The sequence below is a fragment of the Chenopodium album genome, chromosome 11 (genome assembly GCF_948465745.1).
Source record: "Chenopodium album chromosome 11, dcCheAlbu1.1, whole genome shotgun sequence".
NCBI lineage: Eukaryota > Viridiplantae > Streptophyta > Magnoliopsida > Caryophyllales > Amaranthaceae > Chenopodium > Chenopodium album.
Genome location: NC_137844.1, coordinates 35,219,717 through 35,291,805, shown reverse-complemented (window position 1 = coordinate 35,291,805; position 72,089 = coordinate 35,219,717). Strand labels below are relative to the sequence as shown.

The 72,089-nt window shown below is 38.1% G+C and overlaps 1 protein-coding gene and 1 pseudogene across 1 annotated transcript; one reads left to right on the top strand and one right to left on the bottom strand.

Moving 5' to 3' along the window:
- The first annotated feature begins 18,022 nt into the window (after positions 1-18,022).
- LOC145568809 (transcription factor MYB3R-3-like) lies at positions 18,023-34,075 on the top strand. The gene is made up of 9 exons (XM_081628208.1): positions 18,023-18,360; positions 18,729-18,948; positions 19,792-19,843; positions 20,572-20,629; positions 21,655-21,749; positions 21,894-21,997; positions 29,221-29,349; positions 31,746-32,820; positions 33,530-34,075. The coding sequence occupies exons 2-8, from the start codon at positions 18,791-18,793 to the stop codon at positions 32,812-32,814; spliced, it is 1,665 nt and encodes a 554-aa protein (XP_081484334.1). The 5' UTR covers positions 18,023-18,360; positions 18,729-18,790; the 3' UTR covers positions 32,815-32,820; positions 33,530-34,075.
- Positions 34,076-40,445: 6,370 nt separating this feature from the next.
- On the bottom strand, positions 40,446-48,200 carry LOC145566543 (uncharacterized; annotated as a pseudogene).
- Between the last annotated feature and the right edge of the window lie 23,889 nt (positions 48,201-72,089).

Genomic DNA, 72,089 nt, shown 5'->3' with positions numbered 1-72,089 from the left:
TTCTTTTGTTTTGGCTCACTTTCCATGTAGCTTGAAGAATGAAGACAAAAGGAAAGCTAAGAAGCGGCATGAGCTCCCTCGGTGAGATTGCGTAATTCTCTTGTCTTCCAATTTAAGCGGCATTTGGTGAGACCTTTCCTTTCTTTTATTTTCTCTCATGTGCATAGTTAGTTAGATTAGGTTGGAGTTGATTGTTCGAGGTTGTATGCATTTGATTCTACGGAATCTGGTGATCGTTGGTATGATGCCGAACGATCTTTGTTTGTCGATTGGGAATTAATTCTTTACTTGCCTCTTATTAATTTTATTCTCCTTCATTTTTGAAAAAAAAAGATGAAAAATTGAAAAATGAAAAAAGAGTTTCCCTTTTTGTTCAAGACAAACCACGAAAACTTTAGTTGTTTCATTTTCACCTCGAGCATAATAAAAGTTAACTTGTGTGTTTGAATTTCTTTCTTCCTAAGTGTTAGAAGTTTGCACGCTTCGGGATTGCCATTGGTTGACTCTAGGATAGGTTCATGCTAAGGTAGCCGGTTTAGAACTCATAAGGCCCATCGAACCCAATTTCACTTGTTTGTGGTAAGAAGGTGTTGCTCTCATTATGGGATTTGAAGCCTTAGAGGTAGTTTTTGTAACCCGATGTGAGCTTCATTGTTCAAGCCTCCAACAAAATTTTAGTATGAGCGGCATAGGATCTTTACCAAGGCATGCTTAGATCTAGAACTTGGCGTCTAGCTACCCTAGATCGCGACCGAACTAATTTAGGGATGACAAAGAGCATTCTTCATTCGATGACTATTTTGTTTTCTAAGATTAGCTTTTATTTTATTTTCTCTTGTATTTTTGGTTGCATTTGCCCCTTTTGCTTGCCAGGTTGAGCCTTCCCCTCCTTGACTATAGCACATTACAAGCCCATGGCCTTTGTTTTACTTTCACCCTTAGTATCGTGAAACTCAAGCCGCGAAAGCTTATTGATGTTTTAATTTGAAATGTGGAAGGTAATAGTTCTAATGGAAAGTGAAATATTGATGTTGTGAATATTTGTTCAAATGAAAGCAAGTGAAAATCCTAGAAAACGCCGCCCATAGATATAAAAGGCATGGACATTGAAAAACAAAAAAGAGAAAATTTTGCAAAATGAAAAAAAAGAGGAAGAATAAAGAGTTGTTGAATGATGATGAAAGAGGAAGATGAAAGTTCAAAAATGTTTGGCAATGTAATTCAAGTTTGTGGTAATGTAGTTTGAAACTGGTAGATGTTTGATTTCGGAAAAGAGGCTTGATCACCCTTTGTTTCATGATTAGGCTAAGCACCAATTTCCAAATTTTACCACACTTTTACCCCCTAGCCAACGTTATAACCCTCTTAATGCTCTTTTGACTTAGGGTAGTTGAGTCACTAGTCGGTGGAGGGAGCTAGATTTCAAGCATATGGAGAGAGCATGACTTGGTAAGATGTCGGGTTTACCTATTTTGTATTGTTATATCTTTGTTCCGGCTCCTTCGTGGAGTCATGAGACGCTACCTCTAAGGGTGGATTTGAATCTAGATGAGGGAACGCAGTAAGATTGTATAGAATCCGGGGAGAGTGGTGCATGTTAGAGTTCTCTATGCTTAGCATGATTTATCCTTCAATCAACCATTGGCATCCCCTTGCGTGCTTACTTTCACTACTTAGAAAGTTTGACATCCACTTATTCTTGTTGTCTGTAAAAGCTTGATTTGATTATGATTTGCATGTGCTTGTTGATTCATCTACTTGTTTTCTCCTTTTTGGTTTGTCTTGGACACAATTTTATGAGAGTTGTGGGGTAAGCTCTATGAAAACCCTCACGAGATCACAACTCGTCCTCACCGGCGAACTTGAGGTTTAAATGGCTTGTTGCTTACGCTAAAAGCAAATTCAGTTTTACTTTATTAGCCTTAGCTTCTTCTAGCTTTCTTTGCTTGAGGACAGGCAAGGGGCAAGTGTGAGGGAAGTTGATTAGTGGCATTTATGCCACGATTAAGGGCTCATTTTAATGGGTTTTCCCCGTACTTGTAGCTTATTTGTACCCTTTTTCTTACCTTTGGTTCTCCTTTCTTTTGTTCATCTTCTTTCCTAATTTTTGCCTCCTTTGTCTATTTTCTACCTTGGTTTTCTTATTTGTGCTTTGTAGAAACTTTTGTGTTGAAAGAAGAAGACCTTGGGCCAAGAAGAGAGCGCTGCGCGCCCACTTGAGAGAGCGCACATGAACGTTGTGCGGGCGCGCAGCTCTGTGAGAAGGCGCGCAAAAAGGAGAGTTTAAGGGGGCTAAGCAGGATGTTTTAAGCGACCAGTGCGCGACCTTGGAGAGGGCGTGCACCAATGCTGCGCGGGCGCGCAGCCCTGCCAGAACCCGCGCAGCCGGAGTATGAGAATCAGAACAAAATCAGAGAGATTTGCGCGCCTGCTACGCGACCCTGGAGGGGGCGCGCATTCTAACTACGCGGGCGCGCAACATTTTGTGCAGGCGCGTATTTCAGGGTTCCGCTTCTCCGTACCCACGAAGTTGCGGGCGCACAGCAATTGGAGAAGGCGCGCAATATTTCGTGCGAGCGCGCATCGCTGGGTTCCAGCTTTTTTACTTCGCCTTGTTACTTCAATTTCTTCTTTTCGAAGCACCCATATATATAGTCCATACTCTACTTTTGGATTTAATTAGATTAGCTTAGCTTAATTTTTTGATTTTTAGCTTAGACCCGTTGTAGATCGTACCATGTCTAACAAGGTTCGATTTCTCCTTTCGGATACTCCATTCCATTGTGGAGTTCCTGGAGGTGTCAATTCTGAAAGTATACCCTTTTCTTTCAGATGGTCATCGAATTCTTGGCTCAAGTATTCACCACCTCGATCCACGAAGGGCTTTGATTTTCTTACCAAGATGATTTTCAACTTCACTCTGAAATTCTTTGAACTTTTCAAATGATTCAGATTTGTGCGACATGAGGTAGACATAGCCATATCTACTATAGTCGTATGTGAAGGTGATAAAATATCGATGTCCGTTCCTTGTGGCAGAACTCATTGGTTCACATACATTGGTGTGTATTAGACCCAACAAATCTCCTGCCCTTTCTCCCAACTTGGAGAATGGCTGCTTAATCATCTTGCCTAATAAACATCCTTCGCAATTCTCAAACGATTGCAAATCGAAAGAGTCAAGAACACCTTCCTGTAGAAGTTTCTTAATGCGTTTGATGTTAATGTGGCCAAGACGACAATGCCACAAGTACGTTTGATTTGACTCCATGGTCTTAGCCCTTTTGGTATCATTATAAACATGTTTGTCTAAACACACACAAACGTGTCATTCCATAAATATAAGCGAGACATAAAACATAAGTCTTGTGATCAAAGTCAAAATGACGTCCAACGCCAAGAAATCAAGGTATGGTCGATAAAACTAAACAAGTTTTAAATCTAGACAAAAAAATGAGATTACAAGCTTTCTTTGGACAGATTATCTTCATCTTCTACTTGTGTACTCATATACACTTGAAAAGCACCGCTCACTTTGTTCCTGAAATAGGAGCACATAGTGAGTCAATTTTCTGGTATCTAATACCTTATAAATTGCTTATATTCAACTGTAAAGATGATACCTGAGATTGAGGCTCCTTTTCCTTTTGCCTCATCTTCCAGATATTCGCTACATTCTCTCTTGTAGTGTCCTTGCTTACTATAATAGAAGCATCGCATCTTAGCTTTGTTCTTGAACTCCTTCCTTTTAGGACTCAGAGCAAACTTAGTCGCCTTGCAAGAATAGGTTTTCTAGAGCTCTTGGACAACTTCCTTCAAGGACAGTTTGTTCCGATTGTCGGTAAGTCGCATCTTTAATGTAACATACCCTGAGTGGAGTGAGCTTAGAAGCATATAAGTCGCTTGCTCATCCTCCACCGGTTTGCCAATAAGCTCCAAGTGGTTGAATAACCTTGTCACCTTGAGCACATGGGCTCTAAGTCTTGCACAATAGACCCTAGCCCATACTTCTTGCCTCTCTTTGGTGAGACACCCATCTTGCGGTGGCTAGCCTCAGATTGACCACATCCTCTAGAGCTTTGAGGAGCATATCCGGAAAATAGTTGGAGAATTTCCCCTTCCATTATTCCGGAATGGAGTTTGCCATGAGTCGAGAGACTCTCTTGCAATCATAACTCCACTCCCCATGAGCCTCATCACTTATAACCCCTTTTGAGTAAAAACTCGGGATTGGTGTATCCAAAATATGCTCTAGGTAGAAATTGCAGAGGGTCTTACGGAGTTCTTCCTCCCATTCTTTGAAGTTTACCAAATTCAAGCTAAATGGTAACTTCTCGGGAAGTTCCGGGCACATTAGATTATTGTCGATAGTTGAAGATATGATTCTACAATTGAAAGAATTTTAAATGAAAAACCATTCATAATACTTAAATAAGATTGAAATCATGCATTTAATCAAACTTATTTAAACGTCTTATTCACACATTAAAATTGTCCCCATTTGGTGAGAATAAGTCGATTCTAAGATCCAAAGAAACAAAGAGTAATTAAACATGCTTTGGCTTGTCTTAACACTCAATCTTCTAAGGTAAGAAACTCTTTGCTAATGGCTCCAAGCCACTCTTGGTTGGATAAATCATCGCATCTAATGCTCTCTCAACAACTTATCCACTTTGCCACGACATGTTAGGACTCCATCACTCATATCGTTGAGTATAACCAAAACCAACTTGCATACCCGGTATGCCTTACGTATCCTAGGGAGTAATAGTGATGCCTCGCTTTGGCGTAGCCCATCACTACTCTCAATAGGTCGATAAGTGTTGTTTTGGAATGGCAATTTCACTCAATATTTTAGGGACCTAGGGTTTCTATGTTGGTTGATTTAAGTGAACTTAATTAATCATCACAACATTCGAAATCCTAAACATGCATCTAACATATAATTCATATATAAATAATCATAAATATATATATCGAAAACATAAATAAAGATGCATTTGGCAACTAGCATGACCCCTTGAGTCTTCAAGTCTTCAAGGGACGGCTTTTGCGACTTCACGGCTTCGTCTTCCAAGAAACTCCGTCTTCAAGACATGACCATTATTATGAAAATACTAGTATCTATGATTAGGACTAATTTAAATATTAAGGTACAAAAATACTCAACGGTTCGCAGACCATATTTAGATTTACAAAAATACATCACGGATCTCAGTCCGTATTTTCTATCCTAATCGGGCCCCACTAGTTGTCATTTCATAAAACCTGTGAGAGAATATACATTCCATTCATCCATTCACTATTTGTGAATGGCCCATGCATTTTACAACAATAAACAAGTAACAATGCATAAAACACCCGCAAACTAGTAACTAATTTAGGTCGTGAATCCAATTAACATGCCTAATTAAAACTAGTCAAAGTTGTTTTAATCGATTATGTAATTTAGCGCAATTAATATTGAAGATCCCACTGAATTCCGCATCCATCTTAATTAATCCAATTAATTAAGTCGGTAAACCCAAAATTTTGTCAAAATTAAATTTTGCCAATGCCACTCAAAACCGAGGCCTAGCCTCAAAATTTAATTAAAATAATTAAAACCAAAATAATTAATTAAAATAATTAAAATGGCAAAATTACAAATAAACATAGCCTTAAAACGAGGCACAAGTGCTACTTGAGGGGTTATACGCACAGCCGTGACTCATGCCAAGCGTCACACCCATCGCCTAGAATGTTGCATACGCGTAAACTCCCTACGGGGCGTGCTTGCAACACAAGCCACGAAGGCCACGCAAGCTTGCTGCTGTGCGCATCGTGCCACAAGCTCTTAGCACACCCACATGCACACCCAAGCCGCACCAAGCAACGCACACCACAAGGCTCAACCACATGCAAGCAACCACGGCAGCCGAGCCTATGCACAGCAGCCTACATGGCCGCCATTGCTGCCACGCCATGGTTCTGCTGCAGCTTCGGCTGGCAGGCCGTGCTTGCTGGCTGTGGTAGCAGCCACGCACAGGCCGCACCCTCGTCAAGGCTGCTATGCACCACAGGCCGCACAGCCCGGCTCGCACAGGCCGTGGCTAGCACCATGCTAGTCGTGGTGTGCTAGCATGCACCAGCCAGCCTAGGCTCGGCTTGGTGCATTTGCTAGCCACCCCGACTTTTACCAAATGCCCCTAGGCATCGGTTTGCTCGAGGCATTCCGATCCTAGGGGTATTTCGGTAAATTGTTGATTAATTAGTAATTTTACCATTTCGACTCGACTTCCGGCGCTCGGATTCGACGCTCCAAGCTCGAATTTCCGACATATAAATATTAATTACTCGAGTGACTCATTAATTCTTTCCGAATTAATTCGTCGCGTCGGCTCATTAGTTGCTTAGGTGTGACCCGAAGGGTTCAGTCAAGATTAAGCTGTAATATTAATTATACATTAATATTACTGATCGGAAGCGGCCTCCACCTAGGCATTCCGATCACTTGACCTAACTAAATAATTAGCTTTCTAATAATTCCAAACCCTCTATCGGAATAATACACTTGTTCGAAGGACACCATTCCTATCGGTACACCCTTATCATTCTAATATCTTCTTCAAAGGTAGAGGAGGAAGGTTGATCTTCTTGGTTAATTTGAAACATGGTGGCCGAAAATGGAGGTTGATTTTTTTTTCTTTTTTTGGGTTATATTTCAAGTAAAGAGGAAGGTAAGAAAATAAGAAATAAGTGGTGGTTTGGATAAGGGCAATCCCTTTTTATAGTAAAAAATTTGTACCTGTACAGACGTACAATATAATGTATTATTATACATATATGTATGATGGTATGCATAGTATAAGATTACACCATTTTAATCCTACTGATTTAATTTTTATTTTATTTATTTTGTTTGATAAGTTATAATGCTATCAAAACTAACACTATACTACGTTTAAACTATACTTATTATTATGATTATATAACAATAGGTATGCAAGCACGATTAATATTTTTTATTTTTTTTTTCTTTCTTTCCTCACCAGCAAGATCCTTTGAAAAAGGGTAATCATCAAAGTATGAAATCAGAGACTCAATGAAATCCACTGCCAAACTCCATACCTTACTTTAATTTATAATATCATTATACACTCAAAATTCTATCCCCTGCATTCCTACAGTCACATAGTACAAAGGATCTTCATCCTCAAGTTCACTACCTTCTCTGCTTGACCACACAGTAATCTTTATGAGTCTTTATTTCCAATCTATTTAACAATTCTTCTAGAGTAGTTTTCAATGAATTTTATCTTCACCACTTGATCGACATGAATATTTTGATTTTAAGGGGGTAAAAAGAATGGAGGAAGGAAGTACATGAATAGGCATTGTTTTAGAGGGGAGTATGTGTTTAGATATTTAGCCATTAATATCCTATTACGATAAGGAAGTATGTGAACAAGACTAAAAAGGGTGAATGTCTTGATGGTCAGGCAAGCACGGCCCTGAGGGTAGGCGAAGAGTGCGGCTGCCTAGGGCCCAAGGCTCAAAGGGGCCCAAAAAATAATATGTTAGTTAAATTTTTTTTTATCACTTTAACCTTATACTTATTACAATAATAGATACGGAGTAGATTATTAGTCATAACCCTGTTTTGAAAGGGCTTCTCCAACTCATTTGAAATATTGCATTAGTTTCAATATGCATGGCATTAAAAACGAAAATGTAAAGTTTCATTGCATTGAAAATATAATCATTCCTAATGAATTTTTTTTTTTTTTTTTTTTGTGTGTTTTTTGATAACACAATAATCGAATTATAGAATGGTAACACGATTGTTCTAAATCTATTCTCATCAACTCCAATTCTTCTTATGGTATCTACTATCTACTGGAGTTATCATGCCCTATGAAGTTTTTTGTCCCAACACTTACCACAGCCCACTGATTAATTATTTGGATTTTGGCCTTTTATGTTAATGTGAGTTCAAGCGTTTTTATTTTATTTTATGTATTTTACTTTTATAATAAGAGTGCAAAACATTGTTTATTGATTATTGAAGTGGGATTTTAGTTTTTTTTCATCTGATGTTATATAATCTGTTATATGTAATGTAGATATTCCTTTTCAATTCAAGGAGTCTTTCCCATCTGGTTATTTGAGCTTTGTATAATTATGTTTCTTACATGCACCTTTAATTGCTTGTCTTCTTCGATCTTGAGTTGATGTTTATTATTTTTAAAATATAAAATGCCAAATTTAATAACAATAAAATTATGTTTTGATGGACTCTTTGCGCTTAATACAAGCTTCCGGTTTGTTAAAAAAAATAGTGTTTACATTTTTATATAAAAGGGCCCCTAAATAATTTTTTCACCTAAGGCCTCGAATATGTCAGCTACGACACTATGGTCAGGGATAATCGCATTCTTCTTTTTCTCAAACTTTGAAAATGGCAGTAGAGGATATGAATGAATTGAAATAGCACTAGAAAGAAGAAGATAACTTGTTTCCTTTATGAGGGACCCATGCTTTTTTTATTATGCCTTTTTTTTTATTTCTTTTTCTTTCCTTATTTTTTTGGGTACTTCACCTAAGTGGTGTACTTGTTTTGTTTTTTGTATTTTTTTTAATTATTTTTTTTTTGTTTTAGTTATTTCTTTTGTTTTCTTTTGTCTTTTCTTACGTAAGTTGATTTGTTATGTTATTTTTTTTTCTTTTTCTTTTTTTAAGAAAAAAAAAGTGATTTTTTTTTATCAATTTACATTTATCTAATTTTTCATTTATATTATACAATCCTATTATTCCAATGTTCCTTTGTGCAATATATGATTGTGGGCTGTGGGATAAACCATTTTTTTAGTTAATTCTAAAACTAAGAAGATTTAACACTCTGTAGATATGCGACTAATAAGTGATGACGTTAATAGTCCATAGTACCATAATTTGTTTGTGTTTATGTAATGTCACGACTTTATACATCTTGAGTGAAATAGCTACTCAAAGAGCTTTGTGTGCGATGATTTTCAAAATAAAAGTTCAAATGTTGACAGGCTACGACAAGTACGGGTGATCATTACGTTTATATGGAACGTCCTTTTTTATCATGTATACTCATGCTGTGAGGTTATGTTAGAATATTTATTAGTGGGGTCGCAATATTTTAGCTTACAATTTTCAATATCTTTGGTGATCGATTTTATTTTATCTGTGAGTATTATCTTTTGAACATTTTAACTTTTTAATTGTTAAACTCTAGTCCTTTTTTTATCAGTTTAAGCTTATTATCAGTACATGACAAGGGAATAAACACGTCGTTAAATGTCTATCCCTAAATCAAATAAAATTTACACAACCTAAACAAACCCAATACGAATACAAGGCAAGCAAGGGGTCAAACCATATGGAGTAGCTAAACACCGGAATCACTACTAATCAATTAAGCTATCTCGAGACGAAGAAACAAAACTATCTAAGAGATTAAAGCTATGAGATTAAAGCTAAGAGTGAAATGAACTAGAGACAATATTAAGAGAACACCTAAGGGAATGGGTAGATGTAGGTTGTACTTGAACATGGTATAACATGGAAACAAATCAATCATGAACTAAACACGCTTTAATATCGAAATAAGAGATCCAATCTAGCCACCTTTCGGGGTCAATTAGCTTCTCCTAACATAGCCTCTATGTTGTCACATTAGAACCATATATTGGGAGGTGCAATCAAGTAACAATCGATACAAATGAACTTAGCTAAGTCAACTATCGTTTCATTTAGCATAAATTTACCCTCAATCAACTAACAACGTGCACTTTGTAAGAAGATTGAAGAACATCAAACAAGTAAAGACTTTGATCACAATAAACTTGAATCTCAAACCAAAAGCATGATCAAATTCCAACTACATCATCCCCATGCCCTTGGCTAAAGAACTACTCAATATCCATAGCAATTAACAAGTCAATCATGAAATTAACAAGCAAAGGCATGATTAGTGAGTAATTAACAAGGAAAAAGCAATCTAAAACAAAATCAAATAGCAAAGTAAAAAGAAAAGAGTAAGGTAATGCTTATTCGTTGTAGTTGAAGTTCTACAAAGAGGTTGATTAAGCTTCTTCTTCAAAATCCAAGCTCAACAGTGGAGGTATCCACACTTTCTCTCTCTAAAATGCCAAAACTAAGGATGTTTCTCTCTCTAGCTTAAGCTAAAAATCAGAAAATTAAGCTAAACTAATCTAATTACATTAAAAGGGGAGTACATACTGTATATAGGTGTTCGGAAAAGAAGAATTCGATGACCTAGAACCCAGCAATGCGTGCCCGCACAGAGCTAATGCGCCCTCTCTCTAACTTACGCGCGCCCGCAACTTTATGGGTACGGAGAAAGGAGACCCAAATAGACGCGCCCGCACAGAAGACTGTGTGCCCGCGCAAGGGTCTCGTAGCAGGCGCGCAAAAGTCCCTGACTTATTATGTTCTTCTTCTTCCATCTGTGTGGGTTCTCACAGTACTGCGCGCCCGCGCAGCATGGGTGCGTGCCTTCTTAGATGTTAAGTAATGGTCGCGCAGAACAGTCTGCCTTGGCCCCTTTGAGTTCTCGATTTGCGCACCTTCTCGTAGTGCTGCGCGCCCGCACAGGGCTCATGTGCGCTTTCTCAAGGGGGTGCGTAACGCTCTCTCTTTAGCCCAAGGTCTTCTTCTCTTCAACACAACCGTTCCTACAAAACAAAAGCAAAGAAACCATGGTAGAAAATGGATAAAGGAGGTAAAAACTAGAGAATAAGACAAACAAAAGAAAGGGGAAATAAGGGAAAGAAAGAGGGTACAAACAAGCTACAAGCATGGGAAAAATCGTTAAAATGAGCCCTTAATCGTGGCATGAATGCCACTCATCAACTTCCCACAAGCTAAGCTTTTGCTCGTTCTCTAGCAAAACAAGAACAAAACACAAGAGAAAAGGACTCACGTATTCAAGCAAAGAAAATAAGAAAGAGATAATACACACTAACTCATTGTCGTAGGAATCATGGATGCATTTAGCGTATGCATCAAGCCCTTTAAACCCCCATGTCGCCAAAGAGGACGAGTAAGCTCTCGTGAGGGTTTCCTAAGAGGTTTAACCCACAACTCTTGGCGATACATAACATTCAAGGCAAAGGTGAAATAAAGAAAACTCAAGTTTTCATATTTCAAACCAAACACAAACATCGGGCTAAGTGCACAAGAATACAATCTTTTCTAGACATTAAAGGTAGCCAAGCAAAAGAATAGCTAAGGTTGGTACACACATAAAGCATGCAAAGGATAGAAAACTTAGAGGGACTTACATTCCTCCTTAACTCCAAACAAACTTCCACGTCCTCACTAGTTTTGCATCCACTTTAAGGTGATATCTCGAGATTTCTTGAAGGAACCAGAAGAAATAAACAATGAAAAACATTTAGGCTACCCGACATCTTGGCATCGATAACTCGCTCAATAGTCTTGGCTTGATTACCCTCCACCGGTAGTAACTAAATCTCACTAAGGTCAAAAGGTCTTAAAAAGGGTTGAAACGTTTAGGATAGGGTAAAGGGTATGGAAATAAATTTGGAAATTGGAGGTGAACTTAGAAGTGAAGCATGGTTGATCATTCCTCAATTCAAACTCAATAAACTACCAAATTTCAAATGAAATATTCTAGCAATTGATCACAAAACAACTCCTCCCCCGAGCTTATTCTTTTTCAACCAAACAACAAATATTTTTGTATTTTCTCAATATTTTTCACCTTTTTTTTCTTTTTTTTTTTCTTTCTTTTTTTCATTTCTTTTTATTCTTTGCTCTCGCCTCTTTTAACTTTGAGCGGCTTTTTCTTTCTTTTCCTTTTTTTTCATCTCATTTTCTCTAACTATTCAACATAACAAAGATAATCACAAGTACAAAATTTCAGTTTTTCACTTCTTTTTCATTCTTTTTCTCACTTTCAATAACCAAACATACAAATCAAGTCCCAAGAATGCTTCACAAAAACTAATAAAGGTGAAAATAAAGCAAAGGTCCATTGGTTTGTAATGTGGTTATGCCAAAGAAGGGAAAAGGACTCAAATTGGGGTACTAATTAAGCAAATGCAAAAGAAAAAAAAATAATAGAAAATAATAAAACAAAACAAAAATCCTAATTGCCTTCGTCTTCCCCTAGGTTGGTTCGGTCTCGATCTCGGGTAGAATCAAGCCAAATTCTCGATATGAGCTAGCAATGCTAAGGATCCAAACGCCACACATGCAAGAAATGTAGAAGGCTAGAACAATATATATACATCCTCACAAGAATGACGGTAGTGGAATAGCAAAAATCACCTTTAAAGCTTCAACTAGCTAAAGAGCGACAACCATCTTACCACAAACCAAGTGAGCTAAGGCCTCATAGCCCTTAAGTTCTACTACCTTGGCAATGTTATATGTGTGAACCAACCCCGACATCCAAGTGCACGAAAACCTCTAACAACTAGGAAAGAGAGTATTCTAGGTGCTAAAGCCCAAATATGTCCAAGATTGAAACAACAAAATTTTGAAACCTTGCCTTGAATGCCATGGAAAGACATTATACACACAAATATTCTCAAAAACGACAATATTCATGAATGTATATACAATTGTGCAAGAAGAAAGCATGATCAATCAAAACCACATATACCAAAAGTCAGCTAAATAAGGTGCTCATGGCCATCCAAACATAGAAAACCAATCTCAATAATTTACTTTGGCAAGTATGGGAGAAAGAAATCAAGTAATCAAGCTTTTTTTTTTCAACAAGGAAGGAGTATAAAAGTAATAAGAGGCAAGTAAGCACATAATTCCCAACCAACAAACAAAGATCGTTCGACATCATACCAACGATCACCAAATTCCGTAGAATCAAATGCAAACAACCTCGAACAATCAACTCCATCCTAGTCTAACATACACACGTTTTACTATAAAAATAAGATTACCCTTATCCAATCTCCACTCACTACTTATTTCTTATCTCCTTATATCTCCCTCCTTACACGAAAAACTAAGCAAAACCATCATTAATTTCGGCGACCATGCTCCAAAATAACCAAGAAGATCAACCTGTCTTCACCTTTGAAGAAGACATGAGAATGATACGGGTGTACTTTATGTACATTGTAGGGCTAGTGGTCCTCCTAATGGTTGCATTGATTTACTTATTAATTAGCAAGTGAAGCCCGAAATCACTTTGGTGGAGCAGGGTAAAAATACATGTAATGTTAGTTGTACTTCAAACTTTTGCAATTTAGTAGTTTAGAAGTACAAATTGTAACATGTATTTTGGAAATAAAAAATTAAAATCATTATTATTACTTGTTTTTTCCGTTTTAAATAGTTTAAAAAATTGTTATTAAGTTTATAAAAATATTTTAGCATATACTTGTGTTATTACCACATAATTAAAAAAAGAAAAGGCAAAATAATGATAATCGTTGCAAAAATAACAATTATAATGGTAAAAATAATAAATAATAAATAATAATAATAATAAATCACAACAATAAGATCAAAATTTGGTGTCTACACCCGCAATGATGCATGGCATGCTGACTCGGGCAGCCAACACAAGCGACCGGCTAGGAGACCCGGCCAAGGGACCAAGCGCCCAGTGAGGCAGCCTTGGCGCCCAAGGCAGGCTAGGCCAGCTGGCGCCGTGCGATAGGCTGAGAGTGAGGGAGCCCGGTTTTGGGGCTTTGCTTGGGGAGCAAGGGGAATATGGTCCTGCCCTTTGTGGTCCTCACTTACCCCTTGCTCCCCATGTGACACTTGTTGTTTGTTTATTCATTTGCATTTTAATTTGATTTTTGAATTAAAATTAAATTGTAAAATGCCCTTTTACCAACTCACCCACATTGATGGGAGATTGAAATTCTTGAGGAGATTTCCCTATAAATACCCGTCATGAGGAATTGGGAATTCACTTACACTGTGAACTTGAAAGGATCTCCACAAGCACGAACACTTTCATTCTAATACTCTAATTATCTTTTGGTTTAGCCCCGACTAAGCTTCGGGGTAAGGGTCGTTCAGGTCAAGTCTCAAGGGTGAGAGCCATTGGAGGATTACGCTTGTGCAGAGCTTTAACTCTTTCAAGTAAGAGCTCGGGAAGAGTGAAGCACGTGTCAAAGGTATAATATATCGTCTTTATCTCTCTTAGTTAATTAATCATGTGGTTGTTAGTTAATATGCATATTTAATTACTTTAATTTGTGTGCGGATTTTGGGATGGATTTTGTTCCGTGTGATGTCGGACATCACGAAACCTAACACCTCTTTCCCCAGTAGCCCCATCACGGCCTCCAGCGCCGCCCTTGTAGTTCTGTAACTCCCACCGCCCCCTAACCCTCTCCCAAGGCCGGCGACCTCAGTTTTGGAATTCCCACTCATTCCTCTCCCCTCCTAGACTCCCACCCACCACAAAACCCTAGAAACCTCCCTCTTTGACGCTCAAAACCCCCAACAACTAGGGTTTTTGAGGGTAAGGGGAGGAGCGTTAAGGGTTTCCGGGGAGGAGGAGGAAGTTTTTAAGGTGTGTGGGGTGGGATATAGAGGTTTCCAAGGTTTTGGTGATGGTGGTTCAGGGAAGAGAAGGCCGAAAGTAGGGCGGGCTAGGCTAGCGACGGTAGGGCGATTTCCTAGCGACGGTAGGGCAGCTTAGCTTGCGCCGACGGGGTTGTTGGGATGGCGCCGATGGTGCTGCGGGGATAGCGTCGGCGAGACTGGGTGTGGGGAAAAAAAGGGTGGCTGATGGGTTTTTTTTTTATATATAAATTATTTTATTTACTAAATTAATCATAGTTAATGTTTACTTAGGAGTTAATTAAAATCGTTAAATGAATTTATAAATATAAAAAAATTAACCGGTCATATAGGTTGTAGGTAAAATATCTCGTTTATAGCAGAAATCTCTCAAAGTTTGTATTATTCAAAATTAATCAAAAGATTGACTTGTTTTTGGCGGAACGCTCAAAGTTTGTATTATTTTTGACAATTTTTTTTTTATATTTTTATGTAATTTGTATTTACAAAAAAAAAAGTTTTATTTTAACTTACGTTAAAAGATAAATATTACCTCTCCTTCTTCTCTCCTCAACCCTAGCCTCCATTGTTGTATTTTTGAAGGGGCTTCCATCGGTCCCCACCCTTATTTCTTTAGAAGTTTTTAGGTTTATAATAATGCTTACTCCTTTTGGGAGTAACTTTTCTCCCTCAAAAGAAAGGGTTTCCGATCTCTTTCAAAAGACAAAAGTTTTTCGACCTCCTTTGAAAGACAAGGTTTATCTCCTCTTTTTGCGGGAGAATCTTCTTAGGTTTGAATCAATGATATTAGATCTAATGGATTGTCGTGAAACTATTTCGTTGGTCTAAAATTATGCGAGATCACAAGGATTATCAAGCTTTCGAATACCTTTAGATGAATTAGAAAGAAACATCCTCACGGCTACAAAGGATCGTTAGATTGTCTCTCTAACAAGGCTGTATTTTCCAACGATATAAGCGGGAGATGTTCCACAGTGCAAGATCTACTTGATGATATCGCAGCTTTTATGAAGGAAGTTTTTATTTAATTCAATATTTTATGTATGTAAATGTTAAAGTCGAATTTCTTTTGTAGATTTTGTATGACTTCTTTATTCATGAATTTTTATTAACTATTCAAAAAAAAAAAAATTATTGTACTTCAATATTAGTCATAGATTATAAATTTATATTGTTAGCTAATGCTTTGTAAAAATTAATGTAATAAAATAAATTTTGAGATTGTCAACTATTGGATCTTGGTTTATTTATCTTCAAAATGATATAATCTATTCATTTTTCTTAACAATTTCGCAAACCTTAAAAATTAAGGTAAAAAAATTACGGTTTCTGAATTGGATTCGGTTTTCTTATTAGAAATTCAGTTCGTTTTCGATTGGACCGAATTCTAATTTGGCTTGGATTCAGTTTCGAAAATCCAAAGCCAAATTTCGGTTTGGTTTCAATTTGGGCCTTATTTCAAATTGAACACCAAACTTTCACCCCCTAATAAATAAAGATTAGGATTAGGTAAACAGAGTTCCCATAAAAATTAAAAGTGATATTACAAAAAAAATTAATCCAATACGACACCATAACCACGAAATATCAGCCCAAAGAACACAAAATTTAATCGACCATTTTTCACTACCATCTCCATCTAATTAATACCAATACATACATATAGTTATTGAGTGATAAGAGGAAAAATTTCAGGAAAGAAAAGATGAGTGAGAGTTGCCATGAGAATGAATAGGAAACAAAAGAAAGTGGAATCATGTGTGATGAGTCAGCAAATGAAAAACATTAGGAAGTCATTTGAGTATCTGTACTTGTCATAATTAAATTTAACCCAAGGCCCTCTCTTCTATAACCAAAGGGACTTTGTTCTTTTGATTCATTTAATTTATTTGATCGAAAAATGGAAATGAGTACCCAAATGGTGAAAAAAAAAAAGAGAACCTAACCTGTGAAAAATTGAAAAAGATAAGGCCCATTTGTCTATCTAACTCTCATATTTTATATCTCCTATTAATATATACGGATCTTTAATACATTTTATAAAGAGTAATATAAATGGGTATAATGGGTATAAATGGGTATAAATGGGTATAATATATAATTATAATATAAATGGGGATGGAAGTGAAAAAAAAAAAATTGACCGAGTCATATTACAATAAAAAAAAAAACATTAAATTACAATAATTGTATTATCTTATGGAAAATCCTCATGTCGTACAAACTAATTAATTGTAAAAAAAAAAAAAAAAAAAAAAAGCCAAACTAATTAATATATTATAACATCTCCATAAAAAAATATTTACATCCTTTTGAATTGTATTGCCAAGATTTTGAGAGACTTATATATACATTTTGGTGCACAGTGAATTCGAGGGTAATTTGTTAGCTTATTTAATAACTAATCAGATTAGCAAAAAATACACTTCATTGGCTTGACATACCTTGCATCAGGTTGTATATAAAAATTTTCAAACATTTTTCATATGATCAATTAGTAAAAATATCCAATTAAATAACATAAAATTCTAAAGATAAGGGTCAACTAAATAAAATGTTGAGGAATGTTACAAAAAAAATCCAATTAAATAACATAAAATTTTTCATAATAAATATTTAAATTATTCCACAACATTTGTAGACTATTTTTTTTCTATGGTATTTTATAAATTAAAAGTAATGTTAAATTGATGTTATTAAATATAGAGGTGTCAATTCGGGTGTCCAAATCAGCTTCGGTGAGGTCTGATCAGGCCAGGTCAATTTTTAAACTTGAGTCATGTTAAATTATTGTGTCCATGCAAGTCGAAATCTTAATCAGGCATTGTTCGGGCCGATTTCGAATCGGGTTCGGTCGGGTGTGATTTTGACACCTCTAATCAAATACTTTATATTATTGTCATGTCACGGGATCTAATCTAATACTAGAATTACACCCTATTCTTTTGCACTTTTGAGCAGAGTAGAGCAGGTATCAGCAGAGCGGAGCAGAGTAGAACATGTGTCAACAGAGTAGAACAGACTATTAATACTAAGCATAGTAAGACTCAAAAGGACAAAGTAGAGTAAAATAGATTTCAAAAGAGCAAAACACAGCACATAAGCTAAAAAGAAAAGGGTCTTAATGAGGTGATTTTTTTGGTACATAGAGATAATTTTTTGAACCCAACGTTCCACAAAAATCCACAAACGCCACAATTCTTTGTTTAATCAAACAATAATAATATCATTAAGTACATCCCCCGTTGCATAAGCTTTGACTCTAACGATTCCTTGATCACCAATAATTACACCCAACTATTCACACAATCTTAAACCACCCACTTTCACAATCTAATCCAACGGTCACAAAACGTTCGGAAAAGCATAAACTAAGGACTAATCTTTCCCCACAACCCAAAACTGTGCCGTTTTAGGTTCAAACTTCTTTCTCCCCTTTTTCTTCCCTTTTTCATTTTTTATTTTATTTAATATAATTTGAAAACCGTCAAAAATAATGCCCATTAAATTATAGGGTTTCCGAAAACTTAAACACAACTCACAAATCTCTTTCTAACGGCACCAAACGGCAACGTCGGTGATCTTATATTCGTTATATCTCTCTCATTTGCTTCTTTTTTTTATTTTTTTGATTAAATTGTTTTTTTTTACGTCTTTCTGAAAAAGCCCTTCTCTTTCTCTCTCTACATTCAACGGGCAAACCGCTCTCTTTCTCTCTCTAGAATCTGCTGTTGTTGTTTCCAACGGCAACCTAAATTTTCCTTTTTTGCAATGATTCCCGCCAGTTTTAAGGTTTGTTTTTATTAATTTGAATTTGAATTACATGCTTTTTTGTATTACAATTTTGATGATTTTCTTCTTTTTTTTTTTCTTGAATTTGATTTTTTGATTGGAATTTAATAAGTTGTGTAATTGATTTTTTTTTCGTTTTGTTTTGATGAAATTTGTGAATTTCTTGTTAATTTTTGCTTGGTTTGTTGTATTGATCTGATAATTGAAGGTAAGATCCGTGTTTTGTTTATGCTGATTATGTATAGTTAGTTGAGATTCATAGGAATAATTTGATTTTAGGGTTTATGATTTTTATTTGGTGATTTATTTTTGAATGTTTGCTGATTTCATGTGTTTTTAATGAATGTTTTTGATTTCATGGCAATTAGGTTGGTGATTGTGATTAGGATGTGTGATATAGTGAATTGTATTACAAGTATTAGAGTTGGAGATGGCAGAAGGTGATTTGAAAGCGGAGGAGTGTTGTTTGGAGAACAAACAATCAGCTGCTGCTTCGAGTTCGTCAGTTTCCGAGGAAGAGGGTAGTGCCAGTGTTAGTCTCAAGTCTTCGGGCGTTAGTAGCCCGGTTGCCACTTCGCCTTCTCATAGGTATCGGAAGCTCAACTCTCTCCTCTTTCGTGTTTCGTTGACATGACCTTTATGAATTCACTTATATTTGTGTGGTGCCCTATATGCCTAGAGCAATCTGATTCTTTTCAATTTTTTTTTATTCTAAAATATTACTGTTATACCCAATGTGTTAGAGTGAAATTGTGGTGCTTTTTGGTAATCTTGTTCCGAGACACGACTTTGCAGAAGGTAAAGAACTTAGTAAATTACAATGTACAATGTTAAGATGTATGCTATCGTGGAGTGGTGGGATGGATGATGCTGAGCTTTATGCTTACTAGTGTAGAAGTTATAAAAGTTGATAATTTGAATATTCATATTTTGAGATGAGTTTAAAAAGTTTCTAAATGACTATAATTTTCCTCCGTATAAATTCTAAAGGATAGTTAAAGTGAACTTGTTAATGGTGCCAAATTTCAAACTGTAGCTATTTTATTGAAACAGAGAGAGTATTCCACAATAATTGTTTTTTCATTTTTGAAGGCTAAGGTCTTCTTGGTAACACTTTTTCTAGTGGACAATATATAGAGAATATTGTTTGAGTGTAGCATTCTCTTTTATCATTTCACATTTTAATGTTCAGATTCTGTTAAAGAATTGTCTTCAAATCATACTCTATGAATCAAGGGATTAAATTTCATAGTCTAGTGTGTAACCAGTATGCATTGTGTATGTTCCCTTTCTAATGTTTCTTATCATTTTCACTCTTGTGGCACTATCTCTATCTACATGTACAAGTGACTTTTGACTGATGCAATTTTTATTTTTTATTTATTTATTTTTTTTATGTAGTCTGATTTGTCAGCAAATTTTTCTTTGTAGGAGGACTACAGGACCAATTAGGCGAGCAAAGGGTGGTTGGACACCAGAAGAGGTTAGTATTAAAGATAATATCTCTACCGAAACTGGGATTGTGATTTTTTTTTTCTTTTTTTAAGGGAAAAATTGCAAATTGCAGCCATTTAAAGTTAGTATTTTGCAAATTGCAGCCATTTAAAAAAATTGCAAATTACAGCCCAAAAGTTCTTATAAATTGTAAATTGCGGCCTGATTCAACTTTTTCATTGATTTACGAGTCGAAAAATATTCGGTTAATGTTTAGGGGTCATTTAAGCTCTTAAGGGTTCGAATTGAGCTCGGAATTAGCAAGAAAATAACGCAAGTGCCTTATTTTTACAGCAAAATATAGTTGCCCACAAATCAATACATTTTTGTTACACCAAATGAGGTACTTTTGTTATAATTTTGCTAATTCGGAGCTCAATTTGGATCCTTAAGGTTTAAAATAGCCCCTAAAACCTTAACCGAATATTTTTTGACACGTAAACTGATGAAAAAGTTGAATTGGGCTGCGATTTACAATTTACAAGAGCTTTTGGGCTGCAATTTGCAATTTTTTCTCTTAAATGGCTGCAATTTGCAAAATACTAATTTTAAATGGCTACAATTTGCAAATTTTCCTTTTTTAAGCTTAAAAATGTGGGTATATACACTTTGACTACTCTTCAATTCCCACCAGCCTTTTTCGGGATTTCTGTATTGTCATTGTGTCTATTTCTTGCACTCTATTTGCTGGCTAATAAAGGAAAGTGCTATATGTAGGACGAAACATTACGAAATGCAGTTGCAACTTTCAAAGGAAAGAGTTGGAAAAAAATAGGTTTGTTTTCTTACATGTTTTGCAGTTTGATAATTTACACCATTTTTGCATATGATTTCCTCCTTCAGTACTTTACTGAAACTGGGGCTCTTTCTTTGGAAACATAAATGGTATGAGTTCAAATTACGGCAAATCTACATAGTGTTTGGTTGAATCTTTGCAATTTGCAAAACTGATGCTTATGCAGTCCATGCCAAAAAAAAAAAAAAAAAAAAAAAAGAAAGGGTTGCCATATTATAGTGCAAGAAGGTTGGGTCTTGCTCATTTCCTGTCTTATGAAATGAGGAATAAAAAAACTCAGTGGGAGAGAATCTATTGTCTGCCTCGTGTGATACTAACCACCACCTCAACCCTAATTTTTATGTCCACAACCCCACCTTAGACCGTAAATAGAAGTTTCATAGTTTAATTGAACTACACAATATAGTGGAAATTTTCCAATTCATAGTTCACATCATGATGTTTGCACAGTGCAATAGAAAACCTGCCAAGGTGCCATAGTATGCGACATATTTACCGGTATGAGGTTTAGAATTTTTTTATATGCCAAGGTGCTTCTTTGAGGTGGATGAGGGGGGGGGGGGGGGGGGGTTCTTGTTTACTTGTGTCACACATCATCATTTTCTTGTTTATACAAAAAATGAGCAAATGTATGCCATTGTGGAGAATTTACAAGGTTAAACAAAATATTGTTGTTCTTTTTAATCAACTCCAAATTGCATTTGAATTGTAAAATTCAACTCTGTCCTTGTACATTGTCATTTGTATTGTAGATAGATTTTCATTGCCTTCTTCAGGCATAAAAGTAAGGAAAGCATGGCCAATTAAGAGTCTTTTTAAGCATCAAGAAATTTGCAATGCTGATAATTTCTCAATTGTCAAAATTATAGAATTGCTTATCCATTCTTAGTGTTAGTCTTCAGTTTTGACATGTATAGGTTAATGGATGAAATTAGTCAGATAATGGAAGTTTATGTAGAATTAATGCATTTCATTGATATATGCTACAATGTTCAAATATGCAGCCGAGTTCTTCCCAGATAGATCAGAAGTACAATGTCTGCACAGATGGCAGAAAGTTCTTAATCCTGAGCTTGTTAAAGGACCATGGACTCAAGAGGTCAGATGTCACCTTATCATTTATAATGCTTGTTAGGGTTCTTATAAGTATTGTATTGCTATTTTTCAATTGTAGGAGGATAAAATAATTTTTTAATGTTTGTTGGGATTCTTATAAGTATTGCTGTACCCTTTTTAATTGCAGGAGGATGAAATAATTATTGAGTTAGTGGCAAGATATGGCCCTACAAAGTGGTCTGTGATTGCCAAGTCTTTACCCGGGCGTATTGGAAAGCAATGCCGAGAACGGTAAGCTTACAAACAAACTATACAAAGAGATCCATTTATGAATTGTTGTGAAGTTGGAGGCAGAAAAATGTATAACTGTATTCATATTCATTAAAACCCCCTTCATCCAACATAAACTTGGTGATGCTTGTGACCATTGGATCAACCCGTTAATGCTCATTTGCTGGGCTTCCCAAAAGTTTCCAAATGCTAAAAGAAGAAACCTAGGCAAACATGGTGATTTACAAAGTTTGTTGTAGGACAAACTCTAGGTTTAGCATCTCAAGGATTATTTCACCGTTAGATACTCATTTCTTTTATCAGTTACTAGAATGTATTCGTAAATGCAAGGGATATACTTTACGGAAAAATACAACATAGAAAGACGGTTTCTTCTTGTTTAAAATAGTTATTGGTAAAAAATAAAAAAAAAAAACCTAAATCATAAATTATTGCATTTATTGAGGATTGCTTTTGAAGGTTGTGGTTGAAAGTTGACAAAAGACATGTTTTTTTTTTTACGTAATGTATATTACCCATGTATTTATCCCACTATCTAGCAAATAGGTTAGACGGTTAGTTGTAATTCCTTTTATTTTATTAATTTATTAAGCAACTTGCATTTGAAAAGTTATTTAGGCAGGAATGAATGGTCCCTCCCAGAGATTTTAATTAAAGCATAGAATAGATAGATGTATAAACACCTCTTACTTTTTTTCTTCTTTTTTGAATAAAGGTCAACATTAAAAATAGGCCAAAATAATGTAAAATTGTATTTTTATCTCAAAAGCAATTTAAATTTTTGTGGCCAAACTAAAATGTTTCTTTAAAACCGTATAAGCTAGCTTAAAGAGCAGAGGGGCCCATAAATATATATTGGTCCTACATAAGCCCATATAAAGCCTGAAATTCAAATTTCGTGTGAAGATAATAACAATTCACAACTTTCTTGATTTTTTTTTTTTTTTTCTGCAAATGAGGAATACACCAAAAAAAAAAACAAAAAATAAACTAAACAACCAAATAACCTATCAAGGAGGAACAAGGCGAGGGAAAGCCACTCCTTGTACGTCCTCACTAATAATCCTACAAAGCTCCAAAGGAGCACTACCTAGAATAAGAAGATTATCCGATTGAGCCACTCCACGATTAGCTAGCCAATCAGCGGCACGATTTCCCTCGCGGAGAACATGGACCACCGTGACCTCCCAATCGTCCTTATTAATCAAATTGAGGCAGTGATTAATTAAGTGATCACACTCACCGCTTCCTTGTGTATCCTTTGTTAATGCTTGAACACAGGTTAGATTGTCCAATTGAACTTGAAGTTTGCAAATTTGTAGATTCCTTGCTAGCTCCAGGCCACGTACTAAGGCCATAACTTCAGCTCTAAATGCAACACATCTGCCATAATTTGCAGAAAAGCCAGAGATGAAACTGCCTTCGTGGTTTCGAATGATAGCACCACCACCTGCTGCTCCAGGAGCTCCTTTGGCAGCCCCGTCTGTATTGAGTGCGTACCAGCCATAGTTAGGTCTAAGCCAAGTGACAAAATGCTCCCTTTTTACACTCGAATTGGTTTCTGCTTCTGCTTGAGGGGTCATCATAGAGGCTTCGCCATGTTTCTTCAAATCTGATCTTGAGGAAAGCACCAAAATCTACAGGAATATCTTTACCATTAGCAAAAATTCGACTATTCCTCCATCTCCATAACCACCAAATAGTTACACCAAAATAACTTGACCATTCTTCATGATCATCAGCATCACTCTGCTCCAGGTTAGAAGTTAACCAATCCTTTAAAGCTCCTTGAAAGAAAGAAGGTGAATTGCTTCGTCCACCAACTTTGTGCCATACACTTCTTGCAGCAGGACAGTCTCTCAATACGTGTAGAGTATCCTCATTAGCTCCACCACAGGTAAAGCATAAAGGAGAGGGACTGAGATTGCGCTTGAATCGATTGACATTACCCATTAGTCTGTCATGGCAAGCAAGCCACATAAAAGCTCGAATACGTTGCTGCACTGGAGCTCGCCAAATCAGATCCCAAATTTCATCATCGAGGCTAGAGTTCTGTTTTCGGATAATATGAAGAGCAGACTTGATGGAAAATCTTCCATTTGGTGAATTGTTCCAGTACAGCAGATCTTCCACCTCAGGATTCTCATTGACCTCGTGTGCTTGAATTAATTTTAGGACACCTTCTTCCAATAGATGACCAAAAACATCCCATTTCCATCCAATCCCACTCTCCCACATTTCCTCGACTGTTGCCCCTAAAATTTCAGGTGGAACAGGTTGTATAGCCAAGTCAATTAAAGGTGTGGATGATACCCAACGATGGTCCCAAAATAGAGTCTTAGTACCATTGCCTACTGCGACACGAATACCCTCACATAGATGCTTTGCATTTTCAGAAATCCCTTTCCATACATTTGACATTCCTTGACGTGGTTCAAACATGTCTGAGTCACACCTTCCCTTACAATATTTGGCGCGCAAGACACGAGACCATAAGGCATCTGGATTGGTAAGAAGCCTCCAACCCAATTTTGCTAAAAAAGCAGCATTGGCATGATGAGCAGAATTAATGCCGAGGCCTCCCTGAGCACGAGGATTTTGAAGTGTTTCCCAAGCCACAAGGTGAATCTTTTTGCCTTCATCACTTCCACCCCAAATAAATCTTCGAGTCTTTTTGTCAATCTCTTCACAAACCGACTTCGGAATTTTTGCAGTCTGCATTGAATAATAAGCTAAGGGTGAGATGGTGGACTTAGCTAAGGTGATTCTTCCTGCCAAAGACAAATATTTTGTCTTCCACCCCGACAACCTTCTATCAATTTTCTCACACAAGAAATTAAATGTTTCCCTTGTTACTCTGCTTGAAATAGTTGGCATGCCTAAGTACATTCCAAGATCAGATGTGACCTCCATGCCCAAAGTCGAGGATATTTCATGCTGACTGTCCATGCTCATATTTTGGGAGAAATAAACTCGAGATTTAGCAAGACTTATTTTTTGACCTGAAGCTTTGCAAAATCTTTCAAGACAATCATTGATGACCGAGGCTTGATCAACAGTAGCTTCAGCAAAGAGTATTATATCATCTGCAAAAAACAGATTTGATAGAAGGGGACCATTCCGACTAGCCCGAATTGGTTTCCATCTATTGGCAATGATAGCTTCTTCAATGGTTTGGTACAATCTCTCCATGCACATGACAAAAAGGTAAGCCGATAAAGGGTCACCTTGCCTAATACCACGACTAGGGATGAAGCTAGAAGAGGGTTCTCCATTCCACAAAACTTTCATTGAAGCAGAAGAAACACACTCCATTATAATCTCCACCAATAAATAGGGAACCATTTGAAGAAGGGTGTCACGAATAAAGCTCCAACGTAGTCTATCGTAAGCCTTCTCGAAGTCAATTTTAATTGCCATAAGACCTTTCCCACTTTGTTTCTTCCTCATGGTGTGAACCACCTCTTGAACAATGACAATATTGTCCGTTATCTGCCTAACCGGGACAAAACTACCTTGAGTGTTCGAAATCAGTTTAGGTAAAATAGGCTTGATACGGTTCACAAGAACTTTGGTCACCATCTTATAAGTCACATTGCAGAGCCCGATTGGTCTAAATTGTGAGGGATTCTCCGGAGTGTCTATTTTTGGGAGAAGAACAATATGGGTGTCATTTAAGTGGTCTGGCAAGCCACGACCCTCAAGGACATCTAGCACTGTCTTACACACTTTGTTCTTTACAGTATCCCAGTTTTTCTGGAAAAACAGGGCCTGAAATGTGCTTTAAGAGACCCCATGTGTTTTATGACCTCATCAATTTCCAAAGGTGAGAACACTCGAGATAGGGAAGCCCAATCTTTGTCAGGGAGAGGAGGGAAGACATCATTTGGAATATCGAATGGCCCCTGCTCACCATCATCAGTAAAGAGATTGGAGAAGTAATTGACAATACTTCCCTTAATAACATTCGAATCATGTGTCCAATTACCCTCATCATCCTTTAGAGCAACAATTTTATTTTTCCATCGACGAATTACAGTGCTCAGGTGGAAGAATGTTGTGTTACGATCTCCATTTTTAATCCACTCCACACGAGCCTTTTGATACCAATAAAGCTCTTCTTCATCCAACACTTCATCAAGCTCGCGTCTTAAAGAAGCTTCCAATTTAATCAATCCACGGTGAGGATTTAAGGACATGGACCTTTGAATTCCAGCAATACGGCCTAGAAGGGATCTCTTCTTCCTAAAGATGTTATGATAAACATCTTTGTTCCATTTTTGCAACTCATCCGCCAGTTTAGCCAAGGCTGGAACTAAAGGTTCAGGATTTTCCCACTGTTCCTGTAAGAAATCTTGGAATAATTCATGTGACAGCCAAGTAGCCTGGAAACGAAAAGGTTTATTTATATGTTGCAAGGGGGCAAAACCATTGGGGCTAATGAAAATAGGACAATGGTCCGAAGCAATTGCGGGGAGATGTTTAACACTAGCAGCATCAAATGTTAAGCCCCACTCAGCGTTACAAAGTGCTCTGTCTAATCTGGCAGATTGCCAAGTTTCAGGGGTTAAGCCTCTAGCCCATGTATGTGAGGCACCAGCAAACTCAATCTCAAGAAGCTCCATCTCATTAATCCAATCATTAAATCTGGCTTAGCGTCTATTAGTTTCAGAACATGAACGATTTCTTTCACTTGGGAACCGAGTGTCATTGAAATCTCCAGCAATCATCCAAGGTTTATTATGAGTCGAAGCAAAATTTTTTAACTCATTCCACAAATCTTGCCTTTTAACAGGGTCGGGGCTAGCATATACAGCAGAAAAATACCATGGCTGACCTCCTATGCGTTTGATATCCATGGTGATATGTTGTTCATGTTTGTAAATAGGTTCCACCGAAACTAGTTCCGGTTTCCAAAAAATCCATATCCCTCCACTAAAGCCTTGAGCATCGACTCGGGTGTGACCACTGTAATTCAAGATTTTTGAAATTTTCAGAGCTTGATCGCCCCCCATGTGCGTTTCCACCAAAGCAATCACATTAGGTTGGTTAACTCTGACTATTTCTTTGAGAGAAGAGATGAATGAACGGTTTCCCGCTCCTTGAACATTCCACACCATACAGCTGATTGGTGAAGAGTTTGTAGCCAAAAATTTGAGATTATCTTCCATAAAAGATATAGAATTTGGGTGTTCTGACACGAATGCTTGATGAATAAGTCTTAAAAGACGAGTGATCTCATTGGGGAGTAACAATGTTATCACTAATTCCGGTGGCTCCGGAATCGGCTCGATGTGAGTATCCATTCTGACTTCCAGGATGTGAGTAGGGGGGTCGCTGTGACCATGTATGGACCGTCCATCGGCCTCCCCATACATAAGGTCTTGTCTGTTGGGACACTCAGAGTTATCACCTCGGGGGTCAAGGTTTGTTGCATCTCTGTCTCGAGGTTGGACAAGTTCATCATTGGTGAAGGGATGCTGCTTAGAGAGTGGCGTTTCTGAGACAAAAGTGTTGGCTTGTGAAGCGTCCTCGATGTTTTCTTTTCCTTGCTTAGGGTTAGCTTGCGGAGAAAACACAGTATCCTTGTTAATATTTGTGTTGACTTCTTTCAAAACGTGTGCTGACTTTAGGGACTTGCCAGAGGTATTGGTTTTTTTGCCAAAAGACTTAGGGGTCGAATTTTTTGGATTCTGTTTACCAAGTTGGAAAGATTTGTGCATATCTTCAGTTACACGAGGTAATTGTGAATTATCTCCAAGATTTACCATTTCAGAATTTGGTAAATTAATATCCTCAAGGATATTCTCCACAAAATTATCTTCCTGATTATTTGCCTCTCCTTCTTGATCAAGAATAGAAAATCTAGATCCTATCCCCTTAATTGCGCTCGAGGGTTGACCAGATTTCAAATTTTTTCCCGCTTTGAAAGTGGCATTTTGACCATCAGGAATAGCACCACCAGCTATGGTGGCGTTGCTATTGACCGGTGGTGCTTTGTCCTGTCTCACTGGTTTTTTCCTTACTGGCTTTTTCACCTGTTGAGCTTGATGTATTTCATCAGATTCCATAACATCCTCACCCCCATTCAATTGTACAGTTGTACATGCATCTGCAGAATGTCCCATTCTCCCACATTTATAACACACCATACGAATTCCTTCGTATTGAATCCTCTAGACTTTACCTTTCAACCAAAATTTTGACAGCAGAGGTTGAGAGAGGTCAATCTCTACACTCAGGTGAATTGCCCCCTTTTAGCATTAGCAGTAGTTTTATCAATGCGGAGAACTTTTCCAATTTTTGACCCAACTTTCTGTGAAAATTCAATATCAAAGTATTCCACCGAAAGATTGGGAATACGCACCCAAGCTGTTAGAACTTTGATAGGAGATTCATCAGGAATAAAGTTTGGAATCCAATTCCTTATCGTGAGATAATTATCATCAATCATCCATGGACCCTGAGTGAGCACAAAGTTATAGTCCGAGGCATTTGAAAACCTGGCAATGAAAAATTTGCAGCCAATATCAGTCAAGACTAAATCTCCCTTGAGATTCCATTTCTTCTTCAATTTGCGCATGAGTCCCATGTAACCCACATTCCCACTGAACATCTTAATTATCAGTGAAAGTTTCCAAGGTTTGCGCATCCTGCGCTTCTCTTCCTTAGTGAGGAGTATAGCAGGACATCTCTCATCTTGGAGGATTTGAACATCTAAAATTAAAAATGCTCCTAAAAATAATACACTACTACCTCTCATCACATCTACTTTTATATTGATCCACACTACTACCTCTCATCACTTTTGTAGATGTGATGAGAGGTAGTAGTGTATTATTTTTAATTTTAATTCAAATGAAACTAGTTTTGAACATCTAAAATTTAATTGATCCACACAAAAATGGAATATTTGACTCTTGTTGGCTATTCTCATAGGGGCTTAAATAGACGTATATATTTGACTCTCGTTGGAATTCAAGTCTCGTGGTGGGATGGTAATTTCGCAACATCAAACGAGATCATAGATAGGAGCCTGGCCTTGGACTTAGGAAGTGAATATATGAGTCACATGTTAATTTGAGGTCGTTAGGCCGATGTAATCTCTTTCATCCTTGAAGTTGGGTTTAGGGCATTGGTTTTCTCAAGAATCATAGATCACTTTTCTGTTGTTGTCCTTTCCCTTCTCGTGGTCAGTGAACTGGTGTTTTATTTATTCGTAGGTGGCACAATCATTTGAATCCAGATATAAAGAAGGATGCTTGGACATTGGATGAAGAACTAGCTCTTATGAATGCACATCGTATATACGGGAACAAATGGGCTGAAATAGCCAAGTATTTACCTGGAAGGTGAGTAAAGATTTTTGCTTAATTTAAAGATGACTTTATATACATAACTTTGAGTGTTTATTGAGTAATTGGAATGGTTCTTTATTTGAACTTCTGAGGTACTTACTTTGCAATATGTGTAATTTTGTCTTTTGATGTCATTTTTTACTTGTATTCATTCTATTCTGACAAAAATTGGAGGTCATATCCAATTTCAAAAGCAGATACAAACACTTAGGCCCGAAGTTAATTTTGATTTATTTTTGCTAAAATTAAATTTTTTTTTAATACCTTATCATAACTTAGTTTACCTATTTTACTTGTTCTTTGAAGTTATTAATTTTTACTGGTTAAAACCGAGTTTTACAGAAATTAACTTATTATTGTTGAACTTGACTTATTTTACTGTACTTGGTCTTATTTTACTGAACTTATCTTATTTTTGGTTAACTTAACTTGTTTTTACTTAGTATTACTTCCTCCATTCCCCTAATATTGCAACAATTACCAATTTAAGATGTTTAACAAATATTGCGACATTACCATATTTGTACATGCTTTCTCTCTATCTCTCTCCTCATCACATGAGTCCCTATCTTTATTTTTCTCTATATCTCTCCTCATCTTAAATTCCGTGTCTCCCCCCCCCCCCCCCCCCCCGGTTGTAATATTATTGGAATGGAGGAAGTATGCTTTTAAGGTGAAGGGGGCCTTACTTAGAAGTTGAGGGAATTTCTTTCCCGGAGAAAAACTACTTCAAGAAAGGATCCAACCAATGGGCAGGGATATCTTTGATTATGGCTGAGTTTTTTTTTATAACATTTATCACATATGTTTATTGCCAAATCTTGTATCATGGAATACTTTTTTTTTGCCACCTTTTAGCCAAGGTTAACAAAAATATTTCCAACTACGGGGCATGGACATTGGATAATATTAATTGCAACTATGAGAATTGCATGTCACAGTTGGTCCAATTATCTAGTTTGGCTTAACCATGTGTAATTTATAAGTTGGGATTCTTATTGTTTAATGATGCATGGTTGGAATTATTGTCAACCTATAATTGCAGATTTAAGGTACTAATTAGACTCTAATTGGACGTCTCTAGGGATTTAATCATAGGCCTAGGTTTGAAATATGTCTTGTATTGGACACACTTTTTCTGGTTTGAAATATGTCTTGTATATCTTTGCTTTATCTTAAACCTTAACGGCCCATTTGGTTGTTGATAATAAATGGTGATAATGTTGATTATTTTATAAGAAGCTTTGTGAAGAAGATTTTGTGCCAATACGGGGGTAATAGTCCCTCCTCAAATACCTTATTTTTTACAATTTTCATCACCGTTCATTACCATTTTAGAGCTGGTAAGGTTAATTTTTAAACATTTTGTGGGTGGAGTTCTATTGACATGATTATGACCATAGATTTTCTTTAATATTTGAAATGGAATGTTGCAGCTCCTTGAATGTTTTCGAGCAGTGTAGATTGTTACGGATAGCATCAACTTGCCATTGTAAATACTTAGAAGCACATAGAGTTCAGATCCAAAGCATATGGTTCATGTTAGAATATATGGAAATATATTCTTATGCATATACTAATAAGGAGAAGGTATATACACCTAACTAACTAATGTATACATCAGAATTTATTCCCATGTATTCTAACAGTTCAGCAGCTTCAGCTCTCTGTTTGCCATCCTGTGATGCTTATACATGTTAATGGGGAATGATCTGCTAGTCCTGTGGCCTCATACATAGTGGAGGTACTGCCAGTGAATCCCAGATTATTGACAAAAACTGTCACTAGAAATTTTGTTTTATTTTACCTTCAACAATTCAGCCTCTGACAAGGACCCCAGTGCTAAAAAACACGGCTGAACCATAGTTTTTGGACATTGAATACTAAGATTGATCAATTAGCCATTCAGCCTTCTTGGAAATCTGTCCCTGACGAAGTACAGGAAGACTTGATGGCACCCTCTTCTCCCTACAGAGATTCTTGCTCAATCTACTTCAGAACTAATACTTGAGATCACAATATGTTAATGTATGGTGATACTTGTCAATCCCTGAGAATAATCTCACAATGATGTGGCTCAGTCTACATTAAATTAGACTATAGCCCTGGATATGATAGACCGTGTGTGGAAACCTGATTTGCTTTTACCTTTTCTTTGCACGTCAAAGTTTAAGATCTGAAGCTGAAGAAATAGGTGGATTCCTTGAAAAAGATTGTACAATTTTGTTTGGGTCGACTGAATTGATCTAAACAGCCTACTCAGAATTATACTGTAGCCTAGGCTGTTAAAACTTGTAATTTTTTCTCTTGTTGGAATTTTATAAACTCTATTTTCATTTTGACATTTTGAGTTGCCTGTAACATCATATTTCTGCTGTTTCTTTGTATAGGACCGATAATGCAATAAAAAATCACTGGAACAGTTCCTTGAAGAAGAAGCTAGATTTTTATTTGGCCACTGGTAAACTCCCACCTGTTGCAAAGAATAATCTCCAAAATAATGCAAGGGATGTAGAAATACCCACTTCCAATGAGAAATTGATGGTTGGTTCAAATAAGGAATCCGATTCATCTGCTCAGACTTCTTCAGGTGCTACAGACCATGTACCAGAAGACACAAATATCAAGTTGAATATGGCTAGTAATCTTCAAGAAATGGGTCCATCCAGCTGTCCTGCTGATGAGACCGCTGACTCTGATGTTGTGGAGCGATCATCTTATATAGACTTCAGTTGTAAAAATATACACTCTTTACCTTTACCATTACCATCACTTAATAAATGCAGAAGTGTTGATGTGCTTGGTCAAAACGAAGATGCTGCTACTCCTCTTCACCCAGTAAATCCAACTTATGGGTCACTGTACTATAAACCACCACAGTACGAAACTTGTAGTCCATCAGAATCAAACTTGACCAACAGTTGCACACAATCTGATTGCAGCCCAGCACCACTCACATCTCGCACAGGCTTCTTCACTCCACCTAGTGTGAAGAGCAATGGTGTTTCTGCTCATAGCCCAGAATCTATATTGAAAATTGCAGCTATGACGTTTCCTAATACTCCTTCCATAATGAGAAAGAGAAAGGTACAATTTCAAACCCCTCAAAACCAAAAGAATGGAAAATGTGAAGAAGCTTCCTGCAAAGATAGGTGCTCATCTTCAATTGAGCAGCAAAGTGCAATACATCAATCTATGAATCAGGATGGAAGCTTGGTTCCCACTCCTCCATCTCATTCCTCTGTTGTGAATGAATTTTGCAATGGAAAGCCTTTTAATGCATCTCCGCCATATCGGTTAAGAACAAAACGCACAGCTATTATCAAGTCTGTGGAGAAACAGCTGGAATTCACATTGGACAAAGAGAAAGAAGGTGACACGAAATCGTTAGAATCGCAGTTCAGGGGCAACTCTCCTCTCAGGGAAGGAATGTCGCATACAAAGATGGGGGTGACCTAGTGTTTGGTAAGTGTTCTTTACCAAAGTTTAATTACCACACAAATTAATGTAAAAAGTCTTTAGCACATTCTTTTATTTCCATCCTTTGGGCTATATTTCATGCTTCGTACTCAATATATGGTGGAAAGTCATGATTTTGTGGTCTTACCTGATCAAAGCTCAAATTTATGACAAGCTTGAAGTGTTAAATTTCGACAGTGTTGGTTGTGCAGCTTTTTGAACCCTTAATATTTTTCTTACATTTTTTTTTTTTTTTTTTTATATTGATTAAATATTTTTCTTACATTATGGCTTAGTTTTCTTGAATTCAACTATAAGCTATTTCAAAGGAAGTTAGTTTTTAGTGGTTTTTCGATAGAAATAGCAGAAAAAGCAAGATGGAACAGGGGGATGGAGGGGAAGATAATAGTGGCAATGTGGCATCACTTGAGAAGATATAATGGTTATAATTTTCACCTCTTGATAAACCAAACAGAAAATAATTGGGAGATTTAGAGATGATGTGGGTGGTTATCATACATTAAGCATTGTTCAATATATGATTTGATTGTCCCCAAGTCTTTTTGGTGTGGGATAAGTGTGTTCAAAATGCAAATTATTGCATTGATCTTCTGGTCGTCAATTTTTCTGTTATTTGTCTGTTACTGCCTACTGTATATATTGTGGTGTAATGGACGTGTAACTTACCTGAATTTACTGTTTGCCTACGTTTCAGGTATAGAAATCGAAGAGAGCATCATACCTCGATGAGCCATCTCTTAGAAAATTAGGAGATGGTATTTTGTTAATCACGTGCCGAAGAACAGAGAGGATCAGGCATATCCGAGGGAACCACGCTTTGTAAACAAGATGATTTGCACAGGAGTTGTGTAGATTAAAGCCGATATATCAGCTGACAACAATGGCTCAATTTTTATACCAATAGGCGTTTCCAAAGCTAAAAGTGACTCAGTGTCCATGGAATTTGCTGTTGGTTTGTACCTCATTATTTTGTTGGTGATTATCGTTGAAAACATTGATCCAAGATGAGAAATGCTTTCAACAACTTAGGCTGTATTCGTCCTCACTAAGAATAGGCACTTAATACTAACATTTAGGTCAAAAATTTAGATTGGATACAAAAGTACTATAGAAATAATTGAAAAGCCTAATTTATCATTTTTTCTTTTAGAACATTTAATAAATTGAACGTCAATGTAATTGGTCAATAACTACGCTTATTTGCTCTTTTTATAAATAAACATAAGTAGAAAAAAATTGTCATTTATTAACCTTTTTTACATTGCACTTGCACCTTTTTTTTCTTGGGTGCTGATGTGGGGCTAGGTCCCTTTTACATTGCACTTCCTAACCTTAAATTAAAATTTGGTAAAGCTATTTTAAGTCTACCTTGTAATGACAAATTAGTTTTTAGGCCCGCGCGATACCCCGAGATATTACATTATTTTCATGATAGAAATTCTTATTACTCTAAGTGGAAAGCTAAATGTCGCCTTCAAATATCTAACTAACGCCCGCAAAATAAACTAAAATTACAAATTTACCCTTTTTTAATCAAAAAAAAAATACCCCCTTAATTTACCCCTTCTTCACACTACCCACCACTACCACCTCTTCATACTAACCACCACCACCACCACCTCCTCCTCCTCTTTTAACCACCAACTCCTTACATCCTGTTTCACGATCTACACAGCCGCGGTAATGACGAGTAAGGACAAAGGGAAGTCGGTCGCTGGCGGAGAAAATGTTTGTTTTTTTTTTTTTATTTTCTGAATTCGCGGCAAACGCCTAGATTTTTCGCACGTTCTAGGCTCAAACGCCTAGTTCGTGCGAACAACCGTGTGGTTGTATGAAAAATCTGGGCGTTTGAGGTGAAACGTCTAGTTTTTTAGAATACCCGTGAGGTGAAACGCCTAGTTTTTTCGAATAGCCTAGGATGTTTCAAAAAAACTAGGCATTTCAGCCTAGGGTATTCGAAAATTCTAGGCGTTTCATGGGTTTCGAATTTTTTTAAAAAAATTATTGCGACGTACCGATTCCATACGGTTCGACGAGCCTTTGGCGAGTGTCTAAGGTGTGTTTCTGGTATTTCGTCGTTGTCCATAAGATCTAACGACTTTGATTTTGCAAAATTTAAAAAAAATTTGTTTGATTTTGAAACTCACGGTGGTTGGGGTGGTTGTTCGATGAGCGTTAGTGGCCGTTGACCACTAGAGAGAACGGTAAAAAGTTTTGTGTACAGTAAAAGTGTGAAATTGAGGTAAAATTAATTATTTTTATAATCATTATTATAAGGATAAATACGTAATTTTATTTTATTTTGCGGACGTTAGTTAGATATTCGAGGGCGATATTTAACAACCCCTAATTTTGATATGTTAGAGCTTTTTTTTTTTTTTTTTTTTTTTTTTTTTGAAGGAATGATATGTTAGAGTTTAAGCTCATGGTTGTGAGTTCAAAAAGATTTATATTCTTTAACATATGGAATGAAAAACTTGATTAAATAAGGTGAGCGCTAAGTGACACCTAAACTTGTTTAGTAACGCCTTTTAATATATAGTATAGTATAGATTGACAATTGACATCATAATAGAATTTAATGTTTACTTAAAGAGGTGTAAATAAATTCTAATAAATGTTGACCTTATGTTAGTGGTTATGTAAAAAAATCTCTTTTCATAAATTTCCTTTCAAAAAAAAAATAAAAATAAAAAAAAAATAAAAAAAATATGTCTTGTTAAATCTCATGTAATGGACAGATGTCAAATAATAACATGATTGTAAAAATTGTATGTATAATGACAAATCTAGCCTAGTATTAAGAATGTTACTGAGGTTCAATGGTTCATAACACGTCAACTAAAGAATTCCCGTAGTACTTGGTCTTGTGTTTGAATTTTTTGGTATTTTTTGTAATAAAATACATATACATGGTCCCATTTTTCACCTTTTCTTGATTTGCGTACCTATAATAACCGAGTAAGCATTATAAAAAACGGAGGTAGTATTAATCACTAAAAATTATTTACATCAAATATACAAGCTGTCAACTGCCAAAAGAACAACAAAATCCAAAACAAATCCGCCTATATTGTTTCTAAGCATTGCCAACTAGCTGAAGCCCTCCACCTTCCACTTGCAATTCTTCACATGAGATAATCTCCAACAAATTTCCTTCTTAAGGCTTTTACATATATACTTGTTGGACCAAAGAACAGCCAAAGGCCCAAAGCCATCTGTTTCCAAGCATCTCTTTTATGCTTTCTGTACCAAGTCTTCCAGCAGTAACCAATAGAAACATTTCCTGAATTATGAATGCCTATCCAATAACAAATATTAACAATCCGGACAAGAAAAGAAAAGGTGCAAGCAACACTCTCACTACATGTGAAGTCTTTCTTGAGTCTTCAGTTTGCCTAAAAATAGCAAGCCATGATATAAAGGAGTGCTTAGGTGTACTATATATATATTCCATTGAACTTTCTCACCACCTTCCACCATTTGTAACAAGCAGAAATAGAGTATTTCCTGCCTGGGCTACACCACTTGTTCTGAACAAAGCCTGTTTGCAGCCCATCTTTCATTTTACACACATTCTTCCACCTCCGGGCAGTAGCTATGGGAGGGTGGTAGCTTCACCAATCAACATCACGGCGATAGACACTATGCACCCAAAAAGTGTCAGCCTTCATTGCAACCTGTCAGACCATTTTACAGGGTCTTGAGCTAGTTTGTGCATTTCAAACTGTTAAAGTTCGTTGATTCCACACCTTTCTTTGTCCCAATCCCAAGACCATTTTCCAGGAACCTAGGAATGAACCATTTGACTCTTAAAAAAAAAAAAAAGAAAAAAAAAAAAAAAAAAAAAAAAAAAAGGAATGACCCATTTGGAGCTACAGGCTAGAACATCTTTCCAATCCAAGCAATACTACTACTACTACCACTATGGGTGCCATGAAGCTGTGAAACAAAAACACAACTAAAAAACTTTCTTTAGTAATGAATTAGAAAATAAAAAATACAACTTAACGTACACGAGTCATAGTACTTGTAACAACAAACAAACAAAGATATTCCATTTTATTTGCACTTTACTAGACATGATAAATATTACAAGTATTTAGAAACAGGAAGGTTATTATGATTATAAATTAGGAAATATACACTTTAATAATTCCAATTATTGCCGATTTACCTACAGTAATGCCAACTAAGGTCTATTTTTAATAATCCTAACTATACACTTAGTTTTCCTAGAGCAGACCCAACCGATCATCAACCTAATATAACAGGTTGTTTTTACACGTGGTATCACGTGAGTGGTTCAAAAAAAATTCAAAATTCAAAATTCAAAATTCAAAAACTGAAGAAAAAAAACCCTCTCCTCCCTACCAGCCACCTCCATCCCCCTAACCCAATCCGATTCCGCCACCACCTCGCTGGAAACCTCCCCTTTCCTTTTCAACTCCACCGTAAACAACAACGACCTTCCACAACCCCACCCCCAAAACTGCGCCCTGCCTTCCCCCAACCCCCGAAATTGCCTTAAACTAATCCCAGGCATCCGTGAAACCACCAGCCCACTCGCAAAACCACCCTAACCTCCCTCCTTTTCCGCCTAGATCCGGTCGCGAAACCACCCCAACCTCCCTCCTTATCTTCTTTTTCGCCTAGATTCGAAGAAAAACGCCCCAACCTTTCCTGCGCCGGTCATAGGAGATCGAATTGATGTTTCGTAGTGGTTGAATTATTGGTGCCTGCTGTGTGGACGTCGTTGGCGGTGTTATAGTTGTAGCTGTTGTTGTGGCGAGTCCAGCGAGCAATTACCGGTGGGTGTAGGGTGGATTGTGGCGGGTCGTTTTGGGGATTGTGAGGGCCATTGTTGGCGATGCGGGTCTGCGAGAGGAGCTATTGTTGTGTCGGTGGTCAATGGTTTTGAGGGTTGGGAGGCCGGTTGGTGGTTTTGGGGGTTGGGAGGGGCGTCAACTGGTTGTTTTGGGGTGGCTGGTGGTTTTATTTGGAGATTTGCCTAGGTAGGGGGTGGCTGAGAATATGGGATGGTTTTATTTCTATTTTATTATTATTTTTTTTTTTAATATTAAGACAATCATGTGCTGACGTGTGGCGTTTAAAAATAAAAAAAGATAAAAAAAAGTTTACCCTTTCAACAGGTAATCAGATTTTGGGTCTACTTTACAAAAACTGAGTACATAGTTAGGATTATTAAAAAATAAACCTTAGTTGGGATTATTACAGGTAAATTGACAGTAGTTGAGATTATTAAAGTGTATTTTTCCTATGAATTATAATTATGATTAGGTTGATTATCTCAAGAAGAAAGGCTTTCAAAGAATTTGCATTTGCCACGGTTGCTGCTAGTTCCCAGACTCCGGATACCCTAGTTTGTTATTGGAATGAGAATATGTAGTCGTTTCTACTATGATATTTCTCCTTCAACTGCCTTTGATAGCTCCATGATCAGATTGTACATTGGTGTACTTTTGGAGATGTACAATAAGTAGTTTTCTGAGTTTGAATCCAATTGACCAACATGCACCTTAATTTCTAACTACTTGCTTGTTTTTACTAGAATTGGTTGAGAAAAAGGTTAATGAGATGGGAACAGGGATGGGGTAATGATTGAGTGGTAAGAAAGAGGGGAGCTATGAAAATTGCAGAAGCTAAATGGAAGAAAAGAATGTTGATACAGAAGGAAAAAGAAAATTTGAAGAACAAAAAAGAAAAGAACAGGGCGTTAGAGTGAAAAACTGACAGAAGGTTCGTTGTAAAGGAAAACTGAAGTCAACTAATTGAATGGACAACACATGTACAAGAGAAAATGATTACTTTATCATATATTTCGCATAACCCTAAACTACAAAGTAACAGACAACAAACCAGCAAAATATATCTAACCTACTAGAAATGTGATGTAGGACTGCAGGTGCATGGAGGAAGAAAGGTGTGTATTACTAAAAGGCACAGGCTCTCAGTCACAGCAGTAGCTGCAGCATCTCAAACAAAGAACCACCGGAAATCTACCAACCTATTAAGATATTGAGCTCAACAACTCAAATGGACAAGAAGATTTCAGGTGTTACCTAGGTTAGGAGATATAAAGAGTATTTTACAAGGAGAGGGCAGAGATTTACCTACAGAGCCACTACTTCTAGATAAGATGCTCAATCTATGATCAATATTATTATTAAAACTCAAAGGAAAAACATGCTACCAACATGTGTCACCGACCTCACCGTTCCTTCCATATGATTTGGCGCCGCATGAGTGCTATGTGTCACCTAATCTGCTTATCATCACTCATCACCTTAAAACTATTCATATGTGTAACCTTCATATTTAATTTTCCCATAAAATGTAACTCTTTAATAATTGCACAATATTCTTCCTGTCAAAAAGAAAAAAAAAAAAAGAAAAAAAAAAGAAAAAAAAAATTGCAAAATAATCTAAAATTTAATTTGTAATATATTTATCGATCACACACTAATGGTTATTGCTTCCTTGGATGCTAATTTTCTAGATTCAATACCATCCAAGCAATTATACATAGTACTTACATAAGTTTTTATTTTACTATGTAAAGTAAAATGAATAAAACTAACACCCATTAAGCTTAAATTTATTATTATATTTTTATTCACTTATAAATATTGTTAAATACACCTTCTAAATATAATTTTGATCAAACTTACAAATTTATAGTGCTCTGGGGTATCATTTAGGCTAATAACTAGATTATAAATATTTCATAACCACTATTGACTAGCCATTACCTTATGTAACAATTTTAACATTAATTTAGCTTATCACATATCGAGCCTACACGGACAATACAACAACAATTGTTTTCATTTCTCAAAAGTCATGTATGCTGCACAATCTCTTCCTTCAAAACCTTAATTCAGAAATTCATTTTTATTTTGCATCTTTAAGAAAAAACAAGTGTTGATAATACAAAAGTATGAACATTGAAAAGACCATTAGAAGTTACACCCTTCTGCATTAAGCAGGATTCAAAACCAGCTTGTCATGTTTGTTGAGAGTTTTTAAGATGACAAATACATAGATTTTTAACATAAGATAGGGTTAACAGCAAAGAGAAAAGCAAATCTGGCCAACGGTTTTCCAAGAATCAACTACCTCTCTAACTCTGGCTACTATGGCCACAATTTTGAGGCTGAAATAACATACTTTATAATTATATCTGTTAGTAAAAGCAAAATTTATTAGAAAACAGCTTAAATTATGCAAATTCAATTAGCCAACAGATTTTGCAGACATGAAATCATTTAAAGTAAAATAATTTCTGTAAAAAGTTTCTCAATATCTTATCTGCACATAATTTTTTCTACAAAAGTATTATATTCTATCAATCTGTTATCTGTCAACAAGAAATAATATCCATGAAGTCTGCCTGGAGTATAATAATGGTCGGAGTAATAGAAAATACATCCAAGAAAAGACAAATGGACCAGAAACATAAAAAGAAATAAGGCATGTGCATACAAAAAAGTTACAAGCTCACCTTTTTCAACATCAATTGCATCCTAATGTTTCTGCAGCTCATCCAACATTCCAACATATCCATAATGTCAAGCACAATACCAGGGTTGTGTAACAGCAAAAACTAGTTTGCACTTATGCATACAATTCCAAATCTCTCATATGTTTTTCCTTTTAAAATTCTTTGGACCAACTAGATTTGTCAAGGAAAGATTCATCTTATCCAGAAGAGAAGCCGCAGCATTCAACATCCCCATTTTTTTAAAGTTAGAAATCAATGACCTGTAAATGTAGATTGAGGGACGGACTTGCCTACTCTTCATAGCACTAAAAAGTCGCAATGCTTCTTCAATGTAACCTGATCGACCAAAGCTCTCAATCAATGCAGTATTAGTTCTCAAATCTGGGATGAGACCATTCTCATCCACTTCCCTCATATATAATAAACAGAGATCTAATCTTCCCAATTTCTGTAGATGGTTTAACAGAGTATTATATGTGACTATATCTGGAATTATCTTAGCCTCCTTCATGGAACCAAACTCCCGCAGCATGTCATCCACCAGGCCAACTCGACCTAACAACCGAATAATTGTATTGTAAGTGACCAAGTCTGGCTTGGATTCTAGAATTTTCATATGATCATAAATTATTAAGGCTTTTTCAATCTGCCTACACTCTGCAAAGGCATAGATCATCCTGTTTAAAACCAGGGCACCACAATGAGATGTCAGCTGAGATATTTCTCTGACAAAATTGAGTAGCAGAGAGTGATCATCTGTGACAGCAAATGCCTTGGCAAGATTGAAATAAGATTTTGAACTCATTCATTTGGAGGAAACCAATAATTCTTTAAATATTACAATCGAAAGTTCAACATCTTGCCATTCACTAGTAGCAGCCAAAAGTATATTATAGGCATCAGGCCCAAGTAAAATATGTTTTTTGTGTAAAAATTGCAACAGTTCAGTAATTGCTGAAACATAACCAGATCTACATAGCCTTTCAATGTCATCACATATTTTCCTATTGCAAATATCAGTGTTTTCAAAAGTGCAAAGAATACGATTCAGGATATCATCGGTCACTTCTAGTTTATCAGGAAAGCTATTAGTTACAAGCGGCCTAAATGGAGCTTTGGAACGGCCAAGCATACGGAAGAATGGTCACATTCGAGTACCAACTGATGCAATATTTGTCTGTAAAAGGAACATGTTCAATCATAAAAAATATTTCAACAAAGTCCAATATATAAGATGCATATGTGATGAACGATTCATTACAAAAATGAGAACGGATCAAGAATTAGGCTCCTTAACTCAGCTTCACTAGACTAGCATAACCCCTATTTAGCTTAAGTTATTCAAACCTAAGGCTTGTTTCTCTGATACAAGTACATCCGCGAAGAAATTCAACACATACTACTATTTAATACATTCTAATCAAAAATTAAAACAGTACTCCCTCCATATTAGGCCACATATCCTTTTTGGTACGTCCTAAATCAGGTCACTCTTAATATCTTGCAAGTTAAAAGTATGAATATTCCATATACTCTTAACATCTCTAAGATTTGATACATTAATCACAATGAAATGCTTGACATCGACAAATGTTAAAATTACCAAAGGTAACTATGTTATTTTAATTCAATTCTTTAATTTTAACCTTAAACCAAATGTGGCCTATTAAAATAATACAGTGGAATACTCGCAAATCCAATGGAGCTTTGTGCCACCAATGTGTTACTTCTGATTACAAGTGCATGACATAAAAATGAAGAAGATCGCCATACAGTTTATGTCACTCCAAATTTCACATAACACAAGATAATAAAATCACAAATGCCATTTAAAAGTTAATTTTCAAATTTAATCCACTAACTCTAATTCAGAACTTCAATGAATAAATAGCAAGAAACAATCAGAAGAAAAAAAAAATGGCAATAAAATTAAATAGATATGAATGAAAATATGATATAAATGGCATTTTCCCACTTACCCCAGATAAATTATTACCAAAAGCAGAAGAATTTGATACGAACTCGATGTCGTATTTCTTCCAAAATCCAATAGTTTTGGCGAGGTGTGAACCACCAATTACAAGTGACGATTTTCTATCGACATTTGAATTTGCAATTGAAGAAAACAAGAGAAAGGAAATTGTTCCAGTAATCTGGGTTTTTCTAAATGTTCTTGAAGTGAGTTACATGCTAGAAATTTGATGAATTGGGTTTTATTAGTAAAGAAAAAAAAAAAAAAAAAAACCAACGACAATTAGAGATTCGAAAAAGGGGTTTAGGGTTTAAGAATGAACAAGCATTTAATGTTTAATGTTCGTTTGCTCAGAGCCTTGAGTTAGAGAGCTGAACTTTCATAGAGGTTGCAACTGACGTTCTGAAACATACAGGCGCATAGCACCTATTTATTATGCACGTAAATAGTAGAGTATTATGGAATTTTTATTACTTTTTTCATTACTTCTCTACGGTGGTACATTTTTGTGTATAATTATGCATGTATAATATATTATTAAAGTATAAGCTGTTTTAATTGTATTTTTTTGTGAATTATTCTTCATGATTTTTCTCTCAGGCATGCTTGTGAGCACTAGAACTAAAGCAAGAGGCCGAGTGCACGACCATCATTATGGTGCGTGAGCGCAGCAGGGGGCATGAGTGGCACACCATGTGGTGCGCGCGCGCACACCCTGTAGACATCTACTTTTGGCCTCCTATCCCGACATGAAGTGCTATGACGATAAATAAAACCATCTTTGTGTTGAATTAACGTGAAAAATGCTTATGGACAACTGATTGAGCCACAAAAATACAAAACATCTAGCCTAAACCAAAACAAAATGAATTAAAGTCCAAATTAACTAAACCCGATCATAATTAAGCTTAAGTCCGAGGTTAAAACCTAATTTTGATGGATTTAGAGGCGCCTAGGTTAAAAATTAAAGCGGCCGTAGAAAAATCCGCACGCATCTCAAAAATTCGCGCTGGTCTAGCGCGACAAACTTACAAGGTTGCGCGTGACACCCAGCACAACCTCTAGTGATGCGCTTGCGGAAGATTCAGAATTTCATAAAAATATAAAATCGAATCTTACCATAATTCCGCGCGCAAGACATCCAGTTGCGCTGCCCTTAGCAGCGCTGAATTACTTGCGCTGGGCAGTCGCGCGTAACCCATTCAGATGCGCGCGACACCTGCTGCGGCAGAACACTCGAAACCCTAAACACACCCATTCCCTATAAATAGAATACGAGACTCAAAACAGACAGAAAATAACCCGAAACTCTGGCAGAAACTTTGTGAACTTGTGTACTCTTAACCCTCTTGTCCTAAACACTCACCCCTTTATTACTTGTTACTACGGTGGAGGTTCCCGAACAAGAAGGAATCCATAAGTGTTCTAAATGAAGATCTAGCAAGGAAAAGTGGTAAATTCTCGAGCACTTAGATCAATCATCTTTTCTTTTTTTGTTTAAACAAACCTTTAATTGATTAATTAGTGTTGTTTGACCACTTTAAACAAACTTTTAATTAATTAATTTCACTTAGTATCTTGCGTTAAATAAAGAATAGAATTGAATAATTAATTGTGAAAAAGGAAGAGCTAGTAGAGGCCACACTAGGGCTAAAATAACGATTTCCCCCTAAAGGGAACGTTATTTTAGTACCCTCGCTCCCGAACTCATTTCTGGTATAAGTAGAACAATTTGGGCATGGGTAAACTTACAATTCGTGCAAAATATCTCTTGAACTCTAATTGGGAGAAAGGCATGAACGAGCTTTATGAATTTTCCTAAAACTCATTGGCGACTCCTTACTAGTTTCTTACAAAAAAGCATAATGATAGGATCAACTCTAATTCAAGGTCTCCCAAACAGTCAGGAATTCAAATCCTAATACAACCTAACAAGTGTAAAGTCCTAGACTTTTAAATGGTCGTGGGCATATAAGGAGAAGGATCCCCTACGATGGGCACACCCTCTTGTGCGTGCGCACCATAGGTTGGTCAGCTACTTTGCTCCCTTACTATATATACTTGAGACCTTTCTATTTTTGAACAACTTTATACTAGCATGGAATTTCTCTCATATTTTAGCTTAGGTTGAGAGCTTCTCTCTCTAGAGCTAGGGTTAGTTTAGGAGTAGATTTAGAGAGAGAAAGTGAGGGATTTCATTGGGGATTTGAGAGATTGAAGATTCAAGGTGACAATTGTATTGAAGATCTCCATAATCAATCAATGAGGATTTCTAACTCTATCTCATTTTATTGCTTTGTTTAATTTCATGTTTGCTTGGTTTGATTTTGATGTTTGTCCACTAGTTTGAGGATAATAAGGAAGGCCAAAATGTTGATGAACCCCATGCTTTTTCAACATCTTTTGAAAGGCATTGTGCACAAAATGCGAGCCATTGTCACTTATCAACGCCTTGGAAACACCGAATTTTGGGAAAATGATTTTTTTGAACAATTTCATCACCACCATGTGGTCATTTGTTGGGGAGGCAATGGCCTCAACCCATTTCAACACATAATCCATCGCCACAAGAATGTATTGGTTCCCAGAAGAAGAAGGAAGTGGTCATATGAAATCAATTCCCCACACATCAAATACTTCCAGCTCAACGATAGGTTGTTGAGGCATCTCATTTCGCTTTGAAATGTTCCCGGTTCGTTGACATTGATCACATGACTTGAACCTCATGTATCCTTGAAGATATGAGGCCACCACAAACCACTTTGAATAATCTTAGTAGCGGTTTTAGAAACACCCATATGACCATCACTAGGATCTGAGTGGCACGTCTTCAAAACGCACCTCCTCATTTAGTACACAACGCCTTAGCAAGCCATCAAGCCCTCGTTTGTACAAGATGGGATCATCCCACAAATAGTGCCTAGCCTCTCTCTTGAGCTTATTTCTTTGATTCTTGGAGAATAAAGGCGGAAACTCCCCATATGCAAGGAAATTGACCAAATCGGCAAACCATGGGAGCTCCTTCACATCAATGGCATACAAGGAGTCAATAAGCATCCTCTCCTCAATTGGAAAACCATTATCGTGGATTTGGGAATCTTAAAGGCAAGAAAGATGGTCCGCCACAACATTTTCCGCTCCTTTTTTATCTCTAATCTCTATATCAAAAGTTTGAAGTTCGAGCACCCAACGGATCAACCTAGGCTTAGATTCCTTTTTGGAAAAAAGGTATTTGAGAGCCGCATGATCCGTAAAGACAATGGTCTTAGAACCCAACAAGTAACAACAGAACTTTTCAAAAGCATGCATTGCCAAGAATTCCTTTTCCGTTGTTGTGTAGTTCCTTTGAGCTCCATTAAGGGTTTTTGACATGTAGTAGATGACATGGAGCTTCTTATCCACCCTTTGACCTAACACTCCCCCAATGGTCGTTTCACTAGCATCGCACATTAATTCGAAAGGCAAATCCCATCTCGGGGCTTGGACAATGGGAGTAGAGATCAAAGCTATTTTCAACTTGTTAAAAGCTTCCAAGCATCTATCATCAAATACAAATACGACATCTTTTTGAAGAAGATCATTGAGAGATTCTGCAATAAGAGAGAAGTCCTTAATGAATCTTTTATAGAACCCGTCATGCCCTAAGAAAGATCTCACTCCTTTCACATTAACTGGAGGTGGAAGCTTTTCAATCACTTCAATCTTCGCCTTATCCACCTCTATTCCTTTGTGGGAGATCTTGTGACCAAGGACAATTCCCTCCTCAACCATGAAATGACATTTCTCCCAATTCAAAACCAAACTTACTTTCTCAAATCGAGCCAAACATTTCTCAAGATTCTCAAGGAAAGCTTCAAATGAAACACCACCTACCGAAAAATCATCCATGAACACCTCCATTTCTTCTTCCAAAATATCTCCAAATATGCTCATTGTACATCGTTGGAAAGTGGCGAGGGCATTGCAAAGCCCAAATGGCATTCTCCTATAGGCAAAAGTTCCATATGGACAAGTAAAAGTTGTTTTCTCTTGGTCATTTGGGTGAATAGGAATTTGAAAAAACCCGGAATATCCATCAAGAAAACAATAATACTTGTGCCTTGTTAGTCTTTCAAGCATTTGATCAATGAAGGAAAGGGGAAAATGATCCTTTTTGGTGGATGTGTTTAGACATCGATAGTCTTTACACATTCGCCATCCCGTGACCGTCCTTGTAGGAATGAGTTCACCTCTCTCATTCTCTACAACGGTCATGCCTCCTTTCTTTAAGACAACGTGGACCGGGAAACCCATCTAGAGCTAGAGATGGGGAATATGATTCCCGCATCCAATGGCTTAGTGATTTCCTTCTTAACTACCTCCCCCATTTGAGGGTGTAGCTTTCGTTGCCTTTCAATGCTAGAAGAGGCGCCCTCCTCAAGAGTGATATGGTGTGAACATAAAGCTGGGCTTATACCTTTAAGTTCATCAATTGTATAACCCAAAGCACCTTGGTGCCTTCTCAAAACACCACATAACTCTTAAGCTTGACTCTCACTTAAGGAGGAGCTAATAATAACGGGATAAGTAGAATTGGGGCCCAAGAATTCATACCTAAGGTGTGATGGTAGAGGTTTGAGCTCTACCATTGGGACACCTTTACCTTTCTTAGTTGAGGCTGCTTGCAATGCATCTTGACTTGAGATTCCCATGCAAATATGATCATCACTCTCTTCCATTCTCTTATCAATGACTCTTTCAAAGAATGTCATTTCCTTGCCATGCTCACCTATCTTTTCCTTATTCAACTAAACACACTCAAGGGGATCATTAGAAGTGAGCAAGTGCTCATGCATGGAATTCACAATATTATCCAAGATTTCAACTCTCATGCAATTTTCAAGTGAAGAAGAAGGATATTTCATGCTTTCATTTAAATCAAATTCAATGACTCTTCTCCAACTTTGAGAGAAATCTTAGCACTTTTAACATCAATCACTGCACCCGAGGTAGCAAGGAAAGGTCTACCAAGTATGATAGGAATATTGGCATCCTCATCCATTTTAAGAACAACAAAATCAACCGGAATTACAAACTTTCCTACCCTCAAAGGAACATTCTCTACCTTACCTTTTGGAAACTTAATTGATCTATCGGCTAGTGGCAAGGTAATATTTGTAGGCAAAAGTTCCCCTAACTCAAGTCTTTGATAAACCAAAAATGGCATAAGGCTAACACTAGCTCCTAAGTCACACAAGACATTATCAATTTGCAACTTCTAGATAGCACAAGGGATAGAAAAGTTCCCGGGGTCCTTCAACTTGGGCGGCATCTTGTTCATAATGATTGTACTGTAATTCTCGGTCAAGCAAACTATTTCCACCATATCACAAGTTCTTTTTCCACTCAAGATGTCCTTAAGGAATTTTGCATAATTCGGCATTTGGTCAACGACATCGATAAATGAAAGGGTAAGATGAAGTTGCCTAAGCATCTCTATGAATTTACCAAACTGTTCATCTAATTTTTGCCTATTGAACTTTTGGGGATATGGGAGCTTGTGTTTGACAACTTCTCTTACTTTCTATTTTCTTTTTCAATTGGTTTCTCACTTACATCCTTACTCAAAGAGCTTTTTCCTTCCTCATCCTCAACCAAAACTTCCTTAGGACTCTCCTTAGCCTCACTCTTCTTAGGCACTACATTCTCAAGAATCCTACCACTCCTTGTCACTATGGCATTAATTGGTCTCTTGAGATCTAAACCTTGAGATGGTAGAGAAGAAGGGCTAGCATGCTCTTTCAAAACATTTGCCAATTGAGAAATTTGATTCTTCAACATCTTACTATGAGTCATCATGTCATTATACTTCTTATCACTAGATGACATGTAAGTGTTCAACACCTTGATTTGATTTTCAATTAAGGGTAGGGCTGGCAAAACATAACCCGACCTGAACCCGACCTGAAAATAGTAAGTTAGGGTTGAGATTTTCAACTCGAAATCTTAAATGGGTAGACATGAACCCGACCTGAATTTAAATGGTAAGGTTGAAAATTTCAACCCGAAAATAACCAACTTAAGCCGAAAATAGTAAACTGGAAAAGAGTTAAAAACATAAAAATAAAAATAGAAGAAATAACCCATCTCAATTGCCCAAAGTAAATATATATCTAAAGCCCTAGTAAAACATTAGCCGCCTCTTTCATTCTCTCTCTATCAATTTTCATTTTTTTCTCTCTCTTCATCTTTCAAGAGTCTCAAGCTCTTTATTCTCAACACTCTGCTTAAATAATTGTCCAAAGCTTCTCTTCTCCACGATTCAAGCCTTAGCTTCAAGATAATTTCATTTTGCTTTTTACGGCTTTTCATTATCGTATTTTTTCGGGAATACATTATAGCTTTAGATGAATTAGATGTTGTTTTTCTTTTTTAATAAGGTAATTTCGATGTTGTTTCTTTGAAATATTGTTCATGGTAATTTCGATCTATAATGTCATCAGATTGTTTATTTTTTTGCTTTAATTTGAAGATGTAACTTCAATTTTATTTGAACTTGGTACTTTATTATTGTAAATTTCCATTTTAATGCTTCAATTCATATTAGATATTGGTAAAATTAAGCTTAATTTAACTGTAAATTTGTAATGGATGTCAAATCTGGGTAAAAATTGAATTATAGACGATTTTTGTAATATTGCAAAAAAAAAAAAAAAAAAAAAAAAAATATCGGGTTGACCCGAACCCGAAAAAATTAAGTTAGGGTTGAGAATCCTAACCCGAAAAGTTAATCAGGTCAGGGTGTTTTGACCCGAACCTGAAAGTGACCCAACCCGACCCGATTGCCACCCCTAATTAAGGGTTAATGTATGAACAATTTGTTATTTTGTATAAGTTTTTGGAGGAAAATTCTATAGTGTGGACATCCTCAATTGGAGATTCTTATCGAAAAACTCAGAGTGGTAGTGCTACTCAAAGTTCTTGGGGTTTTATGGTAGTTTTTTCCAATAAATAAATAGTGGTTATTCTCAAAATTGGTCATTTAAATGGTAGTTTTTGACAAAATATTTAGTGCACCACTAACCCTCATTAAAAAATGTATCAATTTGCAAGCGCTACAACATTGTCATTTTTGTGGGAAAATGGAGTGAGAGAGATGAGATCTGAAAGACGATGAAGAAATAGGTTGAGATTTAAAGAGGCCAGAGAGAGAAATATATGGGGGAAAAGGAAGAGGAGGATGAAGATGAAGATGTTGGTGTTGGTGTTGGTGTTGATGTTGATGACTTAGGGTTTATGATTTGGTGAACAAATTAGAAAAGATGAATTAAATTTGGTGAATTAAATGAGAAGTTGAAAGTTTTGAATCAAATTGGGTGAAAATCATTAATTAATTAATTCAGATTCATATCTGAACATAATTTTATTTAGTGCTATAATTTTAATTTAAAAATTTTAAGTAAGGATATTTTGATAATTTTATTTAAAAAATTTTAATAAAAATGAAAAAATTTGGAAAGTTGTAGCATAAAAGTTAGTGGTCAACTTATTGTGAAGGCTTCGAGAGTTAATAAAAAAAAAGAGGGTACTCAACTTTGCAAAAACTTGCAAGTTAGGTACTGAAGTTTGGGAAGTAGAAAATAGGGTACTACTCAGGTGACCGAAGGTAACTTTCCTGGTGGCAACCTCCTAGAACCGGTTAAATGAAGTTTTATTTCCTTATTTTTTTTAAAAATTCCAACTGATAAATCTACCTTGAAATAACAAAACGTTATTACTCTTTCTAAAATCAAACTCAAATAAACAAAAATCAAACTCAAATTATAAAAAATAAAAAAATAAAAAAAAACACCAAACCCAAAAAAAAATTAAGATATGAAATTAACCCCCCAAAAAAATTTCAAACCTAAGATATGAAGTCAAACTCAAATAAACAAAAGTCAAAGCGACAATACAACAAAAACGTAGAAAAAGGAACACACTCATTTTTGAACCAACACCAACCCATTTCGGACCAATCATCACTACCCTCCACTTGCACCAACACCCACCCTCATACCAGCACACCACCCAAAACTCCACCATCACGGGGCCTAGAAAAACCACCAAAAATACAACAAAATACACCATAAATACAACCAAATTAAACCAAAATCACGAAAAAAAGACAAAACAAACAAAACTTAACCAAATATCAAAATTAAACTCAAAATAATAATAATAATAATAATAATAATAATAATAATAATAATACACAAATATCAACATACCTATCTCAAATTTCATCTTCTATGGGTTTATATAGTCAAATTCGACAATAAAAACTTTATATCTAGAATTTTTATAATTCAATTAGACTACTTAAACCACAAATGAAAGTGATGGACATAAAAAAGGGACCCAAAAATATAAATTGAACGACAAAGTGGGAGGTCACAGGTGCGACGAACAGTGAGAAAGAGGAAGGTCTCGTATAATGCTCACGAAGGGGGCAGCCTTCAAATCTTCATTTTTGCGTGTTCATGATCAAGACATGCGATGATGCACGAGAGCGTTAATGCCAAGAATAGGAGCTTGCTTTTTATCTTGAACTCTAGCCAATAGAATGATATGAGGTCTTGTCCTGAGCATCCAAAAGACTTGGAGAACCTTACAAAGTAGATCCCGAGACCCGAACAAAGCCTACAAAAAAGAAAGTAAAGCGAGTGAAGTAGAAAAGACGAAAATACCCTTATTTCATAAGAAATCACAAAATAAGAGAAACGAAGAAACTAAAGCATAAATGAACGAAATTAAGGCATTATTTAAAGAGAAAAGCTATAAAATAGATAAAAAAAAAACGTCCTAAAATGCTACCATATCAGTGCCATAAGTGACACTCATCAGCCGTCTGCTCGTTCGCATTCCCTTCTGTTTAAAATGACGGAATTGGTTTTTAACCATTTGAATTCTAGGTTAACTTTTTCAAAAAGTAACTGTTCGAATTCTTGGGTAGGAAATACGGATTTACTGTTTTTCCCTCATAAATTTTACCTATAAATATAGGATGTTTGACTTCATTTTGTTACTTTGGAACTTTGAGAATTTTAGAGAGAAGTCAGAGCTTTATAGAGAAAGAAACTGACTTCTTCCCTAGCTAGTTTTCAAGAGCTCCCCTGTACGTTTGAGGTTTTCGGTCAGAGTTTTTGAGTTTTCCGGTCAACCTTCGATACCTTTCCAAGTTTTCCCCTTTTTTTCCTCTTTTACTTTGTTTTGTCTTTCATTTTTATTTTTAAATCTGGCTCAACACTCGGCTTCGTTCATTTCTCCTCATGAGGTCGGCCGTTCGCCTAGGACTGAGGAGTCTAGAGTGGACGAGGACGAGTCGTCTCCCTCGTGGAGTGGATCTATTTCTAGTGCGTACCAAGTCACATCCACCTATTCTTCTCTGTCCCTACAGTCACAAATGGCTTAGACCATGCAGACGTACGACAAGTACGCCGCTAGAAATTCAGATAGTAGTCCGGTAAACCCAAGGGTCCCCTATAATCTGAATAACACGGACGGGGGAACCACAGACACCACTGCCAACACCAACACTAACACCGCCATAGTCAGTGGCAGAGAATGTTCGGTGGTCGAGGTGATCGCCTCATACAAAGAGTGCCAAAGGAGGCAGGGCATCTCTTCTGCTAGAGAAGCGTCTGAGCAGACTCCGGGCCTTCCCTTTCCCCAATTTGCCAACTCGGTTAGGGCTGAGCAAAACTATTTGATTATTCGAAAATCCGATTCGTAGTCGATTCGAAAATTATGGATAACCGATCAAAAATCAATTTCGGATCGGATATCGGATCGAATATCAGATATCCGATCCGATCCAATATCCGAAACATTCATTCACGGAGTACTAAGTTACTTTATGGAGTATTACATAAAGCCCAAATACCCAAAGCCCAAAGGTCCCAAACTAGCAAACCCTACTCTATTATTACCACCTCTTTCTCTTCATCTTCTTTCTCCTCACAAAATACTCCCTCAATTCTCAGCAAACCTTATTTTATGCAGTGGGTTTCTTCTTTCTCTCTCTTCCCTCTAGAACCCCTTTTCTCTATCTTCCCCTCCACTAGTAAAGGGGCCTTGGCCGAATTCCCTAGCTCCTTTATCCACCGTCATCAACAACTGCAAAAACAACTTACAAACCACCAGATCTCACGGTTCCCTCCCTCAGATCTGAGCTCACTACACGCAACCACTAACGACCTACCACAGAACCACTAGTGACCCACTGCACGCAACCACCAGCGGCGTTCGCAACACTCCACCCTGATCAGATCGATTGTTGGACTTTTAAAGTTTGTTGGACTTTGTTTTGTAATTTGTTAAAATTAGTTGTTAATTTTATTTAGATAATTGTTGTAGACTTGTGGGGAATTGATTTTCTTTTGGCTTAATTTCAATAACTATATCAATTTCCTTTAAAAGAAATCAATTTTACCAAGGGTCGGTATTGGATATACGAGCTATCCGATCCGAAAATTTTCGGATATCGGATATCCGAAAATTTTCAGATCGGATATGGATATTAAATTTAGGAATTTTCGGATACGGATATCCGATCCGAAACCCAATTTCGAATCGAATATCCGATCTATGCTCACCCCTCAACTCGGTCATAGATCCGGCCGAGTTGCAATCCTTGAAAGAAGCTCAATTCTCTTCTCAGGCGGACGTTGGGGCGTCCACCCGAATTTCTAAACTACCCCCACCACAAACTACCAAGTCGGCTTCGCCTAGGACAGGCATAGTGATTGCTGAACCTGCCGACCTACCTTCTTGTAGCGCTCCTCCTCCTAGAAATCAGGCGAACGCCAGGAGGAAGGATAAGGGAAGGGGCCTTTAGTACCAGAGGGAGTTTCTATCTCTGAGGGCAGCCGAGGCTCCAAGACTAGGAGCTCGGCTAAGGCTGCTAAATTGGACACGGTGTTGTCCTCAGAGTTTGGGGCTGCCCCCCACCCTGATGAAGGGGAGACGAAGAACCAAGGGGCCAAGGAGGCCAATGCGGACAATTTTAAAGATCCATACGCTGGGGGACACGACCTTGGGTTTCCTTAATGACGGGCTGGAGGAGTTCAAAAGCTTTCTCATGCTGGGAGAGGGATATGAACTCAAGGCGCCAAAGTGTTCCCACTCTATGGCTGCATGGGAGGATGAGCGTCCACACCGACAAGCATTCTGCGTGTATCGTGCAGCCCTAGAAGTGGGACTCCGCTTCTCTCTTCACCCATTCGTCCAGGAGCTCCTGGACGAGTACAACATTGTTCTCTTCCAGTTGATGTTGAACATCTGGTTGAACATCTTTGGGTATCTGGTGACATACATTCGGTAGGGCTTTAAGCTAGACGTCCTAGTTTTTTGTGAGATGCACTCCATGGTTCGCCTGGACTCGGGAACGGACGGCTGGTTCATACTGAGCACCACTAAGGACTACCTGGTGGTGATGGGCAAGCTATCCAAGTGGCGTGACTGGAAGAATCGTTTCTACCACATTAAAACAAAGAACGTGGAGTTCAACTTGCGGATGAATAGGTTTAACACTACACTCATCTAGCTCGGCCGAGGGCAGCACTGACCGTACAAGCCACCCGTCCACCATGACAACGCGTACCAACTTGAATACTTTGGAGTCAGGAGGGTGACTAGGGGCGGCAAGTCGGTGGCCGTGCCTAAGAACTGGATTTCCTTGTCTAGCTGGCTCAAGGACCCGATATTTATGTCGACATGCGGCCTTTACCGAAACCTTCCCCAAGGTGGAAACTCATACCTTTTCCACTTACCAGTAAATTGTGTCGAAATTTTTCTAACTTTTTCCTCTTTCTTATGCAAACGAAGCACTAGCCATGCTGGACCCAGAGCAAAAGGAGGATGTGGACATGTCCGAGCTTGACTTAGCTCGGTATAAGGCCTGTCAACAGATTTACAAGCAGACCAAGGAGGTGCTGGCTATCTGCTTGCTTTCTTTCTTCTTCTACTTCTTCTTCTTTTTTTTTTTTTTTTTTTTTTTTTTTTTTTTTGTGCCAAGCTGGTAGGTTAGAAGAGGAGTCCTTCCTGACTTAACGCGGACGACCCAAATATGACCCTTCATCTGAATTAGGACTCTGGAAGGGGCTTCCTTCTTACTCATGCTCGGATGCTTCATTTTGGTTTCACTTAACTTCAAATTGCTTTCTTTCAGTTGGCCACTCCCACCCCAAAGTCGAAATGGAAGCAACCGGCCTCTGCTTCAAAGGACGGGAAGGCGTCCAAATCCAGGAAGAACATTGCTGCTAAAGTGACGTCTTCCATTCAGGCGGCTAAGACTAAGTCGCGGACTGTTCCCAAGTAGTCCCAAGGAGAGTCACCCCAGCTGTCATCAAGTGGGGTATCCAAGTCCGTGGATCAGACTACCAAGTTGATCCACGAAAAGTACGTCCCTGCGGACGATGGGGGTAAGTCGACCCCGGCAAAATCGACCAGCCCAATCTTGACTCCGCATGTCGAGTTAGTGAAATATTCTGATTGGCAGACAGCTGCCTCTCAGTTGGCCGAGGATCATCTCGGTCGCCAAGACGGAGATGGGGAAGAACCTGTACCTCCTTCTTTCAACCTTCCCACCCCACCATCTTTCTCGGATGGTAAGGTTCTTGACACAATCTTTACTTTGTTTGGTTTTGCGAACTTATTTTGTTCTCTCTAACCCTTTTCTTGGCCGTGTGCAGATATTGCCGAGGAGATGAACATGAAGCTACCCGGCCAGTCGCTTACTAGCGCGATCCGGAAGGCTATGAGGGAGGCCAGGCATCGGGCCGTCCCTCAAGAGCAGCGGGACAAGTTCCACAGGATTAACGATGGCTTCCTCGGCCCCATGATCAACTGCAGTGCAGAGGTAGTTTAATTTTTGGCTTTTGCGGTCACCTTTAATTTTTACTTAGAACATTTTTCACTTTTCATTCTTGCTAAATTTTATTCGTCCAAATGTAGCTCTTCTTTCACTCTGCGCCTTCCAAGAGTGGAAGGACAAGGAAAATAAGAAGATCAAGAAAGCCTGGGCCCAAATCAGGAGGGCTGAGGAAGCGAAAACAGGCAACGTCGCCCTCCTAAAGATTCATTATGAGACGATCCTCAAGGCCTTGTCCAACAAGGCTGCTTGGCAAACTGAGGACATCGTCAAGATAGGGTAAGCCCTTGAGAGAGAAGAGCTGGCAAGGTAGGCGCTCCAGGTGGAGCGGGACGAGGCGGTCACTAATGCCTCTCAGTGGAAGGAGGGCTTTGAGGCCTCTAAAAAACTGAAAGCCGAATTATCCTCGTCCTAGGAGGCTCTCAAGTCCACCCAAGATGAGGCGGCATTCCTCAAGCTCCAAGTGGGCGAGCTGAACAAGTCCGTAGTTGACTTGTTTGAGATGCTAAAGGGCCCTCGGCCGTTTAGTGCAATGGAGATCGTCCAGATCGAGCACAAGGCCAAGGAGAGACTTAAGAGTCATTTCTTCAAGGCCTACCAGCTGATGAGCTTGGAAGGGACGGTTGCCTATCATCTGGAGCACTTTACTAAGTGCCTAGAGTACATCTGCCTCAAGGAGGAAGCCGAGAAGGCCGATCAACCTCCTCCATCACTCGAAGTTACTTCGTTCGACTCTGAAGACGAGGAAAACGATTATGATGAGGAGACGAGGCTGAGCCGACAAGAGAAGGAGAGGCGGCCAAGGGGAGCCGACGAATGCTTTGATCGAGGGTGAGCCCACCGACGTTGCGGCCGAGAAAGAGTCGGCCTTGGAAGAGCCTGCCAAAGGTGATAAGCCGGATGAGTAAAGAGCTCAGGTCCTCCAGCAGCAATTTTAAAGCTTTTAGTACTTAAATTTTTCTCGCTTTCATTTCTCTTCTTTGAACAATTTCACATTCGGCCTCCTGTTTGAGCGGTCTTGTATGAATTCGGTTTTCGCCGCCTTGTTTGGAGAGACTTGGTTTTAATTAATGCAACTTTTGTTTTTCTATACTTGGCATTTTTAGCAATTTTTTCATGATTTATATATGCCTGTACGTGCGAGTACTAGGGGTATGCCCCTTTGTTTGGCATTCTTGTAGTCCATATTCCAGGTGGTTTGATTAACTTAGTAGGTTTTATACCTCAAAGGGTATGACGACTAATAAGTTAATCAAATCATAATAATGATTTCCCTTATATTAGGTGAATCCCGAATCAACATCATATATGGTCGCTTTATTGGCTTTGTTTGAGTTATCCTTTGACACTATCGCTCGGAAGCAACTCAAGAAATTTCAAGTAATATCTCAACTTAGAAATTTATAAATATTGGCTGGGCTTGTACGCCTAAGCATGCCCTTGCCCCTATTTAGGTAAAAATACCTTGGGCAATTTTTATGGCTTCCTAATGCTCAATTGTCGGACCATGTTGAGGTTAGATAGTCTTTTGACTTTATAGTCTTTGTGGCTGAGTTGTGTATCTAAGGGAAGCCCTTGCTATACGCCTACTCGGTCGCTCTGTAGCTCCTTCTTAAGGGTCAAGCTACTATGTTGCAAACAACATTATTATTACTTTTATTCGGAATTTCTGCTTAAGTACTCATAAATAAACGGAAAAAATTTAGATAACGATGTTCGACTTTTCATTAACTTTGTCAAAATTACATTGTTGGGGACCATACGACTTTAATTAAAGGGTTTTGTCGTTTAGATCTAGTTGTATATACAACTTTTTTGGCTAAGTACTAGATTTAAACATAATACTTTCTTAGATTGTCCGTATTCCAAGTACGAGGAATAGGACGGCCATCTAAGGCTTTGAGACGGTATGTACCATCCCGCACTTCTTCTCTGATTCGGTATGGCCCTTCCTAATTTGGAGTTAACTTTCCATCTTCATTAGCTCGGCCAACCGCTTCCATTTTTCTCAAAACAAGATTCCCTATCTTTAGCAGCCACTTAGACACCTTGCAATTGTATGCCCTCGTCATTTTGAGAAAATAGATTTCATGTCTAAGTGCCGCATTGCCCCTGGCTTCTGGAAGAAAGTCCAAGGCAATCTTCATGGCCTCCCAATTGGTTGATTCATCATATAGCATTACCCGAAGGGTAGGCTCGTACATCTCAATCGGGAGTACGGCTTCAGCACCGTAGACTAGAAAGAATGGGGTCTCTCCTGTTGAACTCTTGGCTGTGGTTTGAATGGACCATAACACATTGACCAACTCATCTGACCAAAGGCCGCCTGCTTTCTCAAGCTTGCGCTTGATACCGTTGGAGATCAGCTTGTTGTAAGCGTTGTTGGCTTGCGGGCGTCCGACCGAGGCAAAACAATGAATGATGCCCTGGTCACTTAGCCAATTTTTGAGTTAGCGTGTTCCATATTGGGGTCCATTGTCGAACACCATTGATTGTGGCACACCATAATGAGTGATAATATTTTTCCAGATAAAGGCGGACACATCCGTCCACTTGATTCCTCGGACGACCTCAGGTTCAACCCATTTAGTGAAGTAGTATACTGCTACTAACATATACCGCCTCTGCCCGAACGCAGGAGTATACGACTGTAGACACCCATTTGTGTCTCCCCAAAACCAAACCCAGTGATGAATGCCTTTCACGTTGTGTTATTATCGAATTAGGTGAAAGTGGTTTGAAAGTCAAGTGTTGCGGTTTAGTTTTAATTAAATTCTTTTCTCTCTGTTTTTGAAAATATTTCTTTTTATGAAAATAGCCGAACCAGTTTAGTTTGGTCCGTGATAAAGGTCCAATAATAGTGTAGTTGGATGGGGCTTGAAAAGATCTTTCCAACGATATATTATAAGATCGATTCCGATGAATAATGAGGAAGTTATGGCCAAAATACTAAACTGGGCCTGGTTAATTATTTTAAATACGGCCCAATACTAATTATTATTCCTAAAACTATTAGGATTAATTATAGTTTTCTAGAAGTTTCTAGAAGGTTCTTTTTAGTTCTAATATTGTTAGATTTAATAATTAATTATTTTTAATAGATTTTTATTTGGAATAAAATATCGTTTTGTTATCTTAAAAATATATTTTTATCTTCTGTACGGATTCCGTAGATCAAGTTGATTAAAGATCGGATTCCGCGTGAAGAAAAACGCGCTAATACAGGCTGTCGCCAAACGACAAGTCTGTCGCCACGCGACAGACCCTGTCGCCTCGCGACAGACATTGTCGCGTCGCGACAGAGTTAATTCCTGGCGACAGCGTGGAGTTTTATTCTTTATCAAATTCTATGTTTTCCGGACTATTTTCATTATAAATAGCGTCCGAATCCCTGTTTTCAAAGATCATTCACAATTATCAATTCACATTAAATTATTCTTATATTCTTTCTTTCTCTCTATTTCTAAATAAACTAGCTTTTACACACAATATTCCGCATTCACAAGACTTAGAATCTCTTAGCCAAGTTCGAAATTGCCTTCGCCCTAGACGTGCAAGGTTGATATTTTCTGAGGGTTTGGTCCAAAACTAGTCTAAACTTTATTTAATTTGATTTCAATTTAATTCTTTAATTATTCTTTATTATTTTCATTGAAGTTACTAACTTGTGTATTTTGTTATTAGAAAGAGGTACGAGGCTTCAAAGTATGTAATCTTATTACTCTCTTTCAATGTAGATCGCATGCTTATTATTGTTTAGTGCTTTCTAGTATCATGTTAGGATGTTATTTAATGCTTTCTAGTATCATGTTTAGGATGCCTTTACTCTTTCTAATATCATGTTAGTACCATGTTAGGTTTAAAGCTTTGATCTTTATTATTTAGTGACATGCTAGGATTTGTTATTAATCTTGTTAGTATCATGCCTAGGATCTTGCTATTATATTTAAGCTTTATTATGCCTTATCATGCTATTATTATGATTGTTATTGATTTATTATGTTGCTTGATATATTATATTGTTATTGCTTGATCACACCTTTTATGATTGTTAAAGGGAATTTGTACTTGAAATCACGCTTAATAAGATAATTATTAATTTGGTTTAGGCTAATGTGATTTTAACTCAAGTGATCGCCAATAATAGTATTATTTGTGCATTAATATTCAACCAACATAGATAAGCAGGTTAGGTTTAATATAATGTTTGTATGTTATTCGAAAAGCGCACATGAATACGAGCAGAACAAAGTAGAGGCCTATTTTATAGGGCGGGTCCTTTCTTTTGTAGATTGGATTCGTACCCTCATCCCCGGACCCTATTTGGTTCAAGACCTTATGGAGTAGTTGATGGTCCTTTTGGATTGTCTTTTGGGTTTACAAGTTCCTAAAACTTGTTGGCGACTCTTTTTGCTCTTTGTCTTTCCCTTTGGAACGCCACCGTACTTTAGTGTATGATCACAGTGGGGTTCAAGTTTGGGGTTATCGTAATGCTTGAAATATTCCCTACAGTTTTTGGCGACTCCACTGGGGAGGATTTCTATTTATATTCCTGAAATTTATTTAATTTTGGCAATTATTTAGAATGTGCGGATGAGACTTGAAAAATTCTAAGTATTTCATGTGCGTGATTTGATTAACATTATTGTCATATGCATTAAAAGGTCCTCATGGGAGCACCCCATGAGTCAATTCATAGGAATTTTACACGTAGGAAATTTGAGAAATATCTTTCATGACTAGAATCGAAAAGTGTTGGGGTTTGGTGAGTCCGACTCACCGCGAAAACAAACCCAAAACCAAGACCGCACTCGCAATAAATAAAACCATAAACATAATTAAATTAATCACAAGATTAAGATAAGCTAATTACCCTTGACGCGTGCTTCGCTCCAAATGAGCTCTTACTTGAAAGCTTCAAGTCCCGCTCGCACGGAGACCTCCAACGAAGTCCACCCGCACCAACAAAACCGACTAGGTCCAATGTCTTGGAGTTAGCAAGACCCGACCAATAAAACCCGAGTAATAATATTGAGTTCAAAGGTTTTCACTAATTGTGATGCCTTTTCCAACTCTTACTCAAGCATCTTTCCCAATGCCCATACTTGGGTATTTATAGGAAATGATGGGAGTATCATTTACTCTCCCATCAATGTGGGATAGTATGATTTTTCCATTTTATTTTAAAGCTAAAATAAAATCAATAATCAAGCTAGTAATAAATCAACAAGTGGCAAGCTCATGTGAGTGGTTAGGTGAGGACCATTTGGAGAAGGGGGGGACCAAACTTGCTCCCCACTCCCTCTCCCATAACCGGCCACCTCACTCCCCACACACTCAAGGACCACAAGCCACATGGCACCCACCCTTGGGCACCAAGGCAGCCAAGGTGGGCTGCCATGTGCTGCTGTCCGTGGCAGCCACGCCCAGCAAGCCCAGCAAGCCCAGCACTTGCATGCGGGCTGCTGCTGCTGCTGGCCAGCACGCCCAGCATGCTTGTGCGGGCTGCTGCTGCTGGCCTTGTGCCTTGGCCAGCGCTGCTAGGCAGCAAGCAATGGCCTAGCCATGCTGCTGCTAGCTGTTGCGGGCTGGCGCGCCTAGCGTGCTAGCTCCAGCAGCTTGTTGCGGCATGGCTTGCTAGCCATTGCGCGCACAAGGCTGCGCCTAGCATGCTAGCACGCACTAGGCAGCGCCTAGCCTTGCGATGCTAGCATGAGTGCGCTAGCACGCACCAGCCAGCCTAGGCTCGGCTTGGTGCGCATGCTAGCCACCATGCTAGGCCATACGCCCTTAGCACTCGGTTTGCTAGGGCATTCCGATGCTAGGGGTATTTTGGTCTTTTGTTGATTTATTACTATTTCTCGTCTCGTCTTTCACTATTTTTCGACTCGACTTCCGACGCTCGGTTTCGACGCTCTAAGCTCGAATTTCCGACGTCTAAATAAATATTACTCGGTCGACTCATTAATTCCTTCCGAATTAATTCGTCGTTTCGGTTTGTTGAATGCTTGGGTGTGACCCGAAGGGTTCAGTCAAGATTAAGCTGTAACATTAATTATCCATTAATATTACTGATCGGAAGCGGCCTCCACCCAGGCATTCCGATCACTTGACCTTACTGAATATATTAGCTTTCTAATAATTCTGAACCCGCTAACGGAATAGTACACTTGTTCGAAGGACACCATTCCTTTCAATCTCCCACTTGTCCTTCCGGACAAGTGCTCATTTTGTGTACAGCCCTTTCCTATGTCGCTTAATGTCTCTTCATGAACTATAAGGTAAGATTTATTTTGTCATCCTTATTACGTCCAGAAGTGTTTCCCGATTCCGAGTCCGACTGTCAATAAACAGATGATTTCTAAAATCCATCCGAGCACGGCCATGCATTTTACAGTCTCGCTCTACGAGAGGCCTTGAATACAACAAAGACATCTTCCCTATTTTACTAGGGGGACATTCCCAGTCTTGTAATGTAGCTCCTCTTACTGAGAGGACCTAGCCGCCCGAGTGTTGCCGTTATAATCCCCTATTACGGCAGACGTTTGACAACATCAAAGCGAACTAGTACTCAAACAAGAGAACTCACAGTACTCATGGTCGAGGAAATAGGTTCCGATAGCCATAATGAGAAGTATACTTATGACAAATTTTTAATTTCTTAAAGTATTCTCATAGGTTGATCCAGTATGGTTCTAAACCAATACCTGTGCAAATGATTTATGACAATCATGTCCTCGTAGCACATGAAACGGTGCTATAAATCAGACTACACACTAATCTCAATTGGTCATTAATCGTCCATCGTTTAAATGACCTTGATTAGGGATAATTTTCGATTATAATATTCAATGTTCACTTAATAGGTGTTTCCTTACCAAGACTGGTCTTGATACCCTATTTTGAATATTCTCAGAATCGAATGGACTCATTATTTAATCCTAAACCACAATTAAATAGCATAACGGAGTAATAAAATGTTGCATGAAATTTTATATTACTCCAAAACATGAATGGTTTTCCTTAGTGTCTTACATTAACTTTTCTCAAAATTAACTAAAACACTAAACAAGGAAATCAAAGCCAGTCTCCTACATGCTTGATTCCCATTGCCTCAACGTGCTTGTTGTGCTTCACTTGAGGCAAAGGTTTAGTAAGTGGATCGGCTACATTGTCATCCGTTCCAACTTTGCAAATTATGATTTCACCCTCTGATTTCCATTCTCGAATCATGTGAAATCGCCGCTTGACATGTTTGACCTTCTGATGCTCTCTAGGCTCTCTGGCCTGAGCAATAGCTCCATTGTTGTCACAATAGAGGGCTATTGGACCCTTTATAGAGGGTACAACATCAAGTTCGCCAACGAACTTACGAATCCAAACAGCCTCCTTAGCTGCTTCAGCAGCTGCCAAGTATTCGGCTTCAGTTGTAGAATCTGCAGTTGTACTCTGCTTTGCGCTCTTCCAACTAAACGCCCCTCCATTTAGACAGAACACATATCCAGATTGCGATTTCAAATCGTCTCTGTCTGTCTGGAAGCTTGCGTCGGTATAACCTTCCACAACCAAATCCTTTGTACCACCATACACCAGGAATTTATCCTTGTTCCTTTTCAGGTACTTTAGGATATTTTTGGCCGCAGTCCAATGCGCCTCTCCTGGGTCTGATTGGTAACGGCTCGTAGCACTCAAGGCATACGACACATCTGGCCTAGTACATATCATGGCATACATGATAGATCCAATAAGCGAAGCATATGGAATCTGATTCATTCTTACCCGCTCATCAGGTGTCTGTGGACACTGCTTCTTGCTTAGGGTTATGCCATGTGACATTGGCAGGTGACCTCTTTTGGCCTCCTCCATGCCAAATCGAGCAAGTACCTTATCAATATAAGTACTTTGACTCAATCCAATCATCCTTTTCGATCTATCCCTATAGATCTTGATGCCTAGTATGTACTGAGCCTCTCCCAAGTCTTTCATTGAGAAGCACTTTCCAAGCCAGGCCTTTACAGACTCTAACAACGGAATGCTGTTTCCAATGAGCAATATGTCATCGACATATAAGACTAGGAAGGTGATGTCACTCCCACTGACCTTCTTGTAAACACAAGATTCATCTGGATTCTTGATAAAACCAAACTTACTGATGGCTTCATCGAAACGCAGATTCCAACTTCTGCTTGCTTGCTTTAATCCATAAATGGACTTCTTAAGCTTACAAACCTTCCCAGCATTGTTTTGGTCGACAAAACCTTCAGGCTGTGTCATATACACAGTTTCTTCCAAATAACCATTAAGGAAGGCGGTTTTGACGTCCATCTGCCATATTTCATAGTCGTAATATGCAGCAATCGCTAGGAGGATCCGAACGGATTTAAGCATTGCAACTGGTGAAAAGGTTTCATCGTAATCAATACCATGAACTTGTCTGTAACCTTTTGCCACCAATCTAGCTTTGTAAATGAATACATTTCCATCTTTGTCGGTTTTCAACTTGAAAATCCACTTACATCCGATCGGTGTATAACCTTCGGGTAAGTCAACCAAGTCCCAGACTTGATTATCAAACATGGAATCCATTTCAGATCTCATGGCCTCTTGCCATTTAGCAGAGTCGGTGCTTGCCATCGCTTGCTTGTAGGTTGCCGGTTCATCTCCATCCATAATCAGGATGTCCTGATTCTCGGTTAATACTAAACCAAGATATCTATCAGGTTGAGATCTCGGCCTCAGAGACCTACGTAGGGTAATGGATTGAGCATTTGCATTGTCGGTTCGACTTTGCACATTTTGATCATTTTGACCTGCGTCAACAGATGCTGTTTGAGCACTCTGACTGTCATTATGATTTTGTTGCTCATCCTCACGAACTTCGTCGAGTTCGATTTTCCTCCCACTTGTCATTTTGGAAAGGTGCTCCTTCTCCAAAAAGACACCATCGCGAGCAACAAACACTTTGTTCTCCGATTTGTTGTAGAAGTAATACCCTTTGGTTTCTTTTGGGTAGCCCACAAAGTAAACCTTGTCAGATTTGGGATGAAGTTTGTCAGAGATCAATTTCTTGACATATGCTTCGCATCCCCATATCTTTAGAAAAGATAACCTAGGAGGTTTCTTCGTCCATAATTCATATGGAGTCTTTTCTACAGCTTTTGATGGAGCACGGTTCAGTGTTAGTGCCGCAGTTAGAAGTGCGTGTCCCCAGAAAGAGATAGGAAGATCACTAAGACCCATTGTTGATCGTACCATGTCTAACAAGGTCCGATTTCTCCTTTCGGATACTCCGTTCCATTGTGGAGTTCCTGGAGGTGTCAATTCTGAAAGTATACCCTTTTCTTTCAGATGGTCATCGAATTCTTGGCTCAAGTATTCACCACCTCGATCTGATCGAAGGGCTTTGATTTTCTTGCCAAGCTGATTTTCAACTTCACTCTGAAATTCTTTGAACTTTTCAAATGATTCAGATTTGTGCGACATGAGGTAGACATAGCCATATCTACTATAGTCGTCTGTGAAAGTGATGAAATATCGATGTCCATTTCTTGTGGTTGAGCTCATTGGTCCACATACATCGGTATGTATAAGACCCAATAAGTCACTTGCCCTTTCTCCCAACTTGGAGAATGGCTGTTTAATCATCTTGCCTAATAGACATCCTTCGCAATTTTCAAACGATTCTAAATCGAAAGAGTCAAGAACACCTTCTTGTAGAAGTTTCTTGATGCGTTTGATGTTAATGTGGCCAAGACGACAATGCCACAAGTAAGTCTGATTTGACTCCATGGTCTTAGCTCTTTTGGTATCATTATTCACATTATAAACTTGTTTGTCTAAAGAAAGCACATAAAGACCATTTTCAGAATGTGCAATACCATATAAAACATTATCGAGATAAAATGAACATTCTTTGTTCTTTACTCGAAATTCAAAACCTTTGGCGTCCAACGCCGAAATTGAAATAATGTTTTTGGTAATGTTAGGAACATAATAAACATTATCGAGTTCCAAAACTAGCCCAGTGGGCAAAGACAAACTGAGAGTTCCTACGGATACGGCACCAATTCTGGCTCCATTGCCGACCCGGAGTTCAATCTCTCCCTTCTCTAGCCTTCTAGCGTTCCTTAGTCCCTGAGAATTGGAACAAAGGTGTGAGCCACATCCGGTATCTAATACCCATGATGTTAAGCTAGTGAAGTTAAAGTCTATAACGAATATACCTGATTCAGAAGTAACGGTTCCGTTCTTCTTATCTTCCTTGAACTTGAGGCAATCTCTCTTCCAATGTCCCTTCTTCTTACAGTAGAAACATTCGGAATCAGATTTAGAAGACGCTACCCTCTTATCCTTGGTAGCTTTAGACTTAGGCGGAAAAGTTTTCTTCTTACCTTTCCCCTTAAAGCCTTTCTTCTTCTTGCTCGAAAATTTGAACGGCTTGCCCTTTTTAATCATGAGCATATCATGCTTTCCCTCATCCTTGAGCGTTTGCTCAGCTTGCTTCAACATACCATGAAGCTCGGTGAGGGTTTTCTCCATGCTGTGCATATTATAGTTCATCTTGAACTGATCATAGCCTTTGTGCAGCGAGTGGAGAATGATGTCAATTGCCATCTCGATTGAATACCCCGCATCAAGCCTTCCCATGTTTTCAAACAATCCAATCATTTTGAGTACATGTGGGCTGACTGGCTCTCCTTTCTTGAGCTTGCTCTCAAGGATCTGCCTGTGGGTTTCAAACCTCTCAGTTCGGGCCTGCTCTTGGAACATATTCTGCAATTCAGAAATGATCTCAAAAGCCGTCTCCTTTTCAAAGAAAGTCTTTTGAAGTTCAGGAGACATTGTGGCCAACATGATACATTTGACATCTCGATTGGCACTTTGCCATCGATTTAGGGCAGCTTGAGTCACCTCCTCATTGGGAGTCTCGGGCATTTCCTCATCAAGGACATATTCCTTTTGCTCTTGCATGAGAACAATTCGCAAATTCCTTTGCCAATCAAGAAAATTTGGCCCACTCAGTTTCTCCTTGTCGAGAATTGAGCGTAACGAGAATTGGTTGTTTGAGTTATTTGAAGACATGATTCTACAATTGAAAGAATTTAAAATGAAAAACCATTCATTATACTTAAATAAGATTGAAATCATGCATTTTAATCAAACTTATTTAAAACGTCTTATTCACACATTAAAGATTGTCCCCAATTTTGGTGAGAATAAGTCGATTCCAAGATCCAAAGAAACAAAGAGTGGTTAAGCATGCTTTGGCTTGTCTTAACACTCAATCTCCTAAGGTAAGCAACACTTTGCTAATGGCTCCAAGCCACTCTTGGTTGAATAAATCGTCGCATCCAATGCTCTCTAAACAATTTATTCACTTTGCCACGACATGTTAGGACTCCATCACTCATATCGTTGAGTATAACCAAAACCACTTGCATACCTAGTATGCCTTACGTTCCTTGGAGAAGTAGTGATGCCTCGCTTTGGCGTAGCCCATCACTACCCTCGTTCGGTTGGTAAGTGTGTTTTGGAATGGCAAGTTTTACTCAATTTTAAGGGACCTAGGGTTTCTATGTTGGTTGATTTAAGTGGACTTAATTAATCATCTCAACATTCGAAATCCTAACCATGCATCTAACATATAATTCAAATATATAAACATAAATATATATCGAAAACATAAATAGAGATGCATTTGGCAACTAGCATGACCCCTTGAGATCTTCAAGTCTTCAAAAGGTCTTCCTTTGCAACTTCATGGCTTCGTCTTCTAAGAACTCCGTCTTCAAGACTTGACCAAATAATATAATTGCTAGTTACTACGATTAGGACTAATCTAAATATTAAGGTACAAAAATACTCAACGGTTCGCAGACCGTATTTAGATTTACAAAAATACATCACGGATCACAGTCCGTATTTTCTATCCTAATCGGGCCCCACTAGTTGCCATTTCATAAAACCCGTGAGAGAGTTTTACATTCCATTCATCCATTCACTATCTGTGAATGGCCCATGCATTTTACAACGATCAAACAAGTAACAATGCATAAAACCGCGCGGGAACTAGTAATTAATCTAGGTGGTTAATTCAATTAACTCGCCTAATTAAACTAGTCAAAGTTGTTTTAACCGGTTATGGTAATAACTAAGAGACGCTCCCACTAAATTCCGCATCCAATCTTAACTAATCCAATTAATTAAGTCGGTGAACCCAAATATTTGTCAAAATTAATTTTGCAAATGTCGCTCAAAAACCCGAGGCCTAGCCTCCAAAATTTTAATTAAATAAACAAAATAATTAAAATAATTAAAACGACAATCTAAGCAAAATTACGTATTCCATAATGTCTAAGTGCCTAGCACTAAGACTTGGAACCCAAAATTACCCTTATTTACATATTAAGCAATGCTAAAATTAACTTAAAATAGCACCGCCTTAATAACCCGGGGTTATTGTGCCAATTATGGGATCGTACGTACCGTACAACAAGCTCGTAACATACCCATTCGCACCCCCGCAACACCAAGCATGCCCATGGGCTGCTTGTGCTCGCACACGCCACACCCAGCCAAGCCAAGCGTAGCAGCACGCACAGCGCGCACAGCACTATGCTGCTGCTTGTTGCTGGCTGGTGCGGTAAGTGGCTGGCAGCGAGCAGCAGCCCACGCCCTTCCTCGCACACACAGTCGCACAGCACCACGCACCTAAGCACGAAGCACCCAGCAGCCTCGGCAGCCACATATGGGTTGCGTGAGCAGCCCAGCTGGCCGAGAGCTAGCTCGGGGCTCTTAGGCCTCGTGTTGCGTGCTAATGCTTCGAAAATTATCGAATTTTATGTGTGACATTATAAATCAATTCTAAATTAATTTTAGAATCAATTTTGAGGAAAAATGAAAAATAACAAGTCCAACTTAAATAATTCATCCAAAGCAACTAACCAAATTTATTACCAAGAATCATTCTTTAATAAAATTGGTTTAACTTGGTGTAACAAAATAAATTAGGGCATTTCTCACTATTAATTTAATCACTTTAAATTAATCTTGAGATTTTGACAAAATAAAAGGGAGTTGGAAAAATGAACATAAGTTCAATAAAGACTCCAACTTTAATACTTGTGACTTCATGAAAAATTATATCTTCCAATATGAAGATAAACCAATTTCTATCACAAGTTTTAAACTTTATGATTCCAATCAATTAAAAAATGATTAAATCAACAAAGTTTAACCAAAATTCATGGAATTTAGTAACTCAAAGTTTCAATCACTTATCATAAGTAAAGATTGAATCTTTAATACTTGGAAGCATCAAAGAACAACTATTTCACACTCAATGCAATTAATTTGCAATTATGTGAAAAATAAAACCAAACTTTCAAGCACCAATTACTACCAAGTAATCATGCTTAAAGTGGTCTAAAAATTGCATATAAAATAAGGAAAGAACCATTTACATAACCACCATAAATATGCAATCAATTTTCAAGGTTAGAAAGACTTAAAATTTTTCGTCAAAACGAAAAATCCCTCGAAAAATGCATTTCTGGTCGTTTTCTGGCTAAAAACCGAGCCCTAAAAGGGTAAAACCATTTCCAGAACACCTTTTCCACCCAAAATTCACTATTTTTGGGTCGAAATCTGGGTTCGGGGCTGAAGATAGCTCTAAAACGAGGTAAAATTTGAAAAACGAGTTACTAATATAATTAGCAACTTAAAACCAGAAAAAAAATAAGCCATAATAACACCTTGAAAATATTATGATTTTAAAATAAACGAGCGAGGCTCCGATACCGCTGTTGGGGTTTGGTGAGTCCGACTCACCGCGGAAACAAACCCAAAACCAAGACCGCACTCGCAATAAATAAAACCATAAACATAATTAAATTAATCACAAGATTAAGATAAGCTAATTACCCTTGACGCGTGCTTCGCTCCAAATGAGCTCTTACTTGAAAGCTTCAAGTCCCGCTCGCACGGAGACCTCCAACGAAGTCCACCCGCACCAACAAAACCGACTAGGTCCAATGTCTTGGAGTTAGCAAGACCCGACCAATAAAACCCGAGTAATAATATTGAGTTCAAAGGTTTTCACTAATTGTGATGCCTTTTCCAACTCTTACTCAAGCATCTTTCCCAATGCCCATACTTGGGTATTTATAGGAAATGATGGGAGTATCATTTACTCTCCCATCAATATGGGATAGTATGATTTTTCCATTTTATTTTAAAGCTAAAATAAAATCAATAATCAAACTAGTAATAAATCAACAAGTGGCAAGCTCATGTGAGTGGTTAGGTGAGGACCATTTGGAGAAGGGGGGGACCAAACTTGCTCCCCACTCCCTCTCCCATAACCGGCCACCTCACTCCCCACACACTCAAGGACCACAAGCCACATGGCACCCACCCTTGGGCACCAAGGCAGCCAAGGTGGGCTGCCATGTGCTGCTGTCCGTGGCAGCCACGCCCAGCAAGCCCAGCAAGCCCAGTACTTGCATGCGGGCTGCTGCTGCTGCTGGCCAGCACGCCCAGCATGCTTGTGCGGGCTGCTGCTGCTGGCCTTGTGCCTTGGCCAGCGCTGCTAGGCAGCAAGCAATGGCCTAGCCATGCTGCTGCTAGTTGTTGCGGGCTGGCGCGCCTAGCGTGCTAGCTCCAGCAGCTTGTTGCGGCATGGCTTGCTAGCCATTGCGCGCACAAGGCTGCGCCTAGCATGCTAGCACGCACTAGGCAGCGCCTAGCCTTGCGATGCTAGCATGAGTGCGCTAGCACGCACCAGCCAGCCTAGGCTCGGCTTGGTGCGCATGCTAGCCACCATGCTAGGCCATACGCCCTTAGCACTCGGTTTGCTAGGGCATTCCGATGCTAGGGGTATTTTGGTCTTTTGTTGATTTATTACTATTTCTCGTCTCGTCTTTCACTATTTTTCGACTCGACTTTCGACGCTCGGTTTCGACGTTCTAAGCTCGAATTTCCGACGTCTAAATAAATATTACTCGGTCGACTCATTAATTCCTTCCGAATTAATTCGTCGTTTCGGTTTGTTGAATGCTTGGGTGTGACCCGAAGGGTTCAGTCAAGATTAAGCTGTAGCATTAATTATCCATTAATATTACTGATCGGAAGCGGCCTCCACCCAGGCATTCCGATCACTTGACCTTACTGAATATATTAGCTTTCTAATAATTCTGAACCCGCTAACGGAATAGTACACTTGTTCGAAGGACACCATTCCTTTCAAAAAGATGATGTGAAATCTGGAAAATTCAAAGAACACAGAAACTTGCCAAGGCATGTAGGAACTAGCGTCTAGAAAACAGGGCTTGTCGCCCGTAAAAAGTTTTTGTCGCCTGGCGACAGAAGCTTTTTTGCGGCGACAGTCCCTGTAGTCTGGCGCCAAGTTCTTCCAATACCGAGCCAGGGGTCTGCCTTCTTGCTTTGACCATTTCTAGCATTGTTGGCTTGATTTTGCTTATTGATTGAGTCATTTTCTCACTTTTCTGAACCTTTATGTGTTCTACATATGGAAATAACCCTCTGGGGATTCCTGCTTCACCTGCCCAATGGAATATTCCACTATCATGTGCAAAGTTCAGATTTGGGTACGTGTAATGTTTGTGAATCCACCAAACCATGGAGTCGAGTCCGATTTCATCTCGCACTCGCGGAATCCTGTCCATTCGCTCCAACCCTCCCGGTAGGCTTGTGTGCAATGCATATGGATTCTTAACCATGGACCTTTTTGACTTAACCCATATCCTCGAACTTTAGAGAACTAGAGCCATGGTTAGGTTGCAAACTCATCTTGTGACTATGTGAACTACTTGTGCACCCTTGCTTGTATTTATTATATATGTGTTAACCGTTTGTTTGACTTGTGTTAAAGACTAAATAAATTGACTAATGACTAAAAGGACTTTGTCTAATTAATTAATTAATTAATTTTGAATTAATTAAAGGCTAATAAGTTAATTAATTCGACTTAGCATGACTTTAGGCATGTCCATTTAGAGTAAAATTACTGGAAACAGTCCAGATTAATGTTCCAGCAATGGCGCAACAATTTGGACTGTGGCGCTGCAGTTTAGCGTCTGTCGCCTGGCGACAATTATGTCGTCTGGCGACAGGCTCTAAACTGTGGCGACAGTCCTGTTGTTTTAGTGACAGTCCAGTTCTTTTGCTCGAGTCATCACGACGAGTCTAATTAACGGTCTACTAATCGGATTAATCAGTTTGTTAATGGTTCAAACCATGTTTAAGTCTTTAATCGAGTTTAGGCACTTAAAGTCCCATGGTCATACACTAGTAGTCAAAGCATGTCACTCACATACACATAAAGCACACACATAACATGTTTGTCACATTATGACCATGTCTAGAGAGTCTTGAATGCGTGTTTTCCGTCATTTTTTTTAGGGGGGGTAAGTCGGATATTAATCCTCCAATTTTTAAATTCCCTTAAAATATATACCCCATTTTTTCACTTTTTCTTTCAAATGTTTTGAACATAAAGTCAAGTCAATCAGAGTCGAGTATTAAAACAAATATGGTTTAAATTACAGCGCGTGGTCAAGAAAGGAAGGGCGTTTAATCAAGGACAACACTTTTGTTCAAGTCTTACTTTTTGACAAACCAGTCGGTAGAAAAAGAAAAGCTAAGAAAGCAATGGCTAGTCAAGAAGAACTTAATGAAGTCAAGGGACAGGTAGCCAACTTGGCTGAAATGCTGCAAAACCTATCGCTGCAAATAAGTAATCCTGAAAAACAAAAACAAATGGACCTAATCCAGGAAAGCTTGGGCAAATTGTCCAGCGACTTTAGATTTCAAGAGATTAGCTCCCAAGGGGTCTCGGTGGATAA

Bases quoted from the DNA above. Each gene is read 5' to 3' on its own strand.
- LOC145568809 (XM_081628208.1), top strand. From the start codon at position 18,791: ATGGCAGAAGGTGATTTGAAAGCGGAGGAGTGTTGTTTGGAGAACAAA. The intron at 18,949-19,791 runs GTATCGGAAGCT...TTTTCTTTGTAG, and splicing joins GCCACTTCGCCTTCTCATAG to GAGGACTACAGGACCAATTA. The intron at 19,844-20,571 runs GTTAGTATTAAA...TGCTATATGTAG, and splicing joins GTGGTTGGACACCAGAAGAG to GACGAAACATTACGAAATGC.